General features: G+C 36.4%; 1 protein-coding gene across 1 annotated transcript; it reads left to right on the top strand.

Moving 5' to 3' along the window:
* Positions 1–42,092: 42,092 nt before the first annotated feature.
* On the top strand, positions 42,093–71,145 carry HAPLN1 (hyaluronan and proteoglycan link protein 1; the record flags this gene model as incomplete). Its single annotated transcript, XM_080693239.1, has 4 exons — positions 42,093–42,213; positions 62,573–62,944; positions 68,389–68,691; positions 70,856–71,145. The coding sequence occupies exons 1-4, from the start codon at positions 42,114–42,116 to the stop codon at positions 71,143–71,145; spliced, it is 1,065 nt and encodes a 354-aa protein (XP_080549365.1). The 5' UTR covers positions 42,093–42,113.
* Between the last annotated feature and the right edge of the window lie 944 nt (positions 71,146–72,089).

The following is a 72,089-nucleotide window of genomic DNA, read 5'->3' as shown; positions in this document are numbered from 1 at the left end:
AATTTTTTGTCTTAAAAATATTAAACTTTTCTAATGTCATATACATTTTTATCTACCAAGCATTCTCATTCCCATCAGAGCCAAATGTATTAGCCCATTTTCTGTTGCTATCGCAAAATACTTGAAAATAGATACCTTAATAGGAAAACAACGTGTATTTAGTTCATGACACTTGTTTAGTTCATGGTTGTGGAGGTTTAAGAGCAGGGCACTGGCTTCTGTTCAGCTCTGGAGAGGGCCTTTTGGTGGATGGTAAGGTAGTAGTGGGATTTGCTAGAAGAAGAGATCACATGGCAGGACCAGAAGCTAGAAAGAGCTTCAGGGGCAGGGCTTGCTCTTTCGTGACATCTTGGTTGTCTAAGAACTAATTTCATGACATTGGCATTAATCTCTCCTGAGGGTGATGTCCCCATGACCTAATCATTTTTCACTAGGCCCACCTCTTAAAGCTTCCCCTCTCAACATCACCACACTGGGGACCATTCTTCCAGCATATGAACACTTGGGGAACACACTCAAACTATGGTACCACACTTCATGAATAACCTGTTCGACCCCATCCTACTTCTCAACTCACTTAATGGAATTTCATTCTCATTTACCCCACCGAAGCCCTCCCCACCAGTGTCGCCAATGACTTGTTCTCAGTGTTTTCTCAGTGGAATTTAGTATTAATGGCCATGTCCCTTCCTCAATTATCTCTACCCTTGGATTTGTGATATGCAAGCTTCTAGATTTCCAGGCTTCCTTGGTTATTTAATCTCAGCCTGTTTTTTAGGCTTCTAAAGAGCAATCTACTTGCTTCTTTGCTGTCTGCATCCTCACAGCTTCTACCCAAGATGCTTTGTCCTCACCCTGCATGTTCTCTCCATGCTTGTTCATCTTACACTGCTCTCGCCCATGTATTGCTGATTCCTTGGTCTCTATAGCTATACAGCCTTCTCTTCTGGGAGTCCTAACCGTGACCTTACATCACTTCAAGCTCCACAAGTCCAAATGGACTCTTTCCTTTTGCCTGAATTTGAACCTCCCTAAATTTTATCTCCTTTAGTAAGTGGCATCATTTTATCTCCACTCAGTTTTCACAAACAGAAACACGAGAGTCATCCTGTGGATTCTATCCTATGAATAGCGATTCAATATATACATCCTCGTCTGCCTCCACTAACATAAAATATATTTTTCATCAACATCCTCTTTTGGCAGAATTACTATAAACCTTACTATTGAGTTCTATGTCTCCAATCTTTCTTTCTTTCTTTCTTTCTTTCTTTCTTTCTTTCTTTCTTTCTTTCTTTCTTTTTCTTTCTTTTTCTCTCTCTCCCCCTACCTCCTTCTTTCTCCCTTTCTCTCTCTTTCCCTTCCTTGTCTTTCTTCTTTCTTGCTTTTTTTCTTTCTATATTCCTTCACACTAAAACTAGAACAATCTTTCTAAAGGGTAAATATCAAAACATTTTCCAACTTAAAGTTCAGCAATGTCTATACATTGCTGAAAAATTAGGTCCAAAACTGTGAGTGGTGGTTCATGCTTGCAATTCCAGTACTTGAGAGGCTGAGACAGGAGAATCAGTTTTCACAGCCAGCCTCAGTTACTTAATGAGGCCTTTTGCAACTTGGCGAGATGCTGTTTCAAAATAAAAAGAATAAAAAATTACAGCTGGAGGTATAGCTCAGAGGTATTAAGCCCCTGGGTTCCATTCCCAGTACTGAAAAAAATAAAAAGAAATGAAAATTAGGTCAAAATTATTTAAAACAGCTTTAAAAATTCTCAATGACCTGGCTCTAGGTTGTCTTTCCAGCCTCATCTAAAATCACTTACTATACCAGCTGACAGAGTTAAATCACCGGAAATGCGAAGATAATAAAACAGAAAGTAGAGATATACCAATATATTATAGTTATCAGATGAAGGCCTTATGTGATTAATATGTTTTATAAATTAAATAATAAGCCAGAAGATGATTGTAGGCCTATAAACCTAGAACTTGGTAAGCTGAGGCAGAGGATCACAGATTAAAAGCCAGTCTCAACAACTTAGTGAGATCTGTTTCAGAATAAGAAATTAATTTAAAAAATAGGGCTGGGGATATAGCTTCAAGATATTAAGTTCCTGGCTTTAATCTCCAATATTCCTCTTAAAAACAGTGAGAAATTAGATATACAGAATTTTAACAAATCACTGGAAACAATAAAAATGATTCTAAGATTAGAAATGGAATCAACATGTAACCCAGTTAAATCATTCTTTGGCATCTTTTTAATATAACTAAAGTCAGAATATTACAGTGATACATGCAGCACAATTTACAATAGCCAAGTTATCAACAAATGGTCAAGAAAAAATATATACATACATACATACATACATACATACATACATACACAATGGAGTTTTACTCAGCCATGAAAAAAGAACAAAATAATGTCATTTTTAGGAAAATGAAAAAACTGGGGAACATCATAATATGTGAAATAAGCCAGACTCAGAAAATCCAGGTCACCTGTTTTTCTCTCACATGTGGAAACTGGAGGGGAAAAAAGGAAAGGGGCCTCAGGAAAATCAGAAGCCGGGCGTGGTAGCATATGCTTGTAATCCCAGCGTTTGGAAGGCTGAAATAGGAGGATTACAGGTTCACGGCCAGCCTCAGCTACATAGTGAAGCCTTTTGCAACTCAGTGAGACCCTGTTTCAAAATAAAGAATAAAAAATAGGGCTGGTGGTGTATCTCGGAGGTAGAAAGCCCCTGGGTTCCACCCCCAGTACCACAGAAGGAAAGAAAGAATGAGAAAAGAAAAGAAAGAAAGAAAGAAAGAAAGAAAGAAAGAAAGAAAGAAAGAAAGAAGAAAGGAAGAAAGAAGGAAGGAAGAAAGAAGGAAAAGGAAGGAAGGAGGAAGGAAGGAAGGGAGAGAAAGAAAAAAGAAAGAAAGAAAGAAAGAAAGAAAGAAAGAAAGAAAGAAAGAAAGAGAGAAAGAAAGAAAGAAAACTAGGAGAGAGACCAGTAAATAGAATAGTGAAAGGGAATCAGGGAAGGGAAACGTGGAGGGAAAGAGCAAATATGGGGAAACAAATAGACCAAATAATGTTATGTGCATATATACATTTATCAGTATGGATCTATCATTTACAGTTATAATGCACTAATAAGGAATTTTTAAATATTATTTAAATTAAAATCAAAAGCTGAAAAAAAAATGTAACAACCAAAATTAACAAATATATGTGTTTGACAAAGTTTAATTACACTGACGAGATGACTGGTAAACTTGAAAACGGTGCTGAAAAAAATAAATGAGAATGTAACCTGAGAAAGATCTTGGGGCAAGATCATGAAAGAGACACAGGACATAGACACTGGGCATTAGTATCTTGGAAGGAAAAACAATTAATAGGGCAGAAACAATCTTTAAGAAATGACTTTTGACTGCCTTACATGTCAGAGATTCAAGAGCACTGCCATGCTAAAACAGGAGAAAAATCAAGCAATTTCAACCCCACAGTCAAGGATGGCATGATAAAACTGCTGACAAGAACAAAGAGAGGAAATTAAAATCTCCCAAAGCAAAATATTCCAGACAAACCAACAGGCAATAAATTAACTACTTGAAAATTGGCTTTACTTTCACTTTAGGAAAACCATTCAATTGGGGGCCAATTGTGAGCACACGCCTATAATCCTATCCACTCAGGAGATTGAGGCAGGAAGATCACAAGTTTAAGGCCAGCCTGGGCAACTTAGACTCAGTCTCAAAATAAATAAATAAATAAATAAATAAATAAATAAATAAATAAATAAATAAATAAATAAAATTAAGAAAAATGGCTGAGGATGTGCCTTAGGGGTAGACCACTCCTGTGTCCAATCCCCAATACAAAAAAAAAAAAAAAGGCAAGCAGTGAGTTAGCTTAGTTATATTTTGGTTAGCTCTTACCTGCTTTGGCTATTTTCTCCAAGAGAGCAAACTCTCCAAGCCTAGGGGACATCAGTGTGCTCCCTGAAGATGCTGGACAAAGCTGAGCTTTAGTAGTGGCCCACTCATGCAATCTGGAATCACCTTGGGATGTTTATATCCATTTTTATCACTACCTAATATTATTTGGAATCACAAAAATGGAAGTAAAACAATGATAGAGCCGGGCATGGTGGCGCATGCTTGTAATCTCCACGCTTGGGAGGCAGAGACAGGAGGATCGCGCAGGTTCGAAGCCAGCCGCGCGCGCTGTTTTAGGAGACCCTGTTTCCAAATAAAAATGTAAAAATAGGTCTGGGAGTGTTAGCCCGGAGATAGAAGGGCTTCCAGGAACCCCAGTACCACCAAAAAAAAAAGAAAAAAAAAAACACTAAAAACAGGGTCTAAGCCGGGCGTGGAGCACGCTTGTGCTCCTCGCGCTTGGGAGGCAGAGACAGGAGGATTGCACAGGTTCGAAGCCAGCCTCAGCTACTTAGTGAGGCTCTCAGCAACTTAGTGAGACCCTGTTTCCAAATAAAGTATAAAATAGGTCTGGAAGTATAGACGGGAGGTAAAAAGCCCCTGGATTCCATCCCCAGTACCACACATACACACACACACACAAAAAAAAAAAAAAAAACAATGATAGAGAAGTCTGTGATTTATACAGAATATTTGGCAATGTTGTAGCTGTTTGTTCAAGTCACTGAAATGAAGATCTTGATAACCCTACTACATACTGATTTATCACAAAGATTCCCATAATTAAACGCTCTTGGAATCCCATCTTCTCCTCTTAGATAATCATGAAATTTCACTCCTCTAATTTTGCTCCCACTTCTCTCCAATGGGAGTCTGTTCTCAGTTTATCTCTCCCACATGAAACAGGGCTCATGCCAGGATCCTTAATGCAACACCTCCCCTAGGCCTTGGCATTGTACTGCTAGGGAAATTAGTCACATCTTCCTCAGATCTCTCAATATTTTATTTGTACTACATTAGTTCTCATACTTTTTTATGTGCTGTGCTCTCATTAATTGCTGAAATGTATACTGTCCTTGTTAGTAAGTTATTTTATCCATCTTTGTGTACTTAGGAATTATGAGCAGAAAGGTAGGATTTGTAATCATAGGATTTAAAGGATCTAATCTGTTCCAACATCCCACCCACTATAGGAATCCCTGGCATAACAAAACTGACAGATGTTTGTTGATCTAATCCACACCTACAGATGTTTGTTGATCTAATCCACACCTGCAGCAGCACAGAGCTCTACATATTTCACAGGACACGACTCTTTTCTTTCAGATGATTTATCAACAGCCTTCCTTAACTTGCATCCATTCCTTTTAGTTCTGCCCTGTGAAGCTTCATAAAATAAGTCTAATATATTCTACATATTTTGGCAACTTATTTCTAAGTGCAGAATGCTCGTTTTTTTTCTTTAAAGTTTTGTTATTCGAAAAAAATTCTTCCAAATTCTACTGATCATCTTATTTCTTCTACATTCCAGTCCACATTGCAATTACTCTTAGCATTAACTTTAATGTCCTGAGCAGGACTTGAGCATTGAAACTCTAAAACTAAAAAGAAAATTCTCATTTATATTAACATGGCTTGAGAGCAAACTTCTTGACTGATAGTCCTAAAAATACCGTGGAATTGAATAGGATAATTTTCTTATCACTGGAAAGGTCTCCTTTAATTAAAAAAAATAGCTGATATAACAACAAAATGGAAAATCAATGTTAACAATGAGTTGAAAACCTTTATTTTGAAGATGGACGTCTACGGCCATACAGCCCTGAATGCTCCCAATCTCATCTGAAAATAGAAAGTGTCCATCACCTTCACTTGTTTGTCTTTATTTTATTACATATTGTTACTATTTTGGAACATAGAATCAGAGAGCAGAATGCACTGCACTGCCATTCAATATCTACGTCTGTAAACTGATAGATCAGAGAAAAATGGAACATAGTTTAGTCTAATACTGGTTATGATTGTAGTGCATTAACTTTTCTTGAAGGTAAAACAAAATAATTTGAAGAGTGTCAAATCTACCCATTAAAGGAAACTACCAATTTACTTTTTTTTGGGGGGGTGGTACTGAGGTTCCTGGAAACCCTTCTACCTCCGGGCTATACTCCCAGACCTATTTTATATTTTTATTTGGAAACAGGGTCTCTTAAGCCAGCAAGGCTGGCTTCGAACCTGCACGATCCTCCTGTCTCCGCCTCCCAAGCGTGGGGATTACAAGTGTGCGCCACCACACCTGGCCACCAATTTAATTGGCATAAATCAAAAGGTGACCTCAACTTACATTATTGTATATTTTTTGCAAATAAACATTTTCCCTGACGCTCCATCTTTTCTTACCCTGACCAAGATAACAATATCCTCGCCAAGGATGAGAGCTGAATATCTTACTCCGGTGTGATAATATTCTAACTTCTGATTGTAATCGTTGTTGCTATGGAACAGAAACAACCACCTCAAACTGATGAGTGGGGAAAGATCCTTCAGGGATGAGACATCTACAACACTTGAAATATCATGTTCCCTACTTTTTTACAATCAATTTTGATCCAGTAGAAATTTAAAATGTTAGTTTTATATTTTTATTTCCCTCTTCATTCTTCCCATCGCCCCCAGGTAGGCCTCCTTATTTGCTCATCTATGATTTCTCCTTCTTCATCTAAAATTCCTCCTATGACCCTTTTGCTCTCTGGTTTCCACACATTAGGGAGAGCATCCGATTTCTTACTTTTTTTTTTAACTAATCTCACTTAGCATAATGTTCTCCAGTTCTATCCATTTCTTGTAAAATGTAGTTTTAAATAAAATATTTTTCTCAATCTACCAGAAGGAAGTATCTCAATACTCTGGCCTTATAGTAAAGTAGAAGTATAATTTGACTCATCTTCCTATTGTCATCACTTTAGTTGGTTGTTGTTATTAAGCTTTTTATTTAAAAAAAAATTATCCAACAGGATTGATTTAATATTAAGTATACAAGAAACAAGTTCCTTCTCTGTTTATGCATTACCTGTATGTAACAGAATGTTCCCATGAATCACAAATCTGAATTCTCAGCATATGAGTTAACAGGACAAGAAACTTAAGTTTGAATAGTCGTAAAAGCATTTTTCATCATCTGTGTCCTGGTGTATATTTGAAAAATATCTAAGCATTTGTAAAATGCCTTACAGCATAGTGGCTGTAAAGTCTAGACCTCGACAAAATAGCATTATGCTCTGAGTAATGTGTGAGCCATTGATTAAAGACTGTTGCTTAAAAGCAGAGCAGCTGTCTGTCTACTCAGCCTATAGGACTTCTGCTAGAACTTAAACAAAGATAACCATGCACTTTGAACATTTACAATCTGAACTCTGCATTTGCTCTTGAAGGACACCAGAACTGTGACTTGGTGTTTCGATGTAGATTTCCCTAATATTAGTACAGTTACTATATAGTTTTTAGGGTTTTTTTTATTTTGGTGGGGGAGTTACCTGGGTATTGAACCTAGTAGCATTCTACTTTTGAGATACACCCCCATCCCTTTTTATTTTTTATTTGAAACAGGGTTTTGCTAGGTTGCTGAAAGTCTTGCTCAATTTCTGAGGCTGTCCTTGAACCTGTAATCCTCCATTATCAGCTTTCCATGTACTGGGATTGCAGGCATGAGCTATAACTCCTGACTCACTATATTTTTTTTTGGAGGGGGGGTGGTCTGGGGATGGAACCCAGAGGCATTTGACCTCCAAGCTACACCCCCTGCCTATTTTTTATTCTTTATTTTGAAACAGGGTCTCACTAAATTGCAGAGGGCCTCACTAAGTAGCTAAGGCCGTCTGCGAACCACGATCCTCCAGTCTCAGCCTCCCGAATGCTGGGATTACAAGTGTGCGCCACCACGCCCGGCTCTGACTCACTATATGGTTTTAATAAAAATTTGAGGCACATTGGATAAAGCAGAATCCCCTTCAGAAGTTCATTATGAAAAGCTACATTGAACTGAATATTTTCCATTCATTTGGCTATCCCATGGTTGTCAATATTTCTTTAGTTTATAATCTCTTTGAAAGATGTATGCTCTTTACTGACTCAGCACGTTTTCAATAGGGCTTAATAATTTTTACACAGCTGTGATTTTTATTTTTCATATTTAACATATCACATGAGAACTAAAAATGCAGTTAACTAGTTCTTTAAATTTCAAAATTCTACAATAAAACCATTTTATTTTCTTTTAAGGTGTTTTCTTTTTAAATAGAACTGAACATCATATATAAGATAATGTGTCAGAAAGTCTTGGAAAACCTTCTATGTCCATGCTCCTGAGGTTCAAATTTCTTTCAGTTTTTAGAGTCTGAGCTATGGAGTTGGATTAATCTGGATTTAGATCCCAATTAAAATTTTTACTACATACAAACTCTGTACCATGAACAAATTACTTAAGGACTGTGTTTTATTATGTTATAAAAATAGAATTATTGATAGTATTTGCCTTATGTGTTTGTAGTTCTGAAAATCTACATAATAATATATCATAGAAATTTAATGAGATGAATCATAGAACTTAATGAAAATTGTAAATATGTTATTTTCATATATTACTACTAGAGCAAACTATAGACATATAATTATGGCAGAATAAATAAATCATTGAGAAAAATACAAATGGATTAGTTATATAAATGTTCAAATTTGTGGCACATGGAAAGATTGTAAATTGAAGGAAAGGAAAAACTTTTCAACATACACCACACATAATGAAGCAGTATCATTGATATGCAAAGAGTTCTTAAAAATCAATACCAGGTTTCTGACAAGAATACAAAAAGAATTCAGCGAGGAAAGCCCAGACTAGGACAACTAGATATCCACATACAAAATAATGATATTGGACCCTACCTCACACCATATCCAAAAAATTAATTCAGCCAGGCATGCATACTTATAATCTCACTACATGGAAGGCTAAGACCGACACAAGAGAACCTCAGGTTCAAGGCCAGGCTCAGCAGTTTATTAATAACAATAATAATTCAAAATAGAGCAAACACTAAAGATAAGAACTAAAATTATGCAGAGTGTGGTGGTACATGCCTATAGTTCTAGTGCTTGAGAAGCTGATTAGAGAATCACAGCCTCAAGTCTAACCTGGGAACCATACACATAAAAGGAAAGAACTAAAACTGCAAAACTTTTGGAAGAAAACAGGGGTAAATATTCATGGTCCGAGTTTCCCTAATATGACAACAAAAGCACAAGCCTCTAAAGAAAAAAATTAATAAATTAAATTACATCTGTGCTGCAAAGAACAATATCAAGAAAGTGAAAAGACATCCTACACATTAGGAGGAAATATTTGTGAAGCGTATACCTCATAAAAGTCTGGTATCCAGACTATATAATTAGCTTTTACAACTTTATAACTAACAAGACAAATAACTCAATTAAAATAGGCATTATTACTCCTTAGGGAACTGCAAATCAAACCCAAATGAGATACCACTTCACAACCACTAGGATATAATAAAAACATGTACAATAAGAAGTGTTGGTGAGGATATGGGGAAATCGGAACCTTAGTGCATGGTTGCTTAAGTGTCAAATGGAGCAATGTTTTAAAAAATTTGGTAGTTCCTGTGGAAATTAGCATATGGTTACCACGTGAATTAGCAATTGCATTGACCAAAAAATTCAAAAAAAATATGCTCAGAGAAAGACATGTGATATGGTCATAGTAATATTTATTCATTAGAACAAAAATGGAAATAAGCTAATTGTTCATTAACTGGTGAACCAATAACCAAAAACATGTTTATTTATATATCTGGGTATCTATAATTCTATAAGTTTTACTTCTTATATGTGAACTCCTATTGTTTTTAGACTTCTATTATTAGGAACACGTTTTTAAGAACTTAATGTTGTTCTAACAATTTGACCTTTTTGTCATTATGAAATTATCCTCTTTTTTTCCTGCTGACATTTTTCTTCTGAAATTTGCTTTGTCTGATTTTAATATAATCTCTCTAGCTTTCTTTGTGTGTGTGGGAGAGAGGGATGGGAATGGGTGCTAAAGATTGAACCCAGTGGGCTTTGCCACTGAGATATACTCCTAGCCCCTTTTTAAATTTTTTAAAAATTTTTAAATGGCCTGGCTTCTAGTTTTATTTTTATTAGTATTAACATGGTATATATATTTTTTATCATTTCCCCTTCATATATTCATGTTTTTTAATTTAAAATGAAATCTGTTTAGGAAACATTACTAAGTCTTTTACTTAAATCCAATCTGAGAACCTGTGCTTTTTAATTGCAGTTTTTGAACATCTACAATTAAAACAAATATTGATATGGTTGGTTCTGAATCTACCATATTGCTATTTTTTATTTGCCTTTTCTGTTTTCCATTCCCTTTCCCTAGTCTTTTATTTTAAATTTTCTTATTGATGCATTGTAGACATATATCTTTTTTTTTTTTTTTTTTTGCGGGTCTGGGGATAGAACCCAGGGGCATTCGACCTCTGAGCTATACCCCCTGCCCTATTTTTTATTCTTTATTTTGAAACAGGGTCTCACTGAGTTGCAGAGGGCCTCACTAAGTAGCTGAGGCTGTCCACAGCGAATCGTGATCCTCCGGTCTCAGTCTCCCAAATGCTGGGATTACAAGCATGCGCCACCAGGCCCGGCTATAGACATACATCTTAATGGAGTACAAGATGGTAGAGATATACATACACACATCCAATTAGCCCTTACCCAGTTCCCACCCCATTCCCTCCCCCTCCCTTCTTCTCCTATTTGGCTTAGTGATTGACTTTGATATGTTTATTAATGTACATCATGTACATTAGGAGATTTCCCTCTCCCCCCACAACCCCTTAGTTAGATGGCCTTTTCTATTGGAAAAAAAAGTACTTTTTAAAAATTTTATTGTAGCACCTTTATTTACTTATTATCTCAAATTCTTTTTCTACAAGTTTCAGTACACATCTAACTTATCACAGTCTATCTTTGGGTGATATTACGTCATTTCATATAAAATATAAGAATCTTACAATGAAATAGTTTCATGACTCCTGAATTCATCTTTGGAAAAAATGTTGTCATGCATCTTACTTTTAAATCTGTTATAAACCCAGTGATATAATGATACCATTCTTGCCTTAAGGTATTGATTATCTTTTAAAGAGATGCATAATAGAAAAAAGTTTTTACCTAGGCGGTTATTATATTCACTGTTCCTTCCTACCTTTGTAGATACAGATAACCATCTGGTATAATTTTTCTTATTCATGAACAACATTGAAAATATTTATAGTTGTGTTGACTGTTGATTATTTATCTTTTATATTTCTGACAATGTCTTCAGTTGTATTGTTTTGACAGATATTTTCATAGCTAAAGAATTCTAAGATGATAGTTATTTTCTTTCAGTGACTTAAAGACCAAACTTTATGGCCTTGATTTCTGCATTGTCTCAGAAAAGGAATCTACCTTCATCTATACCTTTATTCGTTTATACAGAATGTGTTTTTTCCTTCTGTCTTTCAGAGCTTCTCTTCTGTGTTGGTTTTGAGCAATTTGATTACTACATTCCTTAGCTTCATTTTATCATGTTTTTAGCACTTGGAATTTGCTGGACTTCTTGGATATGTGACATTATATTCTTCATCACATCTGAAAATTTTTACTCAGCATTTCTTCAGACATTTTTTTCTGCCTCCTCCCTCTTCTCCTTTGGAAACTTCAGTGATACAGTCATTTGGTCACTGAGGTTGTCCGATAGTCGAGTGAGGCTCTTTCATTTTATTTTCAGTTACTTTCCTATTGGTGTTTCATTTGAGATCGTTTTAGTTACAACACCTTTGACTTTACTGATCTTTTGACTTGGTTAACTTGCCGTTGGTCTCATTCAGTAAATTCTTCATTTTGAACATTATAATTTTCACCTCTAAATATTTTATATGAGTTTTCTGTAAATGTCTTTTTCATGTTTCTATTTAACATATTAAGTAATTCTTCTAGGTTCATGAACATTTGTAATATAAATATAATAACATTTTCATGTTCTTATCTACTATTTTATCATCTACATATAATCTAGGTCACTCCATTGATTAATTTTTCTTTTCTTTCTTTTGTGTGCTTTTACACATACATTTCTACTGGTTGCTATAAATTTTGAATATGGCCTTATTTAGTACTGGATACATTTTTATTTCTACAACTATTACTATAAATAGGTCAATGATATGAGTAAGGTATTTACAAGCTGATTTAACTGGTGATTCTTTTATGCTATGTTAGGTTCAGTATTACATTTTCCCTACTACTGAGTAAAGGTTCTTCCTAGCACACTAAACCAATGCCTCAAGATTATATTTCTCCTTTCACCACTGGAAACAAGTACTATTGCCAATGTTTTGTGAAGACTAACTACTCAGGATGATTCTTTTCCTGGACTTGGATAGACACACACACACACACACACACACACACACACACACACACACACACACACGTTCCCAATTAAATACAGAGGTTCCAGGGCAATCAATCTATGTAAATATTCCAAGTTCTCCTTGTGTACCATTCTTTTGTCCTCTTATCTCCATCTTCTTCCCTGTGATCTCTAGCAGCCTTAAATTTTCAGAATTCCTTATTTCATCTACCCATCTCTTGGTGTCCAACAGGATCTGGGTTGGTTACCCTTCCTGCACTGAGACTTTCTTAATTCAATAATTTGGCAAAATCATGAGACTTACTTCATTTGTTTTATTTGATTAGAAATCACTGTTCTTCTTTGCCTTATGTCCAATATCTTGAGTGTTTTTTTTTTTAATTTGGTGGATTTTCTTTTCATTTGTTTTACACAGCAGGGTAAATCCTCCACCTTAATCAGAAGCAGAAGTCCTGCATGGTTTTACTTCTATAGGTTTGGTTTTCTTAAATTCTCTAGTTTCTATAAAGTAGTACACACATACATAGAATACTATGGTAATAAAAATATGTGACTGACATCTTAATATAATGGGCTAGAATATAATATAATAGGACTATATTTGGTAATTAATCATATTAAACTGCCTATCTAATAAAGTTATAAAAATAATTTTCAACTATGTTTTCAATATCCAAACTATATCAGATTTTTTTCCCAAGGAGAAAAATAGTTGAAGCACACAATGTCATCATTTAGGAGATAAAAATGGAAAGTTCTTTTTTAAAAAAGAAAGTTGTGTTACATTTTAACTATTTAAAACCTATATTAATAAACACTTAAAGAAACCTATAAAAATATATGCATGGCTTTAAATACAATTTACCACAAATTTTACTAATTCTAGATTTCAATGTGTTCCTCAAAGATCATTTTATAAAACCTTTCATTCCCCATATATAAATGTTTCTCCCATGACCAAAGAGCTGATGAGAATTCCATGGCTTAAATGTTCCACTTTAAATACCATCTTCTACTTTTCCCAAACTCAGAAATTCATCACATTGCTAAAAACCTGTTTCTACATCTGTAATTTGGCTTTTATGTTCTCCTTGGGTGGCTTCTTTCTTACTGGGGTTGCCAAAGCTCATATTATGAAAAAAAACTATCTATAAATGTTATCAGAGATTATAAACTATTTAGGGGGGTTACATTTTCTTAGGGGAGAAAGAAAATGTCAGGATTTTTTTTTTAGAATTTAAGACTGTCCTTTACATTATATTCAGCACAAATAGATAGAACAAAGTACTGGTGCCAAGAATGTGTCCTGTGCAGTCATTCCACTTAAGAAGAAAACTGCTTCCTCAATTAGTTGAAACTCCTGGGTGGTCTTTAAAAATATCTCTTTGAAGAAAGTAGTGAACTAATAATACTGTAAATATAAAATAGTAGTTCTTTAGCCTTGAAGCTAAGAAATAATAAAGTATAATTGAGTGTTTTGGGTTATTCATATAGAATTCTCATCTCTGACTTTTAAGAGAGAAAATATAAATCCAGTGTGGAAAATATATTGGTTCAAATGGATTGTACATAATAGTGGGTTTCATTGTAGGAAATTTATATGTGCCTATAACACAATTTGATCAATTCACGATTTGATCAATTTCACTCTCTAGTACTATTTTCCCTCCAAACTCCCCTCCTTCCTCCTGACCCCCTTCCTCTACCTTAATAGTCTCTCTTACTTTCATGAAGTCCTCTTTTTTCCCCTAGCTTCCTCAAATAAGAGAAAGCATATAATATTTGTCTTTCTGAATTTACCATATTTTTATGATGCTCTCCAGTTCCATCCATTTTCCTGAGAGTGACTTAATTCAATTCTTTCTGATGAGTGGATAAAACTCCTTTGTGTAACTATATCATTCTTCTTAAAACGCATTATGTTGTTGATGGATACGTAGGCTGATGCATAACATTACTATGGTGAATTGTACTGTGATGAAGATGGGAATGCATGTATTTTTGAAATATGCTGATTATAATGCTTTTAGATAAATACAGAAAAGTGATATATCTGGATCATAGAAAAGATCAATTTCTCATTTGGGGGAACCTCTATGTTGATTTCCAGAATGCCTGTACTATTTACATTCCCATCGACATTATATACATCACATCCTCTCCAGCATTTATTGCTATTTATGTTCTTGATGATTGCCATTCTGACTGAGGTGAGATGTAATATCAATGCAGCTTTGATTTTCATTTCCTTGACAGCTAAATATATTGAACTTTTTTCTTTTTTTTCTTTTCTTTTCTTTTCTTTTTTTTTTTTTTTGGTAATGGGGGTGGAACCCAGAGGCCTTCTACCTCCAGGCTATACTCCCAGACCTATTTTGTATTTTTATTTGGAAACAGGGTCTCACTAAGTTGCTGAGAGCCTCACTAAGTAGCTGAGGCTAGCTTCGAACCTATGCGATCCTCCTGTCCCAGCCTCCCAAGTGCTGGGATTACAAGCATGCGCCACCACGCCCGGCTATTGAACATTTTTCTATATAATTGTTGTTCATTTATACATTTTTTAGAAATTTCTCTTCAGTTCATTTGCCCACTTACTAAGTGGGCAATTTGTGTTTGGTCTTTGAATTTTTTGAAATATTTGTATATTCTGGAATTAATCATCTATCAAAAGAGTAGCTGGAAAACATTGCCTCTCATTCCATAAGCTATCTCTTCACTCTGGTAATTGTATTCCTTTGCTGTGACAAAGCTTTTTATTGCGATATCACGTCATTTATTGAATTCTGCTGTTATTTTGTGAGCAGTAGGAGGACTATTCAGGAAATCACTGCCTATACTTATATGTTGAAATGTTACTCCTATGATTTCTTCTGGTGGTTGCAAAGTTTCTGCTCTTATATCTAAGTCTTTGATCCATTTTGAGTTGACTTTTGTACAGGAGAAAAAATAGGTATCTAGTTTTATTCTTCTACATATGGATAATGCAAGTTTCACAGCATCATGTATTAAAGAGGCTATATTTTCAAAAACATATGTCTTGGCTATCTTTGATAAGAATCATGCTGACCACATTCGTGTAGGTTTTTCTCTGTGTTTGTGACTTCTATTCAGTTGCATTGGTCTATGTGCCTGTTCTTATGCTGGTGCCATGCTGTTTTTGTTACTATGCCTCTGTAGCATAATTTGAAATTGGGCATTGTGATTCCTCCATCATTGCTCTTTTTGCTCATGGTTTCTTTCGATAGTCTTTCTCTTTTGTTCTTCCATATAAATTTTAGGAGTTTTTAATTCTATAAAGAATAATATTTGTATTTTGATGGCGATTGCATTGAAACTATAGATTGCCTTTGTTGGTGTAGCCATTTAAAAAAAAATACTGATTCTCCCAATCCATGAACATGAGAGGCCTTTTCATATTCTAGTGTCTTATTTCTTTTTTTCAAAATTTTGTAAACGTTTTTGTAGAGATCTTTAACCACCTTGGTTAGATTTATTTATAAGCATCTTATTTTTTAAAAACTATTTTGAATAAAAATTTTTCCCAGTTTCTTTCTCAGTGGGTTCATGATTGGTGTTTAAGATACTAATTTTTGTATGTTGATTTTGTATCCTGATATTTTAGTGAATATGTATAAAACCATTTCATCTTCAAATAAAGATAATTTGACTTCTTCCTTCTCTAGTTATATCCATTTTATTTTACTCTCTTACCTAAATGCTCTTGCTAAAGTTTCAAGCACCATATTGAAAAGGAACAGTGCAAGAGGGCATCTTTGTCTTGTTCCTGATTTTAGAAGTCTCTTCAGCTTTTCTCCCATTTAGTAGGATAGTAGGATGTTGACTATATATTTATCATATATAGTCTTAATTGGGTTAAGGTAAGTCTTTTCTATCACTAGTTTCCTTAGGGTTTTTATCATGAAGGGATATTGAATTTTGTTGGAGGCTTTTTTCTTTATCTGTTGAGATGATTGTGAAATTTTTGTCCTTGATTCCATTTATGTGGTATTATATTGAATTGTATATGTTCAACCATCTTTTCATTCCTTGAAAATGAAAATAATTTGATCATGGTATATAATCTTTTCTTTCTTTTATTTTCTTTCTTCCTTTTTTTTGTGGTAGCAAGTATGGAACCTAGGGGTGTTCTACCTCCAAGCTACACCCAAGCCCTATTTTTTTTATCTTTTTTTTTTTTTTGAAATAGGGTCTCACTGAGTTGCAAAGGGCCTTGCTAAGTAGCTGAGGCTCTCTGCAAACCGCAATCCTCCAATCTCTGCCTCCTGAATGCTGCAATTATAAGCATGAGCCACCACTCACAGCTTCTTTTTTCCTTTTATTTTTTCTTTCTTTTCTTTCTTCTTCTTCCATTCTGTTAGTACTGAGGATTAAAACCATGGGCACTCTACCTTCAAGCTACACTTACAGTCTTTTTTATTTTTATTTTGAAATTAGGGTATTGCTAAGTTGCTGAAAGTCTTGTGTAATATTTTAATGTATTTTAATATGGTCTGCAATGATTTTATTAAGAATATTTTATCTATGTTCACCAAGGATAATGATTTGTAATTTTCCTTCATTGATGTGTCTTTATCTTTTTTTTAAATTTTTTGAAATTTCCCCTAATTTGATCTCTATGAATTTCATTATTGGGAAATTATGAATTTTTTATTGTGTCTTATTATCTTGTTTTCTAATGTTTCTGTATTTATATATTGATATTTTCACATATATTGGGTTGGAAATCTCCTCCACTGTTATATGAGGGTCTTTTTAAAGAGTTGCATTCTCTTTTTAATGTGTTTTGGGCTGGGCATATCTCAGCATCAGTGCACTCACTCAACATGTTCAATCCCTATTCCCAGATGGAATACTCACCAGTAACAGTGACAGCTTGAAAGCAAACCATATACTATTATGTAATAACACTGTATTAAAAATGTTGTTGCCAGGCATGGTGGCACACTCTTGTAACCCCAGAATTTGGGAGGCGGAAACCAGAGGTTAGAGGTTCGCGGACAGTCTCAGCTACTTAGTGTGGCCCTTCACAACTCAATGAGACCCTGTTTCAAAATTTAAAAAATTTAAAAATATGGGGCTGAGGGTGCTCAGAGGTACAATGCACCTGAGTTCCATCCCCAGTACTGAAAAAAAAAATGTCTCTATAGATCCCCCAAAAACGAATACAGAAGTAAAACTATAGAATAGGCTGAACGGTTGTGCAATAAAAATGCGAAATTAATTTAAGCTATATAGAACATACAAAAAAAGAGAAAGAAGAGCACAAGAAGAGAAAATGGAGAGTGAAGAGAGATAGGAAAAAGAATAAATGAGAAGAGAAAGACAATAGAGTAAATATAATAATGAAACAAGAAAAAGGTAGAAATTAGATCTAATCAACAAATTAATTTTTTATTTTTTATTGGTGCATTGTAATCATAGATCTTAATGGGGTACAAGATAGTGGAGGCATATGTGCACACATCACCAATTAACCCTTACCCAGTTCCCACTCCATTCCCTCTCCCTCCCTCCTTCTCATATTTGGCTTAGCGATTGACTTTGGTATGTTTGTTAAAGTACATCATGTGCATTAGAGAATTTCCTTTCTCCCCCCTCTCATCTCCTCAGGTCACCTTGTTTGCTCATCTATAAAACAAATTATTTTTAAAAAAGAAAAGAAACACCCACATAAAATTGTATAGAAGTATGCAATAACAGATGAGGGAAATCAAAATGACCCCACACAAAAGAAAATACTAGCAAAATTCAAACATTACTAGAGTAAGTTTAATGGCTCAAGCCTAGAGGGGTGTCCTGTTATCTCCACAAGTGGAAGTGGTGACCTACTCAATTTGCACTGCTCCAGGATAGAGCACTGTGTATTTACTTTATTTCATGTCTAGATCAGCATTCTGCTTCAAAACAAACAAAGCAACAAGAAGAAAAACTCAAAAGACCTCAGGCTCCAGAGCCTGTCCTCACAGTCTTCGCCCTGCCCAAATCCACCTACACTTATGAAAGTATATGATTATTGTTTTTCTACTCAGGTGCCTGTGAATTCTTTGGCCGCACAGTGGGGACCCAGTCTCTGGCACAAGTGCCGGAGTTATGTGTTTGCCTGCAATCTTCCCTAGGCTATTACCACAGTCTATCTATATCTGGGGCTGTTTAGGTGGTTTTGTGAGCTCCACTGTGCTAGACGTCCCCTTGCACAATGGCGAGAGGAGAGCAAGTTCTTGGCCTGGCGAGGGTAACCATCCCTGGGGTGTGTAATGGGAGTGTATGTGCACCCAGGAGGATGCCCGTGTGGCTGTGCTCTGTGTGCCAGAATACGCCCACTCCACTCTGCTTCCACTTCCAGTCAATGGCAGATTTTGGAGTCCTCAGTGCTTTCCTGGCTCTGCATGGGCCACTTGGGGACAAGTTCAGACCTGATGAATTCCCTCGTGCTCTTTCTTCCAGTAAGCAGAATATCTGAGTCTCTCCAGGTCTCTGTCAGTATAATATTGAAGCTCTGAATTGGTGTATTACCTCAGTCACCCACTCTGCTGTGGAGAAGTTCTCCAAGTTCTTCTAATTCCAAACGTAGAAGAAATTGAAACTTGCAGCCTGCTTTTCCTCTGATATATTGATCTTTCTGTTAGAAAAGATAAACAAATATATATAGTATATATATTATATATATATATGATGTATATATTGCATTTAGAATCAGCCAAGTTTAATTAATTAGAGGAGTATATGTATAAATATTAGTCAGTTTTATATTACTCTAACAAAATACCTAAGGCAAATAACTTATACAGAGAAAAGTTTTGTTTAGTTCATGATTCTAGAAATTTTCATTCAAGATTGGTTGGTTTCATTTCATTTCATTTCATTTCATTTCATTGGGCGTCTGGTATGAGCACCAGATGGCAATAGCAGACAGCATTTTTCAGATAAAACTGCTTACATTTTGGACCAAAAAGCTGAAAGACACACGGTATGGGCCAGGATCTTACAATCGTCTTCCATAGCACACGCCCAATGACGTAAAGATGGCTAGGAAACACCTCCTAAGGTCTTCAGCACCTCTCAATACCACCACCTGAGAATCTAACCTTTAACACATGGGCCTTTGGAGAAAACTGCAAACTATAGCAGTGAATTACCTGTTTTGTTTACTTTTATGTGTAAATACATATTCATATATGCCATTTTCTATATTAAAATCAATGTAGGACTGTGAGTATAGCTCTGTAGCAGAGTGAATATTTAGCATGCATAAGGTTCTGAGTCCAACCCCCGGCATCTCCCCCCAAAAGTTAGTTTACAATAAATTTAAAATATCTGAGCCAGGGACAGGTGTGGTGACCCATGCTTATAATCCCTGAGCTTGGGAGGCGGAGACAGGAGGATCGTGCAGGTTCGAAGACAGCCTCACTGGTTTAAGAGACCCTTTTTCCAAATAAAAATATAAAATAGATCTGGGAGTGTAGCCCAGAGGTAGAAGGGTTTCCAGGAATCCCAGTATCATATATATATATATATATATATATATATATATATATATATATATACACACACACACACACACACACACACACACATATATATATATATATATATATATATATATATATATCTCTGAGCCGGGGATGGTGGCACACACTTGTAATCCCTGCGCTTGGGAGGCTGAGACAAGAGGATCGCACAGGTTTGAATCCAGCCTCAGCTACTTAATAAGGCTCTCAGCAACTTAGTGAGACCCTTTTTCCAAATAAAATATAAAAATAGGGCTGGGAATATAGCCAGAGGTGGAAAATCTTCTGGGTTCCACCCCCAGTAGCACACACACAAAAAATCTGAATATATATATATATATATATATATATATATATATATATATATATATTATATTCAGGGTAATATATGTGTGTGTGTATATATATATATATATATATATATATATATATTTTTTAGAAAATCGACCATAACTTAGCCTAATCTGCAATTTGATTTCACTTTGAAGTCTGAAATTAGCCTCATGTATTTTTTTTATACTCTCATCTCAATGCAACTTGACTAAGTAAAACACTGAAATAATTGAAGTTGATTTTTTGGGCACTCCCTACCCTTTTAAAGACACCTTTTCCACTTTTACTCTCCTTATTTGAGCAGTGAAAAAAATATGCATTTCAGTTGTGAAGGCTTTTACTGCTCTGAAAAAAAAAAAATGTCCTTTTAGGCAGCTATCTACTCCAGGGAAATGTAAGGAATATTAGCAATCTTTACTACTCAAATGTCAACAGCTGTGACTTTCCTTACTTTCACAGTGGAAACAATGATCCTTTGGTTGCTCAAATGTACAGTTTTGATTTCATTTAATCTACTGGCACTAACTCTGCATCCTCTCCTTCTAAATAGAAAAAATATGGTCAAATTAATTATTTCTTGAAGAAAATAAAATTCCTACAAATATAGGCCTAGTCGTTGTTTGTATTGATTGATCTGTGTACTGAGCAAATTTAAATAACGTAAACTATTCGCCTATTGTAGGATTTGCAAATTCTCCCTGCAAGCTTATTCTCGTGGCACTTTGGGCTGTGTAAATACAATGCCTGTACTAACTGCACCACTTAAGCTTGAACACAGAACACTGAATGTAAGTTCCCCGTGGTGCTGCTCAGCTTTGTCAGATGTGGGCCAAACGGGCACTGGTTGGCTAATGAATATTGCATGATCTTCAGCTTAGTATTTTTTATTTATTGCTTTATTATGGAAATTGTTAATACCTATCTCTAGCTGTACATAAGCAAAGGAATGCCTCGAAGTTTCCTTCTGTGTACCATTATCCTGAATGCATCATTTTCTAGTGTTATGGTTTCCTCAGACTGTTTTGATCTCTTCCATTTAAATAAGCTTTTTGCAAATACCTATTCTCAAAAGTTAAAAAAAAAAAGAGAGAGAGAGAGAGAGAAAGAAAAAGAAAGGCTCAAAGCTGCAAGGCTGCATTTGGAAATTATCCAAAGTCGTGGTTGCCCACGAAAGAGGTCAGTCTCCATTTGCTTTTCATGTGCATTTAATTATTGGAGAGAATTTGATTTGGCAATTATGCTAGTATTTTGAAGCAACTCCAATTTACAATGGAGAATGAGGTCTTCTTAAAGTGGAAACTGTGCTGGTGAACCCATGCCAGGTCCATTATGGGTTCTGAAAAGTCTAACTTGTAAGGAGAACTGAGTAGAAAACGGCAGGGAGGAGGGAAGCCGCAGGGCAGGCCCTCAGAGTAGATGGTGTGATTCTGTGATCGCTGGTATGACTCTGTGGGCAAAACAGTTCTCCCACCTATCATGTTCACCACTGAAGATAAACCTTTAGTCAAGAGTGTTGTTAGAAAAGCAAGAGATTAGAAGACTGAAGACAGAGAAAATGGTAGTTTTGATGGGAGAAAGCCAGGAAGGACCTAACACTTGGGTCAGGACAGCAGATCTGAGAAGAAAGTTTGAAAGTGCAGATGTCTGAGGAGCTATACTGTCCCAGACACCTGAGTGTTCTAAAAAGAAAGAAAATAGGAAAAGAAATGGAGCAATAGAAAGGAATGGTCAACATAAAAACAGTTACTTCATCCATCTTGGCCCATTTTGTGACACAGCCATTCTTATCTATCCTATGTTTGTACCTTAAGAAAATTAAGGGAATAAAAATAGCCTTTCAAGCTGGGCGTGGTGGCACAAGCTTTTAATCCCAGCATTTGGGAGGCTGAGACCAGAGGATCGCGTTTCGTGGACAGCCTCAGCTACTTAGGCCCTTTGCAACTCAGTGAAACCCTGTTTCAAAATAAACAATAAAAAATTGGGCAGAGGGGTGTAGCTCAGAGGTCAAATGCCTCTGGGTTCCATCCCCAAACCCCCCCTCCCAAAACATAGCCTTTCAGTGGCTCAGTAAAATAGTAACCAGGAATGTTCTATTTAAATGCATTTCCAAAATTTAGTATTTTAACACCAAAGAGGGAGAAAAAGAGTTAAACAATACTCTACATGCTTATTCTTTTTATTTCCAGTATATGGAGAAAAGAACAGGGTATGCCAAAACATTAAGATCAATAGGTATAACTTGGGAAATAATTATAAGGATATTTTATAGCTAATAATACAATGTGGATGTTGCTCTGATTCTAATCAAGTAGTTGCATTATAAATTGGCAAATCTAAGTGTCTAACCATAATAGTATGACTCCAAATGCAATCTATTGGAATTTTAAGAGGTCGTTCCTGGTTTTGATTTCATAATGGTAAGAGGTATTTGGGGACATGTTTGTATTTTATGTTCTTGCTCCTAAAATATGTGGAGTGAACTCAGATACCAGCAAATAGCTATTTATTCTGTTTATGCCTACAGCTAAACAGAAATTCAAACTCTTGCTAAGAAGGTTATTTTGAAAAGACCTTCCTTCACCATCACTATGAAATGCAGATGTTGGTCAAGAGGTTCCTAACTGAGGGCCATATTGTTCCTAAGAGAGGAATGGTAGATGTAGCCTTAGGCTATATACCATAGATGGAGAATTGCCATTTTGTACAGTTTTTAAAAATTGATTTTGACTAGACCAACGTTGAAGTTAATGATTTAGGTGAGAAAGTTTTCCTCCTCCTCCTCTTCCTATGGCTCCTCCTCCTTCTCCTTTTTTTCCTTCTTTTTCTTTATTTTTTTTCCCTCATACCACCAAATGGTCTTTTGTGGTTGTTGCACACATTTCAAATTCATTTCCTATTGTTTCACATTCCAAATTACTTATCACCTTAACTTTCAAGTATAGCTAACTTCACCTATTAACTTTATAATGTGTTTCTTTTAGCAATAACATTTTTACACAAGAGAAATTCTTCCCTTGAAATTCGGGAATGAACAAAACAACACACCCTTCCAGATGTGGAGGAAATAAACCCTATCCTGCTTTTGAACTCCCTGAAACTGAAGTGACCTTCCTTTGTTTTCTGTCACTCTGATCCCAACCTGCCTTACTGCCCACGCCCTCCTCTTGGCCCTGCAGTGTGGACTCAGCTCGCTTTCCTACATTCACTTGCTGGCTGTCCTAGATATGGTGGATGGGGCAGAGTGTGGAAGGCAGGGGACAGGCATATGCCCATGTTTGTACTGGGTTTGAGTTATTGTAATTTTAGTCAGCATTAGCATAACAAAGAGGTGGTATTGTTTCCTCTCAGTTTGTTGCTTGAGTTCACTATTTGAAGTCCAATAACATTAAGCCTTCTTTCTTAATTGATGCAATTGCTACTACCAACTCGGACAGTTAAAGTATGTGGACTTCACTATCTTTGTGTAAGGTGGCCCAAGGGAATGTTTTCATAAACCTGGCAGGAAAAGACAAGCAGGGTTCAGAAAGCTCCACTAAAAGTGGTTCTATTAGACAGGCTGGTTGTATTCCCTTTTCCACCTTCTCATGCTAGCAACAGCTGCTTCTTTGTTTCACCTGTCACATTTTTCCCCTTTTGAGCCAGAGGTGAGATAATTATGCAAAGAGCAAAGCAAATTGCTAATTACCAGGCAGGAGGAAATGAAACAGATATTTCATCCTCAAATCTAGTCCTTGTCTCCTCACCCTCTTTTTTTTTGGGGGGGGGGTACTGGAAATGGAACTCAGGGGCATTCTACCTCCAAACTACACCCCAACCCTATTTCTTATTCTTTATTTTGAAACAGGATGTCACTGAGTTGCAAAGGGCCTTACTATATAGCTGAGGCTGCCTGTGATCCTCCTATCATAGCCTCCTGAATGCTGGGATTACATGCATAAGCCACCACACCGGCTTCCCCCACACACTATGGTGACATTTTTCTATTCCTAAATTTTGTGTTGATGCTGTTGTTGTTGGTAGTTTAATTTCAAACAATCTCCTGTGTACCCAGGCAGAGAAGTGAAATAAAGAATGCTGATAAAAAAGCAATCCCACCTCACACTAAGTTTGTATTGTGTTTCTTTTCTATCAGGGAGAGAATATTTTGTCAACATGTTGAGCTGAGTATTGGCAACAGAGGTGGAAGAGTTGGGGAGTTAGCACAAGCACAAGGTCCACATAAATGCCTTCCACGCTCATATGCTTCCCGTTCTCCTCCTGTAAGATGGATTTTAAGAATGTGCCTGGAAATAATTGCAGAAAAGTATAATGCTGTGCTCTTGGCCAAAAAGGATCTTTTTTCTACCAAATTAGGTATTCTCTTTCAATAAGTAGCAAGCCTTGGACGATTTGCCAATGACAGGTTGAGATATGAACAAATCAGAAAGGATTATGCCAATCAGCAACACAAAAAAGGAATAATTCTAGTAACTATTTTAGTTAACCCAATCAACTTCCATTCACTCTTATATCTAGCTGTATTTAGAACCACAGAGATGCCAGGCTCCTTTGTGCATTCATTGAATACTCACTGAAAACTCACTAGATACCAGGAATACAAAGACTAATAAAAGATGATCCTTGGCCTCAGGGAGTATGCGTTATTTACTTACTTACTTACTTACTTACTTACTTACTTACTTACTTGTTGTGGTACTAGGGGTTGAACCCAGGAACATTCTACCTCTGAGCTACATCCCAGCCCTATTTTTTATTTTTATTTTGAAACAGGGTATCACTAGGTTGATGAAAGTCTCACTACTTGCTAAGGCTATTCTCAAACCTGTGATCCTCCTGTCTCAGCCTTTCAAGTACTGGGATCACATGAGTGCGCCACCTTGCCACTGTTTAAACATTTGCATTGGATCAATCTGTTTTAGGCACTTCATAGTTTGAAGGTTATATAATTGTTTTCTGTATTTCTGTGCAATGTGAATTGTGATCATTTGTTTAATAAGTAAAGTGTGTGTATGGTTCTCTGTATGCATGTGTGTATGTGCATGGTGTATGTCTGATATCGACATGTCTGCAGCATATGGCTGTGCAGGTTCTATAGGATTCAGCATTGGGTGTGCTGTTCATCCTGCCGTCTGCTGTGTGGAGTCAGAAGAGCTGCCCAGGGCACCCGGAGCTCCTTCTCTGTTTCTTCCTCCTGGAAGCTCGCAGTGTAGCATGTATGAAAGGCAACGGGATGGATATGTCAAATCCCATAACTGTCCTAAAAATAACCGTTTTGAAGATTGTGATTTAACAGTCTATTGGTATAACCCAGTATAAAAATACGTTAAGTTTTTATGTGTTCTATGATTATACTGATGACTGAATTTACAGCACTGCCTATGTACACCGAGCCTTGTTAAAGACTAAGTGAGAATCTAATAACTAAAGTTGAATCCATTACATTTTAAAACCTTCAAGTTTAACTTGTGTTAAAAAAAGCAAAAATATTTTAAGTGTGGTATACATGCCTCTTTCTTACTAAATACAGAGTATACAACATGATTAAGAAAATCTTCTTGTACCATGCACAAACACAGTTATCTATTTATGACTCTGAGTCTATTTATAACCCTGTGTCCTATGAGATATGAGAGATTAGGTAAGTAACTGCCAGTGGTGATGGCACTTTGTTTAGAATATGTGCTTGCATCTGAAATCCCTGACTGTCTGTCCAACCTCATGTCTAGCCAGTCCATTCTGATCACCTGACTTTCCAGTGATACTCAGTACATGCACGCAGGCAGGACAGGGTCTCTCACAACCCATTACATTTGCAGGTGATGTTATTACAGCCAGCAATATCCATTTCCCTCTCCTTCCTGTCCTCCAGACCCACCTGAGCACCCAGTCTTCTTCATTAAGCCATTTCTATCCCAGCCATGCTGGGTTAGGCGCTGGCCAACGCTGCTGTTTGCACCACTCTCCCGGCATCCTGTAGACTCCTCTCTCCTTAGCAGTATTCTGTGTATGCTCTATGTGTCATGTTCTGTGAGCCTCCTCTTCTGTTCTATTGCTTGACAATCTATCTTGAGAGTGACTGTTTGGGGATATGATTCTGAACCTTATCTCTACTTGTCTGGGATAAAGAGATAGCTTAGATGACAATTATTTGAATTGTTGCTTCATGTGGCACAGGACATAATTTAGGAGCCCTGAGATATGAGACTGTAATTCACCTGCCTGGGTCTGCTCAAATTGTTTACTTAGCCTATCTGGTAAGTTTTCTCAGTTTTAATGTGGATCCTCCATGTCATCTCTCCCATTCCAGTGGTCATCATATTGGTCTTCTTCCTCAGGTGTCTGTTAGCAGTAAGAATTCTGCTCCTTCTCCTCTTCCCAGTTACTGCCTTTCCCTCCAATCCCTCCCCCTTTCCCTTTTTATTCTCTTGTTCTTTTCTGCTTGTTTCTCAGCGATAGGGGCTTTGCTTTTTAAGTAATTATTTACTAAGAGTGCACTGTTTTAAACGTCACCATTTGAATCAGCTACTTACATTATTTTCCCCATGACATTTATATCTTTAGTATTTTCTCATTTATTTCAGTATTTTGGTGCACTAAAATTATTTTCATGTGTGCCATTATTTCTGGCCTCTGAGGGTAGTGACAGCTGGGACTGTGAGGTGTTTCTGCCCAGTGTGGATAGCATCTGACTACTGAAGAGAGCTATACAGCATCACCATACCCCATGGCTTCCCAGGTACTGCATTCTCAGGACTACATTTATCATCACCCAGATCTAAACATATCAAAGACTTGCCAAAGTTCACAAGTATAAGAAGTTACTCAAGAAATATAAAATAATCCTTAACTGTTGTTTGCCCAGCATTGATGATAATTTTGTTATTTTATGAAAAAGTCATGGAATGACCATTGTTTTAAATGAAAATGACTGATAAAATAGGTTTAGTTTGTGCGTGCGTGCGTGTGTGTGTGTGTGTGCTTGCTTTCTTTTAAATTTCATTAGCATCCACCAGGCATTTTGTCACCTCTATGTGATTCCCACCAGCATGGACTTGAGATTCTCCATAAAATTTTACATAATCATGTTCAAATTTAAAATGGAAAAAACCTTGTGAAACTTTACACTGCTAACTCTAATGGGAACTGGAGCCAAAGTGAAAGGAAGGCTCTGTGACAGGGATAATGTTATAGTATTTAGTATTGTTATAGTATTTAGAATGTTATAGTAGTGGTAATGTTATAGTATTTAGAATGCTGAATGTTATAGTATTTAGAATGCTGAAAGCCTTTAGTAAGTTGGATATATATAATTTTACTATTTCTTGGGATAATAATGCCCATATTGCATGTACTTTCATATTATATATCTGAGTTGATGACAAGCCTGTTACACACATACATTATACACATATATGAACTATATATACATATATGTATGTATAAGCTTTAAATGCTATGTTTCTTTTAAAAAGAAAGTTACAAATTTTTAGATTTTTGCAGTCTAGCTAGTTCTAAGATTCAGTGACAATAACTTGATTAAATATTTTGTTTTCAGATGAATAAGTTCCTTAAAGAAGTTATAAATGAAAGTTATTTAATTTTTTTGTGTGTGGTGGTACTGGGGTTCCTGGAAGCCCTTCTACCTCTGGGCTACACTCCCAGACCCATTTTATTTTTGGAAACAGGGTCTCTTAAGCCAGAGCGGCTGGCTTCAAACCGGCGTGATCCTCCTGTCTCTGCCCCCCAAGCGCGGGGATTATAAGCGTGCGCCACCACGCCCGGCAAAAGTTATTTAATTTTAAGGGAAGATTTACTCAGCCAAAACAAAAAGAAATATGTCATTTGTAGGAAAATGGATGGAACTAGAGAACATTAAGTGAGAGCAGTCAGTTTCAGAAAGCCAAGGGTCTTACATTTTCTCTCACATGTGGAAGCTAAAAAATAGGGAAAAAAAAAAAGAGAGAAAGAGAGACTTTATAAAAGTGAGAAGAGAGAGAAGGAGAATAGTGGAAGAGTATCAGGGAGGCGAAGTAGGGAGGATACAAAGGAGGCGTGAGGAAGGAAACAGACCAAATAATATTAAGTTCTTATATGAAGGTATCACCACCAATCTCTGTAGCATGTTCAGGGAGGGAAGAAGGGGTAGTGGGGTGGGATGTGGAACGAAACACACCAAGACATGCTGTGTACATGTATGAATGTATAACATTTAATCTCACTGCAGATGTATAATTACATTACACCAGTAAAATTTAAAAGAAAACTGAGGGTGAAATAAAGAGTTTCTTTAACAACAACAGTATAAAAGTTTAAAACACTATTCAAATAATTATAATTTAAGAATCAACTAAGATCAATTCTTGGACTATATCTTACATTACAAAAAGCTTAGCTGTCACTCTTTACCAAGTTGATTGAATTGGAGAATAATACATTTTTCTGATTTTGTGCTATGTAGACACAGCCTTTTTCTTTTTTCTTTTTCTTTTTTTTTGGGGGGGGGGGTACTGGGAATCAATCCCAGGAGCATTCTACCTCCAAACTACACAGGGTCTTGCTAGGTTGACGAAAGTTTTGCTATTTGCTGAGACTGTCCTCAAACCTGTGATCCTCCTGCCCCAGTCTCCCAAGTAATAGGATTATGAGCGTGTGCCACCATGACCAGCTAGACGCAACCTTTTTGCCTGAACTAAGCTTTGTTACTCATAAACCGATGGACTGAATTCTTATGAGATTATGTTTTAGATAGGTTATGGGCTAATAGTACACCTGCTGCAATTCTTCTGACGATATCTTAAAAGTGACAGCCACATGTTGGTAAATGTACCAACCAGAGAGGAGAGAGCAGTTTTGCCTGCTAATCATTACTTTATCATGATTTAGCATAATTAGACTCCTAAGAAAATCATTGGTCACAAAACTCTTCATTGTAGGTAGTCAAAATCAGAATTGGCTCATATTTTCAACATTTCTTCACCTTCTCAGAATGTGATCACTGTTCAAAATAAATCTTAGCTTATTTTTTTTTTAAAGGGGTTCTTTTTTTTTTTTTTTTTTTTTTTTTTTTTTTGTCTTTTTGGACTGGGGATCGAACCCAGGGCAGTGCACTTGCCAGGCAAACGCTTTGCCACTGAGCTAAATCCCAGCCCCAAAATAAATCTGAGTAGCCTATTTCTCTTTGTGTTTTAGTTGGTTTTGAATCACACGTGGTGTGCAGTGCTTGCATCAAGTAGAAAGCTGGTTATTGTCTCTCATGACACCAAAGCTATCTTGAAGATGATATGCAGTTGTGTGTGTGTGTGTGTGTGTGTGTAGTACTGAGGGTGGAACCCAGGGGCCTTCTACCTCCGGGCTATACCCCAGACCTATTTTATATTTTATTTAGAAACAAGGTTTCATTAAGTTTCTGAGATATTCACTAAGTAGCTGAGGCTGGTTTCAAACCTGTGCAATCTCCCTGTCTCAGACTCCCAAGTATTGGGATTACAAGCATGCACCACCATGCCCAGCTTATGATCAATTTTTAATCTATGTAAACCCTTTTTATTTTTTTAACTTTAAAAACTTTTTTCAAATTATATAACCTGCGAGTAAGAGTTTGACTCATTGGGCTATATGTACATGTGCTAGACATGAAACTCATTTTTATAAATATTAATTAGAATACAATTCTAAAAGTCTCAATTTGATTTATATGTACACATTATAACATGAGGGGAGAGTTATTGTCCATGTTTTAAAAGTGATATAAAATAATAATTAAAATCAGAAGTTATTTAATTTTATTTCTTTTATTTCCTGATTTGTATTTGATGATTGAGAAATGGTGACAAAGCAATCTAAATTCTTAATAGTCCATAGAATGTTCCATTATAATGTTTCATAAAAAAGTTTTTTATACATTATTGGCTAAAAGGGGTCTTCCAATGGGGAAGGGGGATATCCAATGGGGATATCTTTCAAATATCCCCATTCAACTTGTATTTAAATTTCAATTCATTGGGGAGGAAGTCATGTCTATCTGTGTACAGTTTTCAATTTAGTGCCAAGCTCCTTGTCAGTGTTTGAAAATAATTCACTCTTGCTGCAAGTAACAGTAAGTCATTTAATTTTATACACTAATAAAAACATTTTAAGGTGTATCATTATATTATTCAATATAAGTCATTGTTATTGATACTGAGTTTTTGATGATAGAATCAAGGATAAGTGAATTTATAAAATGATGTTTTGTGTAAGCATGCCTAACAAGCATGTTCTTTAAAGATTATGCTTATTCTCTCTCAGAGAATGTTTTTCTCAAAGCAATAATTATGTACATACTTTTATTGTTCATTTATTTCTTGAGGCAATGATTCTAGTCTAGAATAAAAGAAAATATTAGTGAAATTTTCATTTTAGTCAAAATTACCTCTAATGTGGACTCATTTTCATAATTTGATCATTATTCAAATGCCAGTATACCATGGTAGTAGTATGGTATTTAGCATATTAAGTTAAACTACAAAGAAATTATGAGCTAGTCTGAGAAGTAGCAGCATTACTAATTGATATTCTGATAGACTTAATAGTCTTTCAAGAATTGTTCATAAGGCAATTTAATTTCTGATCTTTTTCTTTATGTGTTATGACAGAATATGAAGTTTTCTTCAGCATCCTATGAAGCATGCATTTGTAATAGTATCACAACATATTGTTAAAAATTTTCACTGCTGAGTTTTTAATGTTCTGTGGTAAAATTAGGATTCTTAGGGCAAAAAAAAATAGAATAAGTATCCCAAAAATAAACATAAAAAGGTAAGTTTATTTCCTCTTAAGATTAGCATCATCATCAAAATATATCTAACATGTATTTATTGACTTTCTCCACTAACAGCTGAATGAAAAAAGAGAATTAATTATGGACTACATGCCCCTGAGCACCTAAAAATCTCAGATAATTAAAATTTTCTGATAGTAAAGACATCTGAGAAAGTATTTTGACAAAATTCACATAAACATGCTAAAACTATTCTAGCAAATTTTTCTTACACTCTAGGGCTTTGAAGCCTTAAGTCTTCTTGTTCATCTATCTTACCTTTTTTTTCTAACAGATTATAAGTTATCCACTAGACTCAAACCTAAAATATTGGACAATATTGAGAACAAGTTTAAAAATTTCTCTGCATAACCTGGGAAGAAAGTCTTGCTGACTGCTGATGTAAATGCATAGAAAAACATTTTAGGTAGGAATCATGAAATGAACTGTTTTTTCTGTGTGCACATGCTGTCCCAAGCCTGTGATGTTATAAATGATGACATACAGAAGTCACTAAGGACACTTAGTGACAATAAAGTCCATTTCTTTGTTTCCTGACATTAGATTGGATTTTGGCAATTATTTTTCTGATTGTATAATCTTATTTGAAAAGATTCTTGATGAAAAGGATATACCAGCTGGGTGTGGCAGCAAACACTTGTAATACCATTATTGGGAGGCTGAGGCAGGAGGATCTCAGTTCAAGGACAGCCTCAGATACTTAGGCCCTTTGCAACTCAATAAGACCCTGTTTCAAAATAAAAAATAAAAAAATAGGGCTGGGGCTGTAACTCGGAGATATAATGCCCTTGAGTTCCATCCCCAGTACTGCAGAGAGAGAGAGAGACAGAGAGAGAGAAGAAGAAGGAGGAGGAGGAGGAGGAGGAGGAGGAGGAGGAGGAGGAGGAGGGAAAGAAGAAAGAAAGAAAGAAAGAAAGAAAGAAAGAAAGAAAGAAAGAAAGAAAGAAAGAAAGAAAGAAAGAAAGAAAGAAAGAAACTACTTGGTAGTATACCCCTGGTTTCCATCTCCAGTACCACAAAAATTAATAATAATAATAATAATAATAATAATAATAATGACATATTACACAATGGGGGAGAGACATGGTTTATGCTCCCTACTCCTTTCATAGTAAAAGAAGTGAGCACAAAGGTGACACTGTTTATTTATGTGTACATAAATCCCATCTCCAGACTCATATAAGCTGGGTTGGAGAAAATTCCCACTTAAGGTACTGCATGCAAATACACTTTGAATTATATGTTCAAGACTTTTAAGAATCATTTTAGAAAAAAATAGGGCTTAACATAATTTATAACCGAGGTGTCAGAATCACACTATATGTGTTTCAGTTATGTATTCATTCAGCAATTCCAGACATTGTTACTTAAAAATAAGAAAAGGGGTCTCTGTGCTTATTAGTTTGCATAAGTACTGCATTCTCCATATACTTCAGATATTCAATAAAAAGCCGTAGATTTGAACACTATAAACACTATTATGATTTGAATTTTGAATTTCCTTTACAACTTATAGAGACAGAGCAGCTATGTCGGAGGAGGGTTTTGGTTGCTGAAGCAAGGTCCCTGGGGGTGTGGCCTTGGGATGATATATGGTCCCACCTACTCTTGCTTGCTCTCTTTGCTTTCCACCTGGCCTATGCGATGTGTGAAAATAAAGCCCTGGAACTCCCTTTCTCTACTCCCTGAGCCATGCTCTGAGTTCCGCAGACTTCACCTGGCCTAACATGGACTGAACCTCTGACATCTCCAGAACTGTGAGCAAATAAATCTTCTTTCTTACATTGTGGAGGTCAGGAATTCTGAGTTACAGCAGTGAGAATGCAGAGTTAAAAAAATCAAATACAATTTGTGCTTTTATGAAGGTATGAGAAAATTAATAAACAAGCCACTACAGAACCCATTAAAAAATCTGGTTTGAGAAAAGTCTAATCTCTAATTCAAAGACTTTCTACAGCAGGTTTAGATACTCCAATGAGTATTTTGAACCAAAGCACTTTGATGAAGTGAAGAGTTGCTGAATTTGCCCAAACTCTGTCAATATTTTTCAAGTGAGAGCTACTGAAGAGCCAGCAAAAAACAATACATAAATTGAATTGCTACTTAAACAAGCATTATTGATATCAACATCTTAAAAATCTGCAAATATTTTTGCTTGAAGAGGACAGTTCTAAAATGCAATGTCAGAATAAAGGAGAGCCTGATATCTCCACTACAAAAAATTAAATAATAGTTATAGTAACAACTAATACAATACTTTTTACTCAAATTTTATATAAAATTATTTAATTTTCCCTATCCCTGTATTGCCATCAGAACCTCATAAAAATATTAGAACCCCATACAAAACTTAACTTTTTTACCACATTTAACTATTTCACATATAATTTTTAGCTAAGTTATAAAGTAACATTTGGCATCAACTATTTTTATTGGCCAATCAAAACTTGACCCCAAAGCAGTTACTTGAATGACTTCCCCCATGGTAACAAAACTAGGAAGTTGCCCACGAAAGAATGAAACTCAATTCTACTTTTCTTCATTATGCCCATACTATATCTCCCTAAGATAGCCACGATTTATAAGTAACTATTTTTTCCGCGTAGTTATGAAAAGTTCTACTGTTTACTTTTTGCCCTGACTTGTATGATGAATAATTCTGTATCCACTTAAATTATCAAGCAACTTAATAAACATTAAAAATATGTAGGGAGAAGAGAATAAATGAAGTAAGAATGGATGGGGAAGATCTGAAGGTGAGGAACAGGGAAATGGAAACATAAAAATATAAGAGAGAGAATATAAAGATGAAACTGTTAGGAGTTAAACAGGATGGAAATAGGCTGATTTCAAAATACGAGAGAGATAGTGGAGATCCATGCCTGTAATGTCAGTATTTGGGAGACGGAGATAGGAAGATCACAAGCTCAAGGTGGATCATAAACTCTGTTTCAAAATAAAATTAAATAGGGCTAAGGCATAGTTCAGAGGTAGACTACCATTAGCTTTGATCCCAAGTAGCATGCGTGCACACATGTGCGCGCGCGCACACACACACACACACACACACACACACACACACACACACACAAGAAATGATTCATAATTTTTGTTGTTGTTGTTGTTGGTACTGGAGATGGAACCCTTCTACCTCCAGGCTACACTCCCAGAATTATTTTATATTTTATATGGAAACAGGGTCTCTTAAGCCAGTGAGAGTGGCTTCGAACCTGTGCGATCATCCTGTCTCCACCTCCCAAGCATGGGGATTACAAGCATGTGCCACCACGCCCGGCAGAAATGAATCATAATTTCAAAATGCAAGTTGATAAAAGCCATGAAGAAAGAAAGTTCAACATTGCATATTTTATTTGCAGGGCACAAATTCATGACTTACTAATATTTCTGAAATTTTATATTAATTCTCCCTAACTCTCACATATTACGGAAAGCATCTGCTTTCTTATTTTTGTGACTGACTAATCTCACCTAGCATAATGTCCTCCAGTTCCATCCATTTTCCTAAAAATGATGTAAATGAGGTTTTTTAATGGCTGAGTAAAATTCCATAGTGTACATATTCCACAGTTTTGTAACTCATTCATCTTGGACATCTTGGCTGGTTCCATAGTTTGGCTATGGTGAATTGTGCAGCTATGAACATAGATATACATGCATTAGTTTGGTAGTTTGTTTTCTTTTCTTTTGGGTAGATACCCAGAAGTGGTATTGCTGGATCAAATGGTAGATTTGTTCCCATTCTTCTGAGGATTCTCCATATTGTTTTCCAAAGTGGTTGTACTAATTTGCAATCCCACCAACAATGTCTTAGAGTTCCCACTTCTCCACATCCTCACCAGCATCTGTTGTTGTGTTTTGAATGATTGCCATTCTAGTTGGAGTTAGGTGGAATCTCAGGGTAGTTTTGATTTGCATCTCTCTGATTGCCAGTGATGTTGAGCATTTTTTTCATGCATTTATTGGCCATTTGAATTTCTTCTTTTGTAAAGTGTCTATTTAGTTCACTTGCCCATTTTGTTATTGGATGCTTTGTTTTCTTAGTGTTGGAGGAGAAAGGAGGGGGGAAGAGGAAAATCTCTAAAACACACAATGTACTTAAACATATCGAAGTCAACCACTAAGCCAAGCAAGGGAGGGAGGGAAGGGGAGGGAATGGGGTGGGAATTGGTTAGGGGTTAAATCAGTGATGTGTGCATGTCTCTACACACAAGTTTTTTTTTTTTTTTACCACAATATGATGTATGAATATAATGCACCAATAAAAAAAGTAAAAAAAAAAAAAAATGAAGCCACAAGTAAATTGGGGAAATATCCAAAGCGGGGCATGGTGGAACACACTTGCAATCCCAGTACGTGGGATGCTGAGATGGGAGGACTGCGCCAGCCTCAGCTACTTAGCGAGGTCCTCTGCAACTTAGTGAGACCCTGTTTCAAAATAAAGAATTAAAAAATAGGGCTAGGGGTATAGCTCTGAGGTAGAATGCCCTTTGGTTCTATCCTCAGTACCAAATATATATATACATATATATATGTATATATATATGTGTATATATATACATATACATATACATATACATATACACACACATATATATACATATATACATATACATATATATACATATACAAATATATATACATATATATGTATATATACATACATACATATATACACATACATATATATATGCACACATATATATATATATCCACACCCAAATGATACTCAATAAATCAAGCTTTTCCAAATTATTTAAGTCTAACCGATAAGTGGCTAAGGTGTACTACATTCTTCTTTAGTAAAATTGCAGACATTGACAAGCCCAGTCAATGTTACACTGAGATCTAGGAATGATAATACATACCTGTAATCCCAGTGTTTGGGAGGCTGAGATAGGAGAATGACAGGTTCAAGGCTAACCTCAGCAACTTAGAGAGACCCTGTTTCAAAAAAAAAAAAAAAAGGCCTAGGGAGGAGGGTAACTTGGAGGTAGAATGCCTCTGAGTTCGACCTCCAGTAAAGAAAGAACCAGTATATTGGGGATGGTGCTCAGTAAATGGTGATGCTGAACCCAGTCCCATGCCCAAGATACTGAGTCAGCACATTGGCAAACTCCCAAGCGCTGCTCCTGCTGCTCTGGGTACCACACTGATTTGACTCTTGATCTCATTTCAAATGGTGTACTCTCAAGAGAACCTACCTGGCCCTTAGATGAAGATATCTTTTATTTTCTTTTACTTTCTTACATTTATTCTATGAAAACTGACCAAGCTCAAGGCAGGTCATATCAATTTAATTAAAAAAATAAAAGCTATGTAGCTTTTAGATTTTTTTTAAGATCACTTCTCAACCAGGGAGAAGCTTCATTCCTATTTCATAGGTGAAGAATTGAGACCTTGAGTAGAACTCATATTTTATCCTTTCTGGGCTTAACTGTTTTCAGCCTACCAGGTGGAGAAAGGAGAATATCAAGGGCAAGAAAGCAGGAAACTGACCATGGACAGACTGGAGGGTCAGGATGGAAAGGGAGGCAGCTGGGCAGTCAATCCATGTCACCAGAAAGATCGATTCAATGGCTCCTGCTCTCACACAGTGATGCAGCAGGATGGGGCAAATGCTGTGATCACCTGAAAGCATGCATGCTCTCCCCAGGCCATTTATCTTTGTATAACTGAGTAATATTGCTTGTTGTCTTCTGATTACAGCTTCTCTCTTAAGCTTTAGGTGTCATCCAGACAGGGCTGCCTTCTGTCTTACTGCATGTTGTGTATTTGGGGTCTTAGGCAAAAAGCTTATTGACTTACCAACATTAACAATCACCCTTCTTTACACAGAATAATCCAAATGTGTCCCTAGTCTAAGCCCTTTAGGGCCAGTGTCTGACTTCTAAGTTTCTCCCTGTGAAGCTAGAACAGAACATAAAAATCAGCTGCCAGCAACAAAGCAGTTGAGAAGCCAGCATAGAGTCGCCTTTTTTGGGGGAGGTGGATATTTAAAAATTACTGAACATGCCTCTAACTAGATAAGACTTAAATACTATCAAGGAAGAGAAGAGTCAGTCTATTTTAAAATAAATCTGTAGGACAAAATGCTGTGGGTTCTTTTCTCATTGGATTTCTAGTAACTTTTGTATTGATTCTCATCATTTTCAAAACCAAATTCCGCATGCTAAAGTGAAGCCTGGCTTATTTCATTATGTTCTCAGTGGAGGGAAAATGCAATTTTTTAGCCTTCTTCATGGAATAACACATAGAAATGTCTAAACAGTATGAAATGTCCCCTCTGTCTTGGCTCCTGTATGACTTTTAGCTGTTTTTTCCGAGGTGTGATTTCCCCTGAGTTCTTTCTCTTGGCTCACAGGCACAGTTCTGAGTGCTGAGCTTGTAGTGAGAGAGTTCTCAGATTGTGCCCTCACACATCCCCTGGACTGATGGGACTCTGGCCATGCATGACCCAGCATGACAGGGCTCAGGGGAGGCATTCCAGCTTGATGAAACTTTAAAAGAGTTGTGGCCCTATGCCCTCTTCTAATAATTGCAGGCTCTGCATGATTTATAGGTCTTTTATCTCTCTTTATTTGACTGTTGTGCAGGGTGAGAAATTGAACTCTAATTCTAATCTACATATGAATAATTAGTTTTCCCAGTATCATTTGTTGAAAAAGCTATATTTTTTCCAGCATATGTTTTTAGCACCTTCATCATAAAACAACAGGCCATAAATTTGAGAATTTGCATCTTCTATTCTGTTCATTAGTCTATGTTTCTATCTTTGTGTCAATACCATGCTGTTTATACTTTTATAGCTTTCTAGTACATCAAGTATTGTGATTCCTCCAATGTAATATTTATTGCTGAGAATTGCTTTGGCTATTCTAGACTTTTTTTTCCATATAAATTTTAGGACCTTTTTCTAGTTCTGAGAAATGTGACATTGGTATTTTAGTAGAAATTACATTATATGTGTATATGATATTTATTCTGCCTATCCAAGAACATAGGAGATTTTTTTTTCTTACAATGCTCCAATAAACGTATATTTGGGAGGGTGGAGAAGAGATCGGAGGGAGGGGGGAGAGAGAAAGAAAGAGAGGTGGAAGATAGAGAGAGAAGAAAGAGAGAAGAGAGAGAGAAGAGAGATAGGTGAGAGGTGAGTGCAACAGTGATTAGGAGAGTTCGCAGCATTTCTTGGGGTAAGACTGAGAGTAAAGTACAGCCTCTGGAAGCAGACTGCATGGATTGGGACTCCCAGCTTCTCACTGTACAATCTGGGTACTCCACCACTCTAAATCTCCATTTCCAGACTATAACATGTGTACAGTGATGTGCTTACTTCAATTAAGTTGTTCTGAAAAATAACAAATTAAGTAGGTGAGGCTTCCAGGGCAGTGCCTAGCATGTGGTAGCACCTTAGGAAACATGAAGTGTTGTTCTCAAGGCACAGAAAACAAGATGCTTGCCTTCCACTTGATTTTATTTCCCCTTAACCTAATGTAATAATTTACAAATAGATGCTAAGGGAATAGCAATTGGCCACATTAGTATTAAACTCTTATTATTTATATATCTGTGTATTGAACTCTTAGACTTTTACTTGTGGTAAGGTATACTGCTTCCAAATAATGGTTCAATTTTCAGCAAAGCTGAACTGTCTCGTTACCTGTGCTCCACCTGTCTTGGGCTATGAACTCAGGCATTTCAGTCTGGACTCAGCGTGATGCTGGCTGCAGCTTCCTGATGGTCTCTTTTCACAGGGCACCAGGCCTTGCTGCCATGCTGCCAAGGCCAGCTTCACAATGAGTCCAAACTGAAATGCCGGTTAGCAATGAGCACTCTGAGTCCTAATTAGGTGCTGGTAATAATAGCTCATTGTTTAAAAATCTCCCAAACTTTCTAACTTTAACTCATACGAAGAACTGAACACTTTTACCTAACCTACCTATGTATTCAGAGGAGATATGACTAAAATTGCAAAGAAGTAGGATTCAGATTGATTGACTTACAGGAGCGTCAACTGTGTCCCGAGTTTTTCTTCTCTGTTGGGGACCATTGTAAAGATGCCAGGCACTTTCCATGCCCTCGAGGGCCTCCGTCTGGCATTCTGCATCTTCTTCTTATGGGTAGTTTGCTCAAAGACCCTAAGATTGTTTTTCTACAGTTTGCTTTCCTAGTTTTAAGTCTATTGATGGCACTGTTATGTTGCCAGGGTAGCAAAGAAAATGTCCACTTTCTCCTGCCTGGATTGCATTAATACCAGTGTGGAGTACTCAGAAGTGTTCATTTAAAAATGCCTCAGTCACAATCTGCTACAGATGGGCAATATCCTTTACTCTAAAAAAAAAAAAAGGTGTGTTTGTGTGTGTATGTGAGTATGTGTGTGGTTGTGTGTGTATGTTTACATGTGTACACACATGGACCACCAAGGCAGCAGTGTTCATGGCACCAGGGTGTTATAATAAATGAGCAAAGGCACAATAATGATGACAAGGAGAAGCCCATCTGACTGACTTATCGGGCACAAGTGGAAAAAAATTTTGTATTTACACATAAAGTGAGTCAAGTTTTAAAGCAAATAGTTTCAAGTTTAAAAGCTTGAATAAAAAAATAAAAATTAAAAATTAAGTGTCTCTAACAAAAAATAAGTACAATACAAAGTAGATGTTGCTAACTACTGTATCAGGAAAAAGAAAATTATTGTCTCATGGCATTGTTATAAGAATGGCAGGAACCACTGTGGGCAAAATGCTCAACGTAGGACTTGGCACATAGTAGACCTCCAATTAAAAGAAACTGTTGTCATCATTATTATCCTCTGTCCCCACATGTACACATATACTCTCAGGATGTTTGCATCCTTGAATCGAGCTTTGTATGATTAATACCTTAACTCCGTGGAATAAGCCTTTGCTGGCATAAGTGTGGATACTGCAATACTAAATTAAAGGAGACATACAGATCAATATGTAACTAATTTTAGGTAAAATAAATAAAAATGAAGGAGACCCTGGTGGTGAGATGCACAGCTCTAAACATGTTATGGATACAACTTCCTACAAATACAACCACAGTAGTAAGAAGATTAGTCTAGCATGTTCTCTGCTTTTGGTCACCTTGACCCCTTACCTAGAATGTCTCCCTTCTTTAACTGTTAAAACCATATGCTCTTTTCCATACTCTGTCCTCTACAATGAGCTCTCTCCCCTTCTCTTATTCCTGAGCAATCAGCAAGCACAACGCACCGAAGGTGCTATTTGCCCAATGTTTCAAGTTTGTGTATATAATTATCTCTATTACATTTCAAATTTTAAATTATTTGCATCCATTCAAAACACAATTCTTGTCTGAAAATAGGTAATACTTGTTAACTCTAATCCCATAGGCAAAAGTCAACAACTACAAAAGTTATCATTGTACAATAATCTTGAGAGGAACATGCAAATAAACTTCTGAAAATAAGATTAGTGAATCAGACAGAATTTTGAAGGCAACACACTTGGACACATAAAGTGTATAGTTTGCTTATCTACCATCTTCTTTCTGTGACATAATGAAGAAATCAGTTTAGAGCAAACATGGAAGACTGAACCCATGAGGATCCCAGGAATTCGGATTTTCAGGGGTTCGGGGAGAAGCTGAAAGGCTTATTTCTCTGGGGAGACTTGGGGAGGTGTTGTAAGTAAGGGCATTGGGCTCTAGAGGACAGCCTGCCTGCAAGGACCTCCAGGAACAGACTCGGAGCTCTTTAATAAGTATTCCAGGAAGTCCGGCTTTCCTGGAAAAAACAAATTAGTGTGAGAAGCCAGTACTGTGCAATTTCAGTTTTAAAAATAGCCAGTATTGTTAAGGCTGCTGTGTGCATGAGAGAAAAAGAAAGTCCTTGTTGTTAGTATTTGCCTCGGCTTTCCACATTCTAACAGAGAAGCTACACTGAAATTCTTGCCTGGAAAATACTGCAAAGGTTGCGAGTTTTTTTTTTCTGCTGAGAATCACTGTTTGGTCCTTCCAATGGCCACTTTGTCAGGGGAGAGGGTTTTTGTCTCCTTTTATCAAATCATACTTTAGATACAGGAGAAGAAAGGGATGGCTCTGCCTCTCACTGAGGACCAGAGTTGAGCCTCCCTGTCTATTTCAGCTCTTCATTTGCCTAATTGCCCTGTGGAGCTTTCAGAGATGTTCCCTGCAGTCACGGCTCTGCTGACTGCAGAGACCCTACCTGGCACTCGAAGTTGGTGCATCAGCATTTTAGGTTGGAATGAATGAAAAATCAATCAGGATGACAGCAGTGGTAGCATGCACGAGTCTAACCTAGTTTGTCCGTAATTTTCAACTACTCACCATAGACCCAAGCAGTGTTTAAGATGGTAAGTGAATCTGTAAAAACGTGCTGCTTCTGCTTAATCAGGCTTTTTTTTTTTGTCCTCTTTTCTATTTAGAACAAGCAAATATAACCTGCTTAGAAAGCCACAAGTAAAATAAAGTCTGATGTGAAGTTCCATGCAAATATTCATTATTTACTCTAGTTTAAGATTGAGTTCCTAATTAGATTTGGTGATAAATATATATATGTATATGTATATATATTAAATTGCTGTTTTATTAACTTACTCTAAATCCAGAGGAGAATAATTTTTAAAGGGTCTCTGTATGTCCTTGCTCAATATTTTTGTAACTCGCTGTAACTTTTTATGTCAGAACTACAGTGCTCTAAATATCTAGGTATACATTTCTGCAAAGATAGAGTTAAACACTATTTGGACTCTGGCTGCCTAGGGGGAACTGGAATTGTTCAAATCTGCAGTCTTCAGCTCTCAAAGACAGCTACAGTAACTTTCTGAGCAGATTGGGTTAAATATTTTTACAGACCCATTCTATGATGATAAGGCAGTAATAAGTTGTGCAGTGCAACACTCCAAAGGGTTCCAAACCTCACCAGCCTCTTTGTGTGTGATGCTCTCACAGTGAAGAAGATTCTTTGGGCTATAAAGATGAAGAGTCTACTTCTTTTGGTGCTGATTTCAATCTGCTGGGCTGATCATCAGTCGGACAACTACACTCTGGATCATGACAGAGTTATTCAAATCCAAGGTAAGAAAATGCAAATTCTCCTATAAAGTCAAATTATTGCACGTTACTTACAGAGGAGATGCTAGGTTAGTGTTTCTTTATTTTAGTTCTGCTGCATTGACTTTTTCTTTCCCTTTCTGCTTATTGGTGAAAAATGTTGCTTTCTGGCTTTTGAATGCTACTGCATTACAGAAGAGTTGAGATTCAGGGACTATTAAAGTTGAACAGCTTTAGAATGTCCAACTGCAGTGAGTTGATGCAGTCAAAGTCCAGGGTTTTTAGTGTAGTTGCTGTGTTCAAGTTGAATGCAAGGTGGAGGGAAGACATAGGAAGTAATACTTATGATGGAAGGTCATTGTATTACAGTAGCTGTTTAATCAATAAGAGAAACAATGCAAGTAAAGTGAAATCAAAGTAGTTATGGTCCAGAAAAAAAGTAGCTTGACATATTCTAGTCTCCTTCAGTACAGCTTTAGTTCCCACAGACCAGTATTACTGACCCTGCATATTTCTGATGAGCTCAGCTGTGTTCCAAGCCCGAGAGCAGCTATAGCAAGATTTCAGGCTGCAGTACAATGCAGCTCTTTCCTCAGCCTCAGCTTCAGAGGAGGGCACCCTGCATTAAGAAATCTACGAGACTTATGCAATTAACCAAAAAGGCTCTCCTCGGAGCCGAAGCTTCTTTCCTGCCCTTGTATGCTAAATAATTAAAAGGAAAATTACTGAAGTTAACAGTTTGAACATGTGATTGCATTAATTTTAGATACACTCAGTTTGGGAGCCAGAGTCATTATAAGTTTGCTAAGAGTCATAAAACAGCAAGTTATAGCTTCAAGGTCAAAAGTATGGTCTAAGAAAACTGCCTTCACTGTTGAAAACTATGACTTATGAAGGTCAAATGCTAGTGTAAACCTGACTAGAAATATTTTTCTGTATGAATTATGGCTACCAGAATAGAATTTTGAATTTGTCTATGTCTAGCTATTTTAGAGACATCTCTTTCAGTTTTGTTTGTTTCTAACAGTTTTATTTTTCAGTATTGAACTTTGAAAATAAATTATATAATCAAATGTTTTACTCTGCAAGCTGCTGACTCAGATATATATCTGAATATATATGTATATATATATACTATGTGTGTGTGTATATATATATATATATATATATATATATATATATATATATATAGAGAGAGAGAGAGAGAGAGAGAGAGCCAAAGCTATTTTGCTATTTTCCAAAGAAAATAAGATTTTATACTTAGAGATTACTGGAGGAATAATGTTATCTTAATTTCTAGTCACAGAGTTCAATTCAGCTAAAATGGTAACACCTAATCATTAATACTAGCAGTTTTAAATTCAACATAAAATAAACTTTACATTTGTATAATTGGCTACACATCATGAATAGATAACCAAGTTATATTGCAAGCTATTCACAAACCATTTAGTCTATACTGTATACAATATGTGAAAACACTAAGTCAGGCTGAAGTTTTCTAAGTAAGGAAAACTTCTCCTGACCCAGCCTTCCCATTGCTACCTACTCTGTTGAAATTTACTGCAAAGGGTTTTCTGAGCCAAGATTTTGTAATTATTATGGTGATTTGCATGCACTGTCCAATTTTTTTTTTTAAATACGTGATAGTCCACTTCATTTTAATTGTAAATTCGTATTCTTAGAAAGTATCAGTTTGCCATGAAGATTTTCTCAGAGCTTTCAAGTGCTAGAACTACAAAGCCTATATTTGCTTGTGGAAATTAATACTGACACCAGGTTTAAGTCATAGGATTACGAGATTCTATCCATATGTCCAGATTCATTTTAAAATTGCTTTAAACATCTGATATCATTACTTTTCCCCAATATATTTCTTTGTTACATCATTCAAACTGGAATTTCAAATTCTACAGTGCTTCAGAGAAACCATTTCCAAGTGGTCTGCCATAATTTTAATTGTCTTTTATGATGCAAAAATAAAACATAGAGCATAGTAGAGACTCAATAAAGCAGAACACCTTAATTACTTTCTTGAAATATTGAATTACTTTCTCACATTTAAAGCTTTAATTTATTCAACATGGCCTAGAAGATATTTAAGGGAGCTGAAACCCTTACAAATTTCTATAAAAATCTGCAGTAAGATGATTAAATTAGCCATCTGACTCTCAAATTCCTGAATTGTACTGATAAGCAGTATCATCATTTAGGGATGGAAATTTTTTTGAAATTCAAATGACTATCAAACACCTTTTCTACCTCTCATTTTTGTTACATTTCTATTTTTGTACTCTGAAGTCTTCCGGACTAAATAATATTGTGGAAATAGTGCCCATCACCCTCAAATCCTCCTTGGCTGCTTTCACATAGATGCTCAACATTTTAATAATGCATTCTTGAGTCTCTTACATATGAGTTACCTGCTTACTTTTCTAAAGGCTTTCTCACAGTTTGGTTGTGGGAGAGTCTATAGAGATATAGACACACGATTGTTTAATCAATGAGGAAAGAAAATGGCAAGTGTTTGCAAAGCATTTCTTGTGAAAGGCATTTTCTAAAATGAAAAGAAAACTCTCTTGGGTCCTCATGGAAAATGATGTAGATTTAGACAAACTTTAGGTATGATCATTTATTCTTTTTAGTTTTTTATTAAATTAGCTTAGTTACACAAGAAGGTGAACTTCACATATCCATAGAGTCTGCTAAAAAAATATGTACAGCCAAGAGGTTAGCTTGAGGGCTGGGGGTGTATAGCTCAGTGGTGCAAAAATTTGTTTAGCATGTGTAAGGTCCTGGGTGTGATCCCAGCACCAAACACACACATACACACACGCACACATACATATACACACACACCTATTTGCTTGTATATCATATTTTATCCACTATCCTTTGTAGAGGATAGTGAAGTTCTCAAATACTTCTATAGAAAGAGGGGCTCCTAGTGATGTTGTCTCTATTGTACTCTCAAATAGATTGTATTTCTCATACCATCATGTAGCTAGTCCATCCTTGATTCCTTTGAAACTTGAAGCCATTCGGGATAGTCTGACATAGAATATCGAATCACACAAAAGAATACTATTTTAAATATTTGGATCACGTCCAAAACTCTTTGTACAGACTTTCAATTGCCACTAGAATTTAAGAAATGATTAATATATATTTTTTAAAAAATACAACTTCTAGGTATATTATTTACAGAGAAGAAAGACACTCTATAGCTGTTGCCATAGGCACGATAATTACAGCTGTACTGAACACATACACCTGCTTGGTTTTCTCCAGGTCTTGGCATCAGTGCTTCCCACATCTGCTGTTCAACCCAGGTGTCCTGATGGCAGTTCCAAGAGTTTTTCCCCATAGTCATCCTCTAGCTTAGACCTTAGAAAATTTATTTAACCTCAACGAATCTCAGTTACCTCACCTATAATACTGAGCCTAGTCATTCTTTATTCCAGTGATCTTTGTGAAGAGTAAATGAGATAATATATGCAAATGCTCTCAGCAGTGTCTGGCACAGAGTAAATGCCCAGTAGATGATAGCTGTTATCATTATGTTAATTACTTCCTCACTGTCATGGAAAATAGATTTTTCTAAATAGATAAGGGACCACAACTACTAGTGGATACCACTTTTATGCCTTTTAAAGCACATTTGAAACACAATATCATTTTAGTTTTAATAAATACTTTATTTGACTTCTTTAATTAATATTTTCTAAACACTACCCATTCTGTGATCACTTTTACTTCCCTTTTAGAAACTGAAGTTTTCTAAAAATATATAATATTTTCTTTTTATATACTTATTACATAAGCAACAGATAAAGTGAATTTTTACAAAAGGAAATCTCAGAAATGGACACTTTTCCCATCTACTTAACAAGTAAAATTTACCATTACCTTTGTCAAAACATAAAACAATTTTAAAGAGAAAGAGTTGTCAAAAGTTTAACTATGTCAGGCGTGGTGGTGCACATCTGTAATCCCAGTACTAGGGAGGCTGATACAGGAGGATCACAGGTTTGAGACCAGTCTCACTAACTTAGCAACACCATTAGCAACTTAGATCCTGTTTCAAAATGAAAAAATAAAAAGGGGCTGGAGTCTAGCTCAAAGGTAAAATGCCCCAAGGTTCAATCACCAGTATAAATGAATGAATGAATGAATGAATGAATGAATGAATGAATAAGTGAAGTCACCTCTGCAGGTAGAAAAAATAGTATATAGAACTCCTGGTAAGAGTTCTAGAATTCCCCTCAGCATTGGTAGTTCTCGTTTCCTGCGTGTGCCCCAGGTCTGACCCGCCCCGACTTCATGTGCTGCTTCTTTTTTGCTAAGGTACCTGCCTCCTTCATCATATTGCTTGAAAGGATTTTAGCACTCCAGCTATATAGTAGTGCTCAGCACATAAAAGATGCTTAATATATGTTTGTTGGTTAAATGAATGAATAAGCAATTTATTTCTGAGACACCTCCAAGTTACTACTATCATCATAGCCATCCAGGTACTACGTTCATTAGCAGCACAGGACACACCATGACCGTTTAATGAACATTAACTACATAACTGCTTCCATTCTGTATTGTTGGAATAAATTAAATCGTAGTTCACAGGAACTAAACAGGTAACAAACTTTATTAGAAAATCTAGATTAGTCTTCCTGTGGATAAATAAGGGAATCAGGACCAGAGCTTTTCTCTTGCTTGTTGCAGGTTAACTAGCTGATGAAGGGTAGTCTCTACTAGCTAATCCCCTCCCTTTCTTTGGGCTCATTTCTCACTTGTTTAATGAAGCTACCCTGATTATACTGTCTGTCTACTTCCCCTTGGCTCCCAAACTCTCCTATCCTTTCTCCTCCTTTTTCTACCACTGGCCAAATACTTATTTTTATGCAGTTGCTTGTCATCTGTCAAGGACATACAATAGCTCCACAAGGGCAGGGATCCTTTATTGATAAAACCAGTCACTTGGCACATAGTAGAAGATCAATATCTGTTGAATAAATCCAGTTATTTTTTCCTAATTAAGTTCTAGTCCAATATTTTAAAATCTTAAGAAAATCTTCCCAATCCGTGGGATGAAAAAGAGCAGAAAAGCAAGGGGATTATGCGTTTGAGTAGAAGATTTTTTTTTTTCAGTTCTGTATGTGGCTCAAGTCCACGAGTCAGCCTGCATGATCTTCCTAAGATGTCATGCATGCCACTCTGAAGAGTATTGGGTTTACATTTGGTCACTGAAATGCTATACTGTTCTTTATGTACTATCTGCAGCGTTGGGATCTGATGGCATGAGATGGATCCAAAGAAGTGGGATGAATTTAATAATGTATGATCAAAAACTACCTACAGAGCCAAAGATAAATGGGAGCACTTGATAAGCATTAAATGATCTTAACCTTTTCCCTCCCACTTAAAACTCCCATAAATCTCTGAGTCTGTTACAAAATGTTAAATCAATTCACTTTTGTATTTTGGAAGCAGAGTATGTTATTTGCAACCAGAAATGCAACTACAAATGCCAAGGACAATGTTCGCTAATATTTTAAAAATCATATTTAGGTAAGGTCTATACGTTAACTAACAATTTTATCTAAAAATTGGTAGCTATAAACCATCACAGAATTTTATTATGAAATTATAAAAAAATTTGACATCATCACATTAAAATCTAATTCTAAAATTTCTGATCAGTTTACAATACGGCATTAAATAAAAAATAATAATAACTTGCTATATTAAGCACAGGTTTTCCATTTTATCAAACTAAAAATATTGTTATATTTATATAGTAAACAAGACCAAAAAAGTTTTTATAAAAATACACACACATACAAATATTCATAAAATGTGTGCATATATATTCATAACAACTCATTTATTCAACAAATCTACTGATCACCTATTATACAGATATTGGGATACAGTTATGAGAAAAACGTATGGCCTCTGGCTTCATTAAGCTTCAAGTCTAGGAAAAGAGACAGATACTACCATGAATAAAGAACTACTGACTATAACAGAAATGCACAACTTCACACCAATCTTGTTCCTGTCAACATATATTTGCTAGCCCCCATTTAGTTGTCTTTGCATTTGTGCATACTTTATCTCCTCATCCAGATGCCCCTAGGACATTGGCCTCCTTTGTGCAAAAATGCTGGGTCGTGATCTGTGGCAAGGCAAAATGATTTCTTCAGCAAACTTACTGACAGTGCTACAGAGCCACAGTTGTGACAGGAAATAACAAAGTAAGAGTTTAGTAAAGGCAAAAATATAAATAAAAGAGTTGTTACAAACCATAAGATCTTTCTATTTAGAACTCCATACTTATACTCATTAAAGTTTTTTATTGCCTAGTAGTTAATCCAGAAATGCATCTTAACAATATATTTAAAGTTGATATTAAATAATCAAGAATCCTGAATTCTTTGTTAATCTCTAAGTGATCTATTAAAACTATACAGCTTTATATTTCTATATTTTAATCTTTTTAAGTAGCAACAAACTCATGCTGAATAGCAATGGCTTCTATATTCCATCTTGGGTGCTAAAATAGATGGCAAAGAAAGAAGCCAATGAATATTTGGAAAGTCTCCCCCAAACCAGAAAAATACTAACTCATGAAGACTCTCTTTTTGGTTGTAACTCAAGGCCAGCCTTAGCCACTTAGGGAGGTCCTCAGCAACTTAGTGAGACCCTGTATCAAAATAAAAAATAAAATAAGATTAAGGCCATAGCTCAGAGGTAGACTGTCTCTAGGCTCAATCTCCAGTAACTAACACACATATACCCTAAAGAAATTATTAAATTAATAATAGGAATATTATTAGATAATAATAGGAATGTTATTCTTTCAGAATGAAGACCTTGAACATATTTTAAAAATCAAATATTTTTACAAATTTACTTTTAAAGTGTTTTGCATATTTAGTATTGCCACAACAAAGTGACACTACACATCTGTGCCCACAGGATGATTTTCATGTAGTCAGCACAGGATGATTTTCATATAGTCAGCACAAATAGCACCATTTTAACCTTGGCTTACTTAATGTGTTTGTTACACGATTTCCCTATTTACTTATCACCTCATGCCTAAGCCCTTCATATATTTTCTCTTAAGGGCATCACTACCACATACTACTAGCACGTTTAATAGCATATGATCAATAATTATGCTGTCAAATGTATTGAACAAAATAAGTTAAAAGAAATTTCTCTACCTTTCCAAAACATTGTCTGCTCAAAAGGGACAAAGACATTATGAATTTTAAAAATGTCATTTTCAGGAAAATGGATAGAAGTAGAGAGTATTATGCTCAGTGAGATCACTCAGTCTCAGAAAGTCAAGGGTCATATGGTTTATCCCACAGGAAAAGCTAGAGAGAAAATAGGAAACTAAAGGCACTTTAGATGAATGAGGAGAGAGACCAGTAGACTAATGCAAGGGAACTGGATAGAAGAGTGGAGGAGGGGAAACAGTTCAAATAATGCTGTGTCCATATATGAAGGTATCACTACCCACCTCAGTGATCTGTACAGCAAGGAAGGAGGGAAGTGGGGTGGCACCCAGAGGGAAACACCAAGAGCTGGTGCATAGATGTTTGTACCACTTCAAACCTCACTATGATGCACAATTACAGTGCACACAGAAAGTCATATTCCATCACGTATAAAATTGACAATGCGTGTTAGGACAAGAAGCATTCTACTACTCCAGTGTGCAGATTAGGGGAAGAGGATGGGGGAAAAGGATTCTTGTCTTGTTTCTAAAGAGCAAATGTAAGATTAAAATAAAATATCCTTGGAAACATGTCCCTGAAGTGAGGTGTTTTCTGTTTGTAATGATGCTTATTTTAACTTTCTGCTCTGGCTTATTCCTAAAAAGCTGTGGAAATTGTGTTTTTCTCTTGGGCTCTGAGTGACTGAGCCACAGAAGAGTAGTAGAAAGTGAAAGGAAAGATGTATATGTTGAAGATATACAGGGCTCCTTATAAATCACAATACATAGCACATATGTTTATTTTTCTTGTGTGACTATATTTGTCAAAATGGTCAAAACAAAAATTAGTCAAAAACTAATAATGATGCTAGTGATAAATAATGAATGCTCTCATAGAAGGCAAACCAAGTTGTTTTGCTTTTTTTCTATATATGTAAATTTTAAATTTTTTCTCCCAGTATAATATGAGTTACAAACAATTACATTTTACTTTATCTTGAAAAATGTTTTATAAATTATACTGACAAGTTATAAATCTCCAAGAATCTGCATACAATTATTTTTGTCTTCTTAGCTCACTTTGTCTTTCATTACACAGTCATTAACAAAGGGTCTTAATTAGCTTAAAATACTGGAAATTTAATTAGTTAATGCCTCATCTAGATATTCCCATGTAAATGGAATAACTTATGGTAAAAGATGCATAAAGTAACAGTTTTTTTATAAACTTTCTACAATATATTCAAATCAAAATATGTTCCACAAACAACGCTTCTCGGACTTTACTCTCTTTCCTTATAACTAATTATTTGGCTCACTTAGCAAAACTGCATAAATAAATATAAACAAATGAATACCTAAATAATAAATATAACAGATTTTTTGTATATGTGCGGTACTGAGAATTGAGCCCAAAGTGGGGCCTCCTTTGAGCTACACCCCCATCCCTCTTTTATTCTGAAAGAAGTTCTTACTAAGTTATCGTACTCTATCCTAGAACCCACGACTCTTCTGAATCAGCCTCCCAAGTACTGGGATCACAGGCGTGCACCACTGTCCCCAGTATAAAAGTCCTTTTAAGGGGAAAAGGATTTTAAAAAGGAGCACTCCAGGGCAATGGGGTGAACTCCATCAGGCGACAGTCAGGGAAGTGCTAACCTAGCCAGAAAAACTGAGCTGAAACCTGAATAATGAGCAAGAAAGAGTGGCTCCAAAAACCAGAAGATTGCAAGCAGAAAGAGTAGAAAACACAAATTCTCTGGGATGGTGTTTCATACAGTAATGAAGCAGGGCAATGGAGAAGGTGTGGTTTCAGATGAGATTGGAAACATAGGCAGGACCCAGAGTTCAGATTATTATTCTAGATGCATTTGAAATGTTTAAAAGGTTTGATCAAAGAGTTACCATAATATGATCCCCATTTATAACAAACCATGTGAATAGTAGATCATAGTGGACCAAAAGTAAAGACAAGTTGACCCTGGAGGGAATTGTTCAGAAGAGAAATCATGGGGGCTGAATCTGAATGGTAGCAATGGTGATTAACTTTTTTCTTTTTTAAAGGGAGACAATGATGGCAGTACTTACTGACAGGTTGTATTTAGAAATTTAAGAAAACAACACACTTTGAACACCACTTCTAGATTTGGGATTAAGCAAATGGATAGAAGACAGAGGCATAAACTAAGTTAATACTGGGAGGAAAAAAGGTTTAGGCAAGTGACTTAAATTAACTTTTTGGCATCCAATATATTACCAGAATGTAGATGGATTTACTGGTTTTGTACCAAGGAAGAAGTATGATGCTAGAAAACTTTGGAATTACCAGTACATAAGTAATATTTATAAACTAGATGATACAGGTCTCCACTGAGGCTGGAACAAGAAATCACCTATGGAGGGTATGGAAGGCAATATGTAGGAAAAGGGAATGAGATGGCTCTGGCCTCAGTTTTAAAGACTGTCATTACCTACAGGGTGGGTAAAGGAAGATGCAGTGGTCACACATTCACTTTCTATATTCTAAATCCTTGTCACTGGCACGTGGGAGTTTTTTCATATTTTGGATTTTTTTACACCCAAATTAATTGCAAGCTTTTTAGATGTAGACAGCTTTTACATTAAAACATTTATTTCTAGCCTTTTTGGGAAATTCAGAGACCTGCTATTTTTCAACCCACATTCATTCACATAGGACAGCATCAGTGGGACCCATCTCTGCTGCCAGCAATGGATGCAGGTTTTCTTATACTAGTATTTATGGCTGCCTCTTATTTCCCCAACCCTTGTCCAACCTGAGTGGTTGTGTTTGGCCTGCCTCTCTCTCTCTCTCTCTCTCTCCCTCCCTCCCTCCCTCTCCCCCTCTCCCTCTCTCCCTCTCTCCCTCTCTCTCTCTCTTTTTGGTGGTACTGGGGTTCCTGGAAGCCCTTTACTAGACTTCATACATGACCCCGATAGGCTTTAGATTCATAATTTCTTATAACTAAAAATCAAAACCTTCCTTTATTTTTTCTTTTTGCCTCAAAGATTGACACAGTGCTGCTATTACCTTGATATTCTACATATTAATTGAAGATGTCAGCCAACAGTGTCCTTTTGGCAAGTTACACATCATTGGATTTACTCTTCACCACAAAGTAAAAGTGGCCTGAGTGGAGGCGAGTGGGTGTGAGCTCTACCCCTTTACCATAAAATGAGACATTTTCAGTAAATTATACATCTGTGGATAATTACAGCCTCAACACGAATGACTTGCATTAATATTTCAGTTTCTCTATAACCTTTGAAAAAGGCTCTATTTTAGTTCAAGTCCTGAAAAGTATGTATGTCTCAAGAATGTTAATCAATGTTAATGTATGTCTTAAGTATGAATGTCTTAAGACTATTAGTGAAATGTTCAAATTTAATTTTCTTTTGTGTTCATTTCTCTATGACAGCATAATTTTTTAACAAGAATGACATGCTGGTTCTTTATGAATTTTTGGTCACATGGATAAATTGAAATTCTGAAAACTACTAACCAGAGCAGACAACACTAACAATTATACTAAAAGCATCTCTTGCTCTGGGATTGGTTCTATCAGACTTAATGGCAAAATAGTAATACATTAATAGCTACGTTTAGAATCACCATAGGCATGTAGTTGTTGGTAGTAAAGCTGAAATTCAAATATAGGCTGCCTAGTTCTTGTGCTCCAAAGCAATACACAAACTAAATAGCCTCCATCTAATCTTTCTTTTTCTTTTGGGTGGGGGAGTAATTTTTGAGTGAAGGAATGGATAATGACCCACATTTTATCCCATTTCATTTATATAACTATGTTTCATATAAAACAAATCACCATAAAAAAGAAGCCTGGCCTTACTAGAAATCTTTCCCATGTTCTGCAAAGGTGGTTTTAACAAGAATTAGAAAAGGAAAGGGGAAAGAGGGTGAGAGCTGTAAATACACATATTTTACCCAAATAAACACTGTGTGAAACCCCCAAGGAAATTGAGGAGGGGCAGAGAGAATTGGATTCTAGAGATAGGAATGAGAGAGAAAGAGAGAAATTGTTTGAAGTCCCCTAAGGTAATGATTCTAAAACGCACTATGCTTGTGCTGTTGACAACACTCTTAAGAGAACCATCAAGACTGATAAGAAGCCAGGCACAGTGGTGCACACCTGTAATCCCAGTACTTTAGAGGCTGAGGCAGGCAGGGCATGGCAGATTTGAGGATAGGCCAGCACACGGTAACTTAAGAGGATCTTGTTTCAAAATAGCAAATAAATAAATAAGGCTGAAGTATAGCTCAAATTCAGAACACCTTGGGTTCAGTACCCAGTACCAAAAAAAAAAAAAGAGTTGATGAGATGTCAATTTTTAAGAACTATCTTCTGAAAGAGCTCAGTAAAGAAGACAATGAAGGACATAGGCTGTTTGGCAAAAATGTCCACTTTGGGCATTCATGTTAGTAAGAGTGGACACTACTGGGCACTTATGACATTCTAGGATAAATTCTCAATACACATTACCTCATTTAATAATCACAAGAACCTGGGAAAGAAAGTATCTTAACTCCGTTTTGCTGATGAGAAAACAGAGAAAGAAGATTGTTAGGTGACAAAACATAAGAGGCCTAGTCTGTCCAATAAATACCATTTATTGTTGATAAATTATATGAAATAATATTTTTGTGGAAAGGCAAAATCCCATAAATAACTGTTGGATAAATAGAGCTGAGCTCTTTCTTTTTTTCAGGAGATTAAAAAAATAACTTTTAATTGATAACAACATTTATGGATACACAGGTGATTTTGTGGTATTAAAAATCAGAGAAAAATAAGACCAATTTAATCTAAATGGAATTTAGGGAAGAAATGCAGGACTAGTAATATGAAATAATAACTGCACTTCTTTGACAAAATCATTAAAAATGCTAATTAAATATTTTCAAATTTTATTCAATAAAGCAGCAGAGCAACATTTCTTCCTGGCATAAAAAGATATGGCAAAGGCAGTTAAGAGACAGAACAAGACAGGTGTCATGGAACATGCCTGTAATCTCAGTACCTAGGAGGCTGAGATGGGAGGATCTCAAGGTTAGAAGTCACCCTCAGCAACTAGCAAGACCCCCAGCAACTTTGTGACACTCCATTTCAAAGTAAAAGAGAACAGAGGTGTAGCTTGGAGGTAGAATACCCCTGGGCTTAATCTTCTGTACAACCAAAGAAGAAAGAGAAGAAGGAAAAAGGGAAGGAGAAGAAATAGAACATTTTTTTTTCAGGATATTAACAGAGTTTTGAGTGAATATCTCAGAACTACGATTTTTAAACTTTCTTAAGTTGATCCCTTAGAGCTCACTGGGGCCTCTTGATGCCCACTTTAAGCAGAATCTCACCTTTATCAGCTTTATATGAAAACGCTTAGTAAAGATAGTCTTTGAAAGGAAAAAATTCCATTGTTCTTAACACAATTTTTAACACATCCATGAATAAACCTCTAGACTATGGAAAGTGCCAGCATGTATCTTTACTTTTGACTCTGAAGCTTGGGCCTGACAATAACACACCTCACATTCACAATCAACATCACCTCAAATAGTGCAATATGTTGATGTTGAGCAGTTTCCCATCACAGAGTCGGTTTAACCAGACAGTCAGGGAAGAAGATGGATTTCCAAAATATCTCAGTGGATGCTCCTTAGCACAGCACAGCAGATAACTTAGGTCTCAACAGGAAGAGCACAAGCCTTTGAGGAAATTGTAAAAATACAATTGGAAGCAATTTGGCTTAATGGTAGATTCACAGAAAAAAGGAGAACACTACAACTCTGCGTTTTTTAAAGACAGAGAGTGGTCAGACAGAGAGAGCAGGGGTTACACAGTGGTAGCCACTTGAAGGACAAATGAGCAAGGAGGAGGGAGGATGATCTTGTAGCCAGTGAGACTAAAAGGCAGGGTCACAGACGGTACCAAGTGGCAGCAACCACTTCACACCAAGGGACAATCTTCATTTATTGTGTTTCCAGCTTTGGGTTTTGCCCTATAATTCAAAGCAGACAGAATATGTGTCCTTAGCAATAGTATCTTTAAAGAGTAGGAAATGTGAGTTAAATTTTTCATGATTTAAAGACTTGTTGAAGGATAATATGTTTATTAACAGAACATTAGCCTTCTGTAAAAATATAAACCTTTAATAACACAGTCATGGCTGCCAGAGTCTCATGTGTCTTTCCAGAGTTACTCTAGACAAGGGTTTTTTTTTTTTGGTGTATTTATTTGCTAATTAAATTTCTTCAATTTTCAAATTTTTATACCATTTTTATTGAGTTTGGTGCACATATATTCACATGATTTGAATTTTTCAAACTATAAAAGTGTGTGAAATGAAAGTCTGCCACATACTTCTCTACCCAGACCTCCACCTTACCTCCCCCCAGGCTTCCAAAGCTGGTAGCCACTTGGAATCATTTCAGGTATGGTTTATGCAGAGCCCCAGGTAAATTTTTTTTTTTTTTTTTTTTTTTGCAGTACGGGTGATGGAACCCAGGGGCATTCTACCCAGGGGCATTCTACCTCTGAGCTACACTCCCAACCCGCTATTTTTATTCTTTATTTTGAAACAGGGTCTCACTGATTTGCAAAGAGCCTCACTAAATAGTAGCTGAGGCTGTCCTCAAACCACGATCCTCCTGTCTTTTGAATATACCTAGATAGTGAGAGTCACACATAGACTTATGTATCTGCAGGTCAAAATTTAGACCCCAAACAAAAGCAAACACGAGCCAGGGCCAAATCTAAGATTTCAAACTCATGTCAGAGAAGTGAAGGCACAAAACAAAACTGAAATCATTTCTCCACTCTCCCTTGAAGGTGTAGCCTGCCAGAGAAGAGGCTCAAAATTCTGCGTTCAAGGATTAGCTGGGGAAGTAAGCTAATGCTTTGTCTCCCACAAATAAAAAGTAACTGGTCCTCAAAAGGACAGCGAAGGCTGCATGGGGAGAGCACAGGGCACCAGGGAGCAGGGAGAGGGTACACGCTAAGGTTTCCGATGTAAACCAACTAGACACAACAAAATTATGACCAAAGTTGTTGGATGCTTCTGTGGAGATGATCTGTCTGAGGAACTATTAGATTCATCCAGTCTGAAGGAAACAAACTAAGCAGTCATAAAGAGTTAAAAGTCTAGTGAGTAAAGCACTCTTTAATTTTTTTTCTAAATTAGGTAATCTACTCAAATATAATGAGTAAGGTACAATGAGAGAAAATGTCTAAAGTATGTATTCTACTTACATATTGTTTGTTTAACATGTATAACTTCTTTATAAAGTGTTTTTATTTTAAAGGTACAGAATGGTCTAAAGCTAGCTCAGGAATCCATGTCTGCTGCCATGGCTCCAGAGAGACTGAGTATAGCACTGGTGCCCTGCAGTCACAGACACATTGCATGTGTGCCACACACTGCATTGGTGATAGAGATGCATTGCAAGCAGGACAGGGTAACTGTTTTCCATTGGAAGTGGTCAACACAGTGATGAGGATAAATCCGTCCTGATTGCTCATCCTTTTGCAGACGTTGGCTACCCTACAGAAAACAACAGTTTCCAAAGTGTCAGTCTTACAAATCCAAACTTACCAAAGTGTTAACAAATGTAACAAAAATAAGGAAGCATTTTAAAAATCTTGTGTAATTTTTTTTTTCAAATGACTCATCATGGAGCCAACAATTGAGTTAATGTCTGTGAGTTTTGAGTGTGAGAGAGAAATTTTCTATTTGGGATCATGAAAAAGTTTTATAAAGAGATAGTGGCTATGGTTGCACAACCTGATGAAAATACTTAATGGCAGTAGATTGCACACTTACACATGGTTAAAATTATACAAACTCATATGTAAAAACACAATAAAAATATGTAAATGATGATGAAGTTTCCCTCTCTTGGAGAGATGTATTTTAATGCCTTTAATTAGCACTTCATTTAGCCATTTTAGATAAATCCCCAGGGTTTTCTTCTTAATTAGTCTAGGAAATCCAGAATTCCAAAGACTACTGCATTTATACACCAGTAGACAAAATATCTAACATCAAGGTTGATTATCGTGTACAATCCATAAATTATTTTAAAAAAAACAAACTAATCCACAACATCTTCCCTTTTTCCTATTATCTGAATTTCTTTGGGTATGGATTGCCACTATATGGTCCACTTAATATTTTTTTTATATTTTTTCTCAAAAACAATTGTTTTTGTTCTCTAAATTACAGAGCAAGTACAAAGATCAACTGTTTGGTCACACCACTGCTTTCATTATTTGGTAAAACCTGGTGTCCTCTAAATTTCACAGCAGAATTTGTAAAATAATAATGAGACCTCAGGGGTTCGTTGAGTTCCCATTGGTATTCTCACCAGGCCCAGCTGTTTCCCCTGGAGACAACTCTGGACTTTGAAGGGCAACAAATCTTTCAAGTGATTGTCATTGACCTTCACTAATACAAAGAGGAAATGTTATACTTACAAATTACACCTAGAAAAAATTCAAATCCCCCAGAGGACATCCTTAATTCCCCCAATTAGCCCTACATTTTGAACATGTAGCCTCATTAAAAAACACAATCACCAAAGCAGTATGCTCAAGTGTCTATGTGAACCTTTTCAATTGAAAAGCAAAGGAAAAAATGAACACAGGTGTGCTGCATAGTTTTATGTATTCTCTCATATTTTTTAAGAAGGAAAACATGAAATACTCATTTTGATGATCAAGGATTATTTTGATACTTTGCAACCCAGTGATTGGCTTTGATTTAGCATGAACTTCACACGGAACCACGTTTTTCAATGCAAAGATCAGATCCAGAAATTACTCTAGGCAACATAGTGCCAAACTTGTCATGGTTGCTCGGGTTCCCCTTCCTGCTGTCTTCCCATTTCCCTCTCCCCTTTCCAGCTCAGTGTGTTTCCTGGTGATCATAATCTATGACATAGAGCCTGAAAACAGTATTATATTCAAGGTACTCAGGGGACAGATGTGTCAGAGACAAATCTTGAAAAGGCCTGCCAGAGAACCCAGAGAGGCCGCCACTCACTGGCCTGTGCTTGGTCTTCCACACCTTCCTGTTCTGAAACAGGCCACTCTCTCCAGGGATGCTCAGTGCTCTGTTATCTGCAGTGGAGATCTTCTGAAAACAAGCAAATAAAAAACTACTCTCAACGTTATGTGAGGGGGAAGGTGTGGGGGAGGTTAGCTTAATGAGCATCAATGGCTCTTAGTCGCTAAATGTGTTTCATATTGTTCTTAGGTTCTTTGGGTTTTAGCCAGTAACTTCTGGAATCTCAACCCCATCCCCCCCAAAAAAAATAAGAATGTTAGAAGTTTATACATTCTGGCACACTCATTAACAGTAAAGTTATTTTGTATGAAGTCAGTGGATTTTTGGTGACTGACTGTGCAACATTTAATATTATACCATATATGCCATGTTCAAAATTCACAATACTAGAGTAGAAGTAAAACAAATTTAAAAAAATCAGGAGCCTACACTTCTAAAATACTATAAAACAATTTACAGTTAAGCACAGAAAAAATAATTGGAAGTGTCAGTCCCTTTTACAATAGTTTTGATCTTTGCTCTAGCTTTTTAATTTATAAAACATTCAGAATTTGTATTCATTCTGAAGCAGCTTATGATTAAAATAAAGCACATACATTTCCCAAGTCTCCTATATAACACAGGTGGCATTTTATGTATTTATTTTTTGCTCCACATGGTTCAAAACTTTTATGTAGGTGAAATGTTGAAAGGCTAATATATGCAAAAATCATGCTCAATATTGGGCAGTATCATGTCGAGTATCACACACACCGAGTAATGGCTCTGCAGGAGGACAAGAGCTTTTTACTCATGGTCAGTCTTTGTTCTAAGCACTTTGTGTATGAGGTCCACCATGTGCTGTAGGTCTTACTATCTCTAATTCATCTATGAGAAAATGGCAGCTTAGAACTTGCACAATTTGTCAAAGACTAAAGAAAGCTCACAACCTGAGGAGGTGAGATTAAATGAAGGTCTATATCACATGAAAGCCCTTGTTCCTAACTAATATTGTCTATCTCAGTGTCTCTGTGCATTAGTCTTGACTTTATTTGATGCTTGTTGGTGTGTTTTTGTGGTGCATGATCAAACCCAGGGTCTTGCACATGGTAGGGAAGTGCTCTACCACTGAGCTACCCCTTCCTCCAGGTGAAAATAGACAAAATAATGTTATGTGCATATATGAGTGCATCACTGTGAGTCTATTAGGTACAATGATAATAAGCAAAAGAAAAATAGAAAATAAATGAAATAAACAACTTGAGAGAATTATGAAACTGAAAACTCTAAGCTCTGTAAGCCATATTTAAACCTATACACCAGCACAAGAAGGCTCAGCTTCCAGTTGTCCCCTCAAGATCTTGGATAGGAAAATCCCCTAGGGCCCTCAGGCTTTAAAGAACAAACCTAGTCAACTACATCTTTTCCTCCTACAGAAAGAAGACTGGAGGTGTTTAGATAGGACTTGTATGAAATCATTGGGGCATTGTGGTTAAAGAGCTGTAAGCAGGATATTTATTGTTCATCTCTCAAGATTCTCTTGTCTTAAAATTAGGTGATAAAGAGTAGATACAAAGGAAATGCCTCATGAGATGGATTTGTGGCTCAATGTAACTAAATGCTAAGGAAAGTCATTATACTATCATTTCATTATCTATTGAAACTGAGGACATTGATGGTTTTTTAAGCTTTTCAGTTTTTTTAGGATGGGGAGCACTTATAAACTGAACTATATGCTGGTTTAAAAACATTAAATCTGGTCGGCCATGGTGGCATATGCCTATGATCCCAGTAATTGGGAGGCTAAGACAAGGAGGATTGCAGGTTTTAGACCAACCTCCCAGCAACATAGCAAGGCTCTGTGTAACTCAGTGAGACCCTGTTTCAATAAATAAATAAATAAATAAATAAATAAATAAATAAATAAATAAATGGCTGGGGGTGTAGCTCAGTGGTAGAATACCCCTGAGTTCAATCCCCAGTACCAAAAAAAGGCAACAACAACAAAACACATAAATTCTAATTACTATATGATAAAAATAGAAATGTAATGTCTGTTTGGAGGCACTTTTTATTTTAAATTTAGAATCCTCTGTATGTACACTGTGAAATACCTACGTGTTGAGATCTGTCTCAAAGAGAATGACTCCTTTTTTGGTGATGTGTATATTTTTTTTCGGTGCGTGGTAATCATGCATCTCTATGAAGTTCAAAATGATAGAGGAATACATGCTCACAGTACTCTCTGCGCCTTCCCCTATTTCTCACCCTATTCCTCCCCGTCCCCTCCTTCCCATGCTCAGCACAGGGATCAACTTTGATAAGTATATATGTACATCACATCCATTGAGGTGCTTCCCTCTTCCACCTCCCATCTCCCTCAGTTAGATCACCTTCTTCACTCATCTAAGATTTCTCCTCCTTTGTCTGGAGTCCTTCATATGTCCCATTTCCTTCTTAGCTTTCAATACCTCATGGGCAAAGCTTATTCAACAGCTATCAATGTTCAATACCATCAATATTCAATACCTAAAGCTGCACAGGCTGCAGAGCTGCAGTTTCGAAAGGTATGTGTGCCCACGAGTTCTTCTGTAGTTCTCACTTTCAGATTTTGCACACACACCCAGGAGACCTTGTCAAGGTCAAAAGCACAATGTGCTAACCAGGGGAAGCCCCAGAGAAAGCCAAGATCTGAAAATAACAGCTGGCTTTCTAAAAAGCACTGCCCTGCTGACATGGCAGACTTGGGGTACTGTGGTGCTCTTCCGAAGGCAATAAAGTCCTTGGGGAAGAGAGAGGGAAAGGGCAAGGGACAGAAAGTAGAAAGAGTAATTGCAAAACATGACATAGCAGAAATCAAAGAGACAAGGAGTGGAAGAATACTGAATGGGAATAAAGAAGCAAATGATTATTTGGCTAATTACAAAATAACTATAACTTTAGATACATATACTTAGGACATTCCGATTCTGAAAAATATATTTCTTAAGTTCTTGATGTTTGTCAATGGCTTCCACTAAAAATATCATTCTGATGTCTAGCCTTGGTGAGAAAATGAAATAGATACATGTGCCTTGAATGTTCCAGAATAGTGTGTCATGGGTGTATGTTTGAATTAAAGCTCTAAATGTGAATTGTGTGTGTGTGTGTGTGTGTGTGTGTGTGTGTGTGTAGTACTAGAAATTGAACCCAGGAGAATTGTACCTCTAAGAGCTACATCTTCAGCCTTATTTTATTTTTTATTTTGAAACAGAGTCTCACTAAAATTGCCAAGGCCATCCTAGAACCTGAAATCCTCTTGTCTCAGCCTCCCAAGTACTGGAATTACAAGTATGAGCTACTGTGCCCAGTTAAATGTGAAGATGTCCTGAGTTCTTTAGCCTGAATAACACCACAAAAGTGAATGTGTTGCTTTATGCTTTTTTCTATAAATAGAACATGGACTTCATATGTTAGAAAGCCCAGGTAGGCTCATCTTTCCTTGAAATTTTTTGGATTATAATTATGAAGTAGTCTTGGAACTCTATCACATCTCTTGACCTTGTTCAACATATCTGATATTTAAATGAAGAAAAATGAAATCAGAAATCTAAATATAACTTATTATGAAGTCACCAACTTCAGATGACTGTCGAGTCTTGAGTTCAATAAGCTTTAAACATTATGATGGCCAAGCATGGTGGTATATGCCTGCAATCCAGTACCTGGGAGGCTGAAACAGGAGGTCACAGGTTGGGAGCCAACCTCAGCAACTCAGAAAGACCCTGTTTCAAAATAGAAATGTAAAGATATGGGGGGTGTACCTTGAAGGTAGAATACACCTGGGTTCAATCTCCAGTACCAAAAAAGATCATAATGCACATCTTTCCCTTTATTAGTGGTTTAAAATACATGAATACTCTTTGACATATTCCAAATATTGCAGGTACCTTTCTATATGGTTCAAAAAGAGATTATGTAGAGAAGATAATCACCACAACTATCCTTTTTCTTATATCCTGTATGTGTAGCATATTTTATTACACAAAACAAATCTGAAAGCACATTAATGGTTATTTTCTTTGGCTCTTTTAACCATAGCGGAAAATGGTCCCCGCCTCCTTGTGGAAGCAGAACAAGCCAAGGTGTTCTCACACCGCGGTGGCAATGTTACACTGCCGTGTAAATTTTATCGAGACCCTACAGCATTTGGCTCAGGAATCCACAAAATCCGAATTAAGTGGACCAAGCTAACTTCGGATTACCTCAAGGAAGTGGACGTCTTTGTTTCCATGGGATACCACCAGAAAACCTATGGAGGCTACCAGGGTCGAGTGTTCCTGAAAGGTGGTGGAGACAATGATGCTTCCCTGGTCATCACAAACCTCGCCCTGGAGGATTATGGAAGGTACAAGTGTGAGGTGATTGAAGGATTAGAAGATGATACTGCTGTGGTGGCATTAGACTTACAAGGTAGGTATCTATAAAACATGTTAAACTTAGAAATGGTAATTAATTAAAACATTACTTTTTTTTTCACTAGGAGTAGTGTGTAATGGTTACCATAGTAAAAATGTGAGAAACCAAAAGTCCGTGCCCAGTATGTTTTTCTATTCTTTTGTGTTTTGTAGTCTTTCTATGATTTCAGCTTTCATGTTTGAAATGCATACACAATACTTATTTACAAAATTAAAGCTATTTGCAGCCAAGAGAAATGTGTAGTGGAACTGAGTTAAGAATTTTCAGAAATTGCTTTATGCTATTCAAAACTTAAATTCCATTATATGGTTATCGAAAAATTCAGATTAGATTCCTTTTTATGTTTCGAAAATTCACTCAGTTACAAAATAATGGCCGTATTTGTAAAGGACATCTCTTCTAAAATATGTGTACATATATTCTGTAAAATGACTGCAAAAACTTAATTTAACAAAAAATAACCTCTGGATTTATCTAAATATCCTTGTAGAAAAGTAACTTTCTTAATGGCCTCGAGTTTCTTAAGAATTGAATAATAAATGGTCAAGATATTTTGGAGGAAAGTCTATTTTCTGGATATGTTATGCACTCAGTAGGTTAAAAAACCAACATGTGAACAAAACTATACAATGAAAATGTCTTTGAGTCTGGTGTGGTGGCTTATGCCTGTAATCCCAGTTCTTGAGAGAATGAGAGAGAAGAATCACAGGTTGGAGGACCACCTCAAGAAATAGTGAGACTCTCATCAACCTAATGAGACCCTGTTTCAAAATTAAAAGGAAAACAGGGCTGGGGTGTAACTTGGAGGTATAATGCCCCTGGGTTCAATCCGTAGTATCACAAAAACAAACAAACAAATAAACAAACAAACAAAAAATAAAACATCTTTGCCATTATTTTCTTTCTTCTACCCAATATCCATCCTCTCAGAAAACTTCTCAGTTTCTTATGTATCACAAGCTATCTTATTTTCTTTATTAATTTCAGCTATATTTTATATTGAGATATATCTATACTTGCTCTATTAAGAGAATGCTTTCCTTCCATAAAATTCTAGGTGTGTTTGCCAAAAGCTCCTTTCAAGTCCTAGGACAGATTTGTGGCTTTTGAAAGAATATCTTTTTGGTCTACTAGCATGTCACTGAAGGTTTGACCTTCTGAATCTCCTAGCCTCCCATCACATGAATGGCGATTTATTAGCTTTATACATCTAAGAAATACTGCAATGTTGTAGGGTGCATTTCTGTGACCTGTCTTGATTTTTGTTTTCACAGCTTGTATGACAGCTTGAGCTTTTAGTTTTATTTATTTATACTAATATTCATGCACATTAGAATCATTCAGTATAAAAGAAGTAATAAGCTTAGTGAAAACAGTCACTAGATATTGAGAACTGATTTCCTTCATCAAACGGACATAACAGGCTAATTAATGATGACCACAGGTCATCTTTTGTCATATGTGGTTGACCAAAGTGTTCCAACTCATGCATATAATTTCCTGTACCTTGATTATCTATCCCCTATAATGCGGATTTTGTTCTCAGGTTGTTGATCAAGGTTCTCCAACTTTATTCTCATGGGTCTTGTTTTGTCCTTGTGTCTATAACTTTTTATAATTTTACCTAAAATAAAAATTCTTATATAATGTAGGAACTCAGGGAGGATAAAGTCTTCTGATTACTACTAATTTTAATCTCATTGCTAGAAACAGTAATACAATAAGAAATAAACATCAGACATATATAAAAAAGAATAGAATCACTAGAAATCCACGGAATAACATGGGCTATGGAATTTGATTGAGCAATCAAATAAAATTTGTGATTTTAGAACGAGACATTTGTTCTTCCACTATTCTATTGTATTAATTTTCTCTTGGTGAAAATGGAGTCAGATAAATGAAACTCTAGTCTGAGAACTCACAGGAACAGAAAATTAATTTCAGCTATATAACACTGATAGGCATAGTGAGAAAATTTAAGGAAAACAAAGTTATAGTATATGGTCCCTTCCCTATTTACTACCAGTTTTTACTTTATGGGGTTACTGAAACTGACTTTTATGTTTACCAGCATGAAAAAAACTTTCTGTGTGTAACAAATTGTTATTTGCCAACAAATAGGATAAATTGGACTATATAATTAAAATTTCTAATATTTTTTCTCAAAATATACTTCAACTTACTGGTCTCTTCCTATCATTTAATATTACTTTCCATGTGATATGCCATCCTATCAATACCCTTTATAATGATACATACCAGCCTTTCATAAGAAGAGTTTTTGATTATATTCTGACATAGAAGTACAACAGATAAATGAGTCAGATATTACTTGCAAAATAGTCATAAAACCTTCTTTCCTACCCATAAAAGTTTAACTTTTTTATTTTTGCAACACTGCATGAAGGCAACTATTTGTTCCAAAATTTGGCTGTAGAAATGGCAAGTTTTTCCATAGACCCAAGGATTCTGCAAATTGGATGTTGAAATCTTAACCAGCTGAAAGTAAAATTAAGTAAATAAGTACAATACTTAACAAACATGTAGTTCCAGAAATGCCCCTGCTTGAGAAATAGCTGGTTGTTCAAATATGTATAGTAAACATGTAGAATACAGTGAAAACTTTTAGAACTTTGACTGAATAAAGCACAGAATCTGCCCTTGATTCACTTGGACTACGTTCTTTCCAGGATCATCAAACACTAATTAATTTTTTAAATAAAGCATTTGATACAACAGTTTGTTTATTCTTAGCATTGGAAAATGAAATTTTGTTAAATTTGAAAGCAATTCAAATCAGAAATACGTTACGCTGGGCTTGGAACTTAGTCAATCATGTTTTAGTAATACACAATAGTTAATCAAAGACAAATGACTATTTTTTCCTAATGCTCACAAGAACACACAGTAAAGCATTATAGTGAATTTAAACCTGAACGGTTTTCTAGATCTTTAAAATTATTACAAGTGTAAATAGCTCATATTTTCCACTGCTACCATCTTGAACTATTTGTGAAAAGTAAGAAGATCCAAATAGTTGCTTTCTGTCCTTAGATTAAGATACTTTGAGATTTTCTATCACTTGAGCTCTGCCAACAAAATCTCTCCTGGATAAGTTGAATATTTTCCTTTATGTGGCTATTCCTGAGTTTGCTGAGACAAGAAAATAGCCATGTTGGTTCCTTCCAGGCCCTCTCTGGGCTCCAGGCCGAGAGCCTGGGTAGAGAGAGCCCTTCTTAGAGAGAACCTTCTCCAAGCTCTTTCTCCTGCTCACCACAGTGGGAGTCAGTGGCAACCAAGAAAGCCTCTTCCTTCTTGCTCTGGCTCAGATTCAGCTTATAGATCCCTCGGCCAAGAACCTGAGAAGGCCAAATGAGATCAGGAAGCTGCCTTGGATCTCTGCCTCCTGAGGTCAGCGCCAGCTGGACCATCCTAGAGGGACAAGTGTGTCCTGCGGAGCCCTTTGGTGGACCAGACTTGATTTAAGGCTACTGAAATGTCTTTTACCATTTTCCAGGACAATTGATAAAAGGAAGTACTTTCCATGTCCGGTTCTTCTATCTATGAATTGTACATCATCTCTAATAGGGTCTGCAGTCTCATAAAGTAGATGTATGATACAACTCATCAAATCACTGTGTCAGTGGGACATGTTTTTTGCATTCCATATGCTAACATCCTAATTATTTTAAATCATATTAAAAATATGATTACATATGAACACTGAATAAATTCTTTCATGACTATAGAGGAGATAACTTTAATACATAGCCTTATTTAAGTTGTATCATGATTCAACTTTGCTTTCCTAATTTGGTAATTCTGACCCTATCCTTTAAGAAATCGTGTAGTAATCTATTAAATGGCTCAGTCATTTCCCATAGTTATGTGACCAAAAGAAAAACTTCTGAAAGCCACTGCATCTTCCCAGGCAAAGTGAAACACCAAGTCATCATCTACATTTGCTGAGGAGTTTTGTTTTCTATGATATTTAACTTTTTCATCATTTACCAGTTAGCAGATGCCTATTCTGTACCTACCTCATATAAACGTTTTTAAAACCTTATTTTCACACCGGGTGTGGTGGCGCACGCTTGTAATCCCCACGCTTGGGAGGCGGAGACAGGAGGATTGCGCTTGGGAGGCGGAGACAGGAGGATCGCGCATGTTCGAAGCCACCCGCTCTGGCTTAAGAGACCCTGTTTCCAAAAATAAAAAAAAGTATAAAATAGGTCTGGGAGTGTAGCCCAGAGGTAGAAGGGTCTCCAAAAACCCCAGTACCACCAAAAAACAAACAAACAAAAACCCTTATTTTCAGTTTGCAATATGTAAATATGAAAGTTGTAAAATAGTAATTAAAATATTCTTAATAAAACCCTTACTTTAGTTGTACTATTCAAGGGCAGAAAAACAATAATATTAATGTATACTTTAAAAGTTGAGACAGATAAGAAAGCCATAGTGCTTTTATGGGGGTATGCCTCACTGTACAGAATGGCTTTATTAATATGAAATAAAACTATCTAATTGTATTTTGTCAGATATGCAAACTCATTTTGAAGTTTCTCCAAATAAGAAGCATCATAAGTGATCTTCAAGTTGTGTGTGTGTGTGTGTGTGTGTGTGTATAAATCAATTAACATGTTTCTTTTTTCTTCATACATTTTGAGGACTGAATAAAACTAATTACTAATTTTGTAAGAATAATCACTAACTAAAAACATTGTGATTTTTTTTTTTTTTTGGTGGTACTGGGGGTGGAACCCAGAGGCTTTCTACCTCCGGGTTATACTCCCAGACTTATTTTATATTTTATTTGGAAACAGGGTCTCGCTAAGTTGCTGAGAGCCTCACTAAATAGCTGGGGCTGGCTTCGAAGCTGTGCCATCCTCCTGTGTGGGGATTACAAGCGTGCGCCACCACACCTGACAAATTGTGAATTTTGATAAATATCTTATTTTCAAACAGTGTGTTCTCTACCACTCTTCATATCCAATACTGACTTCTTTGTAGGTAGAAGAAATTCTTACAGTTCATTCTACCTACAAAGAACTTTTATAGTTACCTATTAAAGAGTTAGTAACCGGTAGCAAAAGATAAGTTCTCGGGGAAGGCTATTTGGAAACAAATCATTTGATTTGCAGATAAATGTCTTCATGACAAATCATTTTCAAAATGGAGACTTTTAGGGTATGAATTTAACACTCAGCAAAAGAAACAGAACACTGACATTATCAAACCACATAGCTGATTGTGAGATGCCCAGGCTGAGAGGCTGTTTGAAAGGGGAAAATGACCATGAGAAACGGTTGCACATTAACCAAAAACGATCTCATCGGATGGAAATTCTATTTTATTTTTCACCAGCCAAGTGTATTTGCTCAGAGTTGCTCTATTTCGTGGCACTCATGGCTTCTTACCTTCTCTTTGGACAGGTGTGGTATTCCCTTACTTTCCACGACTGGGGCGCTACAATCTCAATTTTCACGAGGCACAGCAAGCTTGTCTGGACCAGGATGCTGTGATTGCCTCCTTTGACCAGCTCTATGACGCCTGGCGGGGCGGGCTGGACTGGTGCAATGCTGGCTGGCTCAGCGATGGGTCTGTGCAGTACCCTATCACGAAGCCCAGAGAGCCCTGCGGGGGCCAGAACACAGTGCCTGGTGTCCGGAACTATGGGTTCTGGGATAAAGATAAAAGCAGATATGATGTTTTCTGTTTCACATCCAACTTCAATGGTAAGATATTAACTGCACTGCTTCTTTTCTATCTCAGAGGCCAAGCTTCACTACAACACTAGTCTGAGTTTTTGTTTTATCTACTTAATAAAAAAAAAATTTAAGGTATTGCTATAGCTTGATCCGATGTATGAACTCTTGCATGTCATAGTGTAAAATACTTTTCCACATAGATTAAGCAAAAGGTAGGCATCTTACTCTCCTAGGTTTTAATGCATCCAGTTTTCATTGGGAAACATTTGAAACTGTCCCATGGTAGGATCTGTTTCTTATTGCCACAGGTGTTGCTGCCATTGGGTGAGCCCTGTATAAGATACAGCTCTCTCCACTGAAGAAAGGATGCTCTGTATCACATGCCTCCCTCTCTTCATTGCAATGTGATAATGAGCAAAGCTCAGGATAAAGAGTGGAGTAAGCAAGAAATAAAGGAGAACTAACATTGGAAGTGAGAGCAAAGAAAGTCATTCATGTCGATGATTGATGGGTTACATTCAATCACTTCAAGCCCTTTCCTTACCCCGTCTAGAACTAGATACCTAATTTTTGGTACCCAGCACAAAGTGAAAATGTTAAAAATGATTGTTAAAAATGATTAAGAACTTTAAGATGATGACTGCAGAGCATTAAACCAAGCACAGAGCCCTTCTAAGTGGAGGTCCCAAGTGACTACACAGACATCACACCCATAAAATTTGTCTCCTGAAATACTTTGCTAAGAATATAGAGGGATCAGAAGTCAGTAAGCTTTCTCTGTAAAGATGCAGATAGTAAAAATGTTCGGCTTTGCTAGCTGTATTTCTCCATTGCAACTATTCAATATAGCTTTGCATATAGAACAAAAGGTGCCATACACAATAATAAATACACATGCTGAGTTCCAGTAGAACTTTATTTGCAAAAACATGTAGCAGGTCCGATTTGACTCACATGCAATTTTGCTGACCTCTGGTACAGATGATAGAACTAACCCTCTAGTTAATGTTATAATGGTCTCTACTTTTTTTTTTTTAAATCACATCCACTCCATCTAGAAAGAACTGGTTATATTCTGGACAAATTTCTGTAATCCTGGTACTTCAGAAGCTGAGACAAGAGGATCACAGGTTCGAGGCCAGTGTCAGCAATTTAGGGAGGCCTTCAGCCACTGAGTGAGACCCTGTTTCAAAATAAAAAAAGGCTGGGAGTATAGTTCAGAGGTAGAAGACCCCTGTGTTCAATTCCTATTAAATAAATGAATAAACTAGTTATACTTCAACAACTTATATTTAGTAAAGGGCAGGTGATACTGCATCACAATATGTAACCAGATAAAAGGATCTGGTTATCTTCCACCCGAAACAAAGATGAATCAGTCAGCATATATCACTTTAGTCAGCTGGCCTTATGTTTTACACATTTTATGCATATCTAATACACACTTAAGGGACCTTAGTAATTAACAGCAGGTAATAAGTGGTTGAGACTAACTTTTCTTCCTTGTGAAATAAAGAAATGGCAGAGTGTCAGGACTTAAAAGATGCAAGGTGCAAATTTCGACAAATTCATCCTCTCTGCTAAGAGAGGGAGCACAGGCTGGGTTTACATTCCCAGTGCGTACTATTGGTGGCAAGTGACTTCCTGTATTTTATGCATTTTTATACTGTAGTCTTTGACTGAGAATAATGTCTTATTGATACCTGTAATGAAAAGAACTTGAGGGCTTTTGATTTTTTTTTAAATGGACTTTTATGTCAGGAATGTTTTTTGATCCTTTCACATTCAAATTTTGCCTCTCCAGAAACTTGTGCCTGAGTTCAGTCTGGCTACAGCTAGAATTTAAATAGCCCTTGCTTTTAACATGGGGTCTGTCTTCTCTAGTGCCACAGAAGGGCTCTTTTTAGTCACTAATTAGCCAAAAGAAACTGCATCTGTGGTCTCCCTTCTCTTTTTAAAGTTCTAAAGGGCATGTCTGAACACATATTGAGAGACAAGGAAAAAGACAAATTTGATGGAGAGAGATGTATTGGGTATTAAATTTAAATGACAACCCTAAGTTCCAGAAACTTCAGAGACATTGCTCTACCTCTCCCTCACTGAGAGGTACCTCCGTTTGGGGCTCCTTCCATCTCTGTGTGGCTGGTGGCCTGCAGGCCCTTTGACCCTCTTTCTCTCCTTGTCTCTACAGGCCGTTTTTACTATCTGATCCACCCTACCAAGCTGACCTATGACGAAGCAGTGCAAGCTTGTCTCAACGATGGTGCTCAAATTGCCAAAGTGGGCCAGATTTTTGCTGCCTGGAAACTTCTCGGCTATGACCGCTGTGACGCCGGCTGGTTGGCAGATGGCAGCGTCCGCTACCCTATCTCTAGGCCGAGAAGACGCTGCAGTCCCACCGAGGCTGCGGTGCGCTTCGTGGGCTTTCCTGATAAAAAGCATAAGTTGTATGGTGTCTACTGCTTCAGAGCATACAACTGAGAGCTCCCCCTAGAACGTGTCGGTTCTAAAGTCATTAAGAACATGTGAAAGGTTGTTGTTATTGTTTTTTTTTTTCCCCAGTATGAACTCATGCAAGTTACCAAAACTGTGACAACCCTTTTTTAACTTACTGTAAAGAGTCACTTTCATAAATATCAGTTCATTAATTTGTTTTTGTAAAGCTATCATTCAAAATAGATGATTAATTAATATAATTTTAAGGGACGCTCTACTTAAGGAGGCTTTAAAGCCAAACCGTTTACGTTATATCATCCCAACAAAATATCCTTTCATGAACTGGGCATGCAATAGCTGGAAAATTTTCGCTAGGATCATGTTAAGAAAAGTAAAGCTACTCAGAACTGCAGCTTCCACAAGCACAAATTTTACACATTTCTACAATTTTGAAATGCACTCTGAGGAACAAATTAGAGCAACAGATTTAAAATATAGGCTTCTTTACATAAGCTGAGATGCTGGGAGGTTGCACAAAACTCAGTTTCACAAGGGAACAATCTACATTTTTCTAAAAATTACTATTTTGTCTCTAGTAGTCAGAATATTTTACTCTTTCAGATTCTGCCTTTTTGACCAAAAAAAATTCATATGGATTCAAATACAGAGTTAACAAGCACAGTTAAGACTCCTTAATAATCCCATTTGTAAGTAGTATGAAACTTAAATAAGGAGATGATATTTACCCAATGAGAGACTCCTATCTTATTCGAATTAAAATTATTCATTGAGAAAAATTGCTTTATCTTTGAGTAGCTTTACTGATCTATATTTAAATTCAAAGGCCCCTTGCCTAAGCAGCATTTAGCATCTACTCAGGAGGGTTACGTAAATAAACTGCTGGACAGAAAAAATTATAAAAGTTAGCAGCTTGATTTTTGTGTCAGCCTATGAGATGTTATTGTCCTATAAAATAACTTTAAACTATT

Source organism: Muscardinus avellanarius (assembly GCF_963383645.1).
Source record: "Muscardinus avellanarius genome assembly, chromosome: 1".
NCBI lineage: Eukaryota > Metazoa > Chordata > Mammalia > Rodentia > Gliridae > Muscardinus > Muscardinus avellanarius.
The sequence above is the reverse complement of the archived record's forward strand: the minus strand, read 5'-3'. Positions and strand labels throughout refer to the sequence as shown.